We start from the raw sequence: 71,366 nt of genomic DNA, 5'->3' as shown, positions 1-71,366 counted from the left end.
TTCTCGGCCTGGAAGGAGGTAGGCAGCGGGGTCCCGCGGGGGTCAGTCCTTGGGCCCATGTTATTTAATATCTTCATCAGCAATTTGAACTAGGGTGTGGAGAGCACCCTGTCCAAGTTCGCAGATGACACCAAGCTACAGGGCAAAGTTAACACACTGGAGGGCAGGGAACGGATACAGGCCAATCTGGACAGGTTGGATTAATGGGCAGAATGAAACAGGATGCAGTTCAACAAAGACAAATGCAAGGTATTCCACCTAGGGAGGAGGAATCCCCAGCACACCTGTAGGTTGGGGGATGACCTCCTCAGCAGCTCAATGGTTGACAGGGATCTTGGAGTCACAGTGGACTTCAAGATGAACATGAGCTGGCAGTGCAATGAGGCCATTAACAAAGCCAATCGCACCTTATTGTGTATTAGCAGATGCATGACCAACAGATGGAGAGATGTGATGCTCCCCCGTATGTGGCGCTGGTCAGGCTGCAGCGGGAGTCCTGGGTCCAGTTCTGGGCGCTGCACTTCAGGAGGGACAGGGAGAATCTGGAGAGCATCCAGAGGAGGGCCACACACAGGATTAGTGGCCTCCATGCAAGACCCTATGAGGGGAGGTTGAGGGATCCGGATCTCTTCAGCCTTCACAAGAGACAGCTGAAGGGAGACCATGTCGCAGCCTGTAAGTTTATCAAGGGAGGACAAGAGTTGGAGATGCACTATTTACCAGGGCACCCCTAGGAGTAACTAGGAATAATAGGTACAAACTAGTGGAGAGTAGATTCAGGTTAGACATCAGGAAGAAATTTTGCACAATAAGGGTGGGCAGAATCTGGAAGGGGCTGCCAAGAGAGGTGGTGCTGTCACCTAACTGGGAGGTCTCCAAGAGGTGGCTAGAGAGGCACCTGGCTGAGGCCATCCGACCTCGGTCCCTTTCCTGCCTGACAGATGATGTGTCGGGTCCCTTCCAACTCTACAATCTATGAATCTATGCTTTTTTTTTTTTTTTTTTTTAAAGTGACAATGCCCTCCAAACTTGTACTTATAAATAATTACTAATCCATCAAATCATTAATTAGGCTTCTGTTATTAGGTACTAAACTAACAAGGCCACATTCTTAACTGCTGCAGGAAATTCTCTCTTAAATATCTCCTCAGTCTATTTCTCTGCTTCTTCGCTTTTGAAGCATGAGGAATTGCTGCTAACTCAGTCACAGCAGCACTTAAGAGTCCCAACCATTTGCCACCAGTTGCTTTTAGGCAGAAGTGGCGCACTTCGTAGTATTTACCAGGTACCTCGCATCAACTAGTTACAGGTTTGCACAGGCCCAGGACTTTAAAGACATGTTAGCTTCCCACAACTGCAAGGTAACCTGGCTCTTTGGGACTCTAATGAGGTTGGCGTAGGAGACTTGTTTTTAAAACACATCTCTAATGCACACACCTGCTGTGCTAATGTAGGGAAGTAACACATTGGCAGCAGCTACTTTCATCATTAGACTGGTGATTTGCGTTGGATCCTGCCGTTCCAGACACCGCAGGTTAATGAACACATCCCAGCTGCTAGTGTCAGCTCGAACCAAAGGGGCTATTACCTCATTCGCATTGCCAGCAGGAACACAAAACTGTTACTGGGTTGTTTATCACCACATAGCCACGCAGGGGCAGAGTCACCTATTCAACTAGTGCCGAACAGCTGTCAAGGTGCATCTGAGCTACCATGATGCTTTATAGGCTTTTTGCTTGCTGTGCATCATCCAAGGTTTGCTGCAACTCAGACAGCAAGCATGGCAAACCATGGAAAGCCTTCATGCCAAGAGTACAGCTTCATGTCCCATTCGCCTTCATGCAGGCCAGCAGTCAGGATTTTCCATGAGTTGCTGCACATGCATAGAATAAGTCCAGTTAAGAAATAGCCTTGGGACTGAGAATGAGCTTTTGGCAACTGTAAGATATATCGACTCAAATTCTGTAAATTAGAGGGAGCAGAGCTGTCATCCCCTGTCCCAAGCTGATAATCTGTTTACTATCATCAGGTTGAGCCTTTAATACCTGCTGAAGCAGAAACATATTTCATTTAGTGGTTTTAATAAGTTAGCCTACAGTTATGACAGAGGAAGTTCCTAGGATAATGTGAGCTACAGCATTCCTAACAGTCTTGTCACTAAAACAGTGACACTAGCACTCAGTTTTAGCCAGTCACAAGATCTAATATTAATATTGACTGAATTGTGGGAAACGCACTGCAATTCAAACCGGTGGGGGGGGGGGAATGCTGCAAGACATTGGTTTACGCTGATCACATGTTGCTCTGCTCATCACACAAAGCACGTAGGCAACACAGGAATAAGAAGTCCTGACATTTGGGGGGGGGGGGGAATAAAGTGGCAAGCAATAGGAGATGGTGAATTGCATGGCAATGAGAAAACAAATCTTATAAAAGACTGAACAATCGCTAGTGCCATTATCTTCTTCCCAGAGTGGCAGAGCTGAGATAAACAGGAGCATTTGAACTAGACTACTTCAGGAAGAGGGCCTCAGCTTGGAAATAACACCGCTCAGACTAAAACAAGAAGCCAACCATCACTCTCATCTATAGCATGTTATCAGGTACACTTGTACAGATGGACTCAAGGGGAAAGATTGGAGGGGAGGAGGTGGGGGAGTTATGTCCTGCTGTTTTGTTTTGCAATGTTTAGCAGCATTGGTGGGTCTGACAGGGGTCTTATTTCTGCAGAAGTCAAAATGAGGAAAAAAAAAAAATGCAATTAGCTGGAACCCCTTTCACTACTTTCAAGTTGTAGCAGCAATGCAGAGATCTAGGGAAGAGCCAGTAACCATTGGCAATATTCCCTGCCCAGAAACTCAAGAGGACAAGACCAGCTTCTGTAAGCACCAGTGACAGTGGTGGAAGAAGCTGCTGTACGGGACACCACCCCTGTACCAGACCGTAACCATCGCTGTTACATCCTGATGCCCTTGGTAGAAGAGTGGAGTAGACAAGAAGCCCTACAGGTTGCAAATCAACGGGTCCAAAGTCGACTCCCATGCTGCAACTGGAGCTAGGCTCACGTAGAAGTGCTAGTTTGGGTCAGCCCTCATATTTATACTGGATGCTATTTTGTCCATTCCTGGGGATAAAAAGCAATAGGAAAAAGGGCAGGACAAAGCCAGCTTAAATTTTCAAAAAATGAAAATCATTTCACCGATCATTCGGAGCTCTCACGTGCCACACAATGAGATCAGTAGGTACTTCCTACATGGAGGGCTTTTAAATAGCATTTTCATTCCCTCCCACCACTTGGGAGCTGCAGGCCTCAGGTCTGCAATCAACCTCGAGACCAAGCTTCAAGGCTCCATCTGCCTAAGCCTTGGGCTACCTAGGTGAAACATGCATCACCCATTCACTCCTATTCTGCATGGACCAAAGCCCAGAAACTTATACAGCCACACAACTCTGGGACACTTAGGATCCCAGAGTCATAAACAGTGCAAGAATCTAGTACTTGGGAGGCCCCAAGACACCTTCTCTTTTTGCTGCTACTACAGCTGTTCCAGCCACTATTTGTCAGCAGCTGTTAGCAACCAACATCGTTTCTCCATTTGCATGCATTTAACTGTCCCCATCCAGATCTGCAAGTCAACCATGAAGAGGAATAAGCCTAAACCAAGACTGCCTTTCAGGTATTGAGTGGGCCTAACTCAAACTAGCTTATGTTAAGAGATGGGAGAAAATGACAGTAATTGAAAGGCACAATTCCGTTTTGGTCATAAGAGCCTCTGGTCCATTGCAGGGGTCAGCAACATTTTTGGGCAGTACCAAAAACACAACCTTGACTTTAAGACGTTGGCATGCCATGAGCAGATGATAGGGGAGCTGAGGGGCCTGGTCCTTGCAGCAGTGCAGCCCCAGCACCTTCCCACCCATCAGCCCAGATGTGCACATACCCACCAGCAAGGAGTCAGACCTCTGCATGGCTGCTTGCAGCCTCCCAGCCACCTCCTGGACTTCAGGCGGGCCCCTGCAGCTTGGCACAGAGCCTGGGCTGATTGCAGGGGGACTGCAAGCCACTGCATCAATGTCTGGGGAGCCCCAGCCCGGCTCTTTGCTTGAACTACAGCATCTGAGTGCATTCACACCTTAAGATTGCAGGGGAATTGCAAGGGACTCCATCCTTGTGGCAGTGCAGCCCCAACCCCTTCCCCCACCATTTGCCCCAAGGCATGTACAGCAAAGCAAAATGCCTTCACGTGCCCCACACTGGCATGCACACTGGGTTGGTGACCCCATGTCCACTGTTTTCCTTAATTTCACCCAAGTGTCTAACAGCCTTATCCCAGGGAGCAGCAACTGCTCACACCCAGCTGACAAACAGACAAGAAGACCCAGCTTTTGAGCCAAATCCCCTAATTATGGAGATCCACTCCAACTCCATTTTACAGGTGGAAAGCCAAGTAGAAGCATGATAGTCAGGAAGCCTATAAGAGGGCTTATGCCCAAATGATTATTTGCAGAAACCCAGGTTCTACTTCAGCTACAAGGCCTTCCATGCAGCAATACAGCCAATTTACCCCAGAACCACTACCATTCCACAAGCAGATTGAAACCATCTGCATAGGATGAATGCAGCCCTTCTAGTAACAACGTTACTGCATAGAAAGATAAAGAATGTTCCCAAATCCATTCCAATTAATTTATTCTCACAAAACTTTGACACATTCATAGCTCTTGGCTTCTCTTAATGGAGGCAGGACATTAAATATTTGTCGTTTTCCACTAAGTTTGAGGGATATCTGGTCAAGAAATTCATGGTGGGGTGACGTGGATACAGCAAACTTTGATGAAAGGTTACTTTCAGTCTGTTTGGCAAGTGTACATGTGATAAGCAGGGGAGAACTTTCTAATTCACCCAGACAGAACAGCCTGTAGGCCAGCTTCTGCTTTGACCTGTCAAGAGAAAGAATCGACATTTAGTTATCGGACATCAGCTGATTTTGGAGACAATTGACTCCTATTGGGATTTCGATCTGAAGGCTTAGACAGGAGAGCTATCCATGAGGTCTTTAGCTAGTTTTATTAGGCATGAAAGGACCATGTGCTTTTGACAGACCCTCCAGAGAAGTCCTCATACCACACTAAAGCATGGCATGTCTGTGCTTACTAAATCAGAAGTGTTCAGCAATTTGCCAAGCACAGCTCTGAAGAATTGGATGCTACAGGTTGGGGAGGAGGGTAAACACAGAGCCAGCAATAGCAGTTTTGTCACATGCACTAAAAGTTCTCTCTTGCACACAAACCACCACATGGTATTCAGCCTTTGTGGATGTTAATGATATAAAACTAGAGACAGAAAAGGCAATTACCTATAGATGCTTCCCCTGTACCAGAGACAGTAACTGTGGTAGCTGCACTAATAGTTGCTTGCTGGGACCTACAGCAACACAGCATGTTAGACCTTAATTGAAGGGTTGAGTTGAACAAGCTGTTCATGAGCTAAAGCCAAATTGTGTTAAACACATTATTATGTATCTCAATTAATATTCCCCCCTTAATTCAGCTTCCCTGCTGTGTCCTATGCCATCACCATTAACTGTAATTACCAAGGGCCAAATTTTCAAAGGCATTTAGGTTCCAGTAGCAGCCTACAGGTGCTTTGCAAAACCTGATTCCCTAAGTATCTTTAAAAGTAAGATCTGGACAAGGATCTTTTAGTCTCAGGGGGACTTCAAGTCCTACCAAATATGTGCTTGCTGACATTTGGCATTACACGACACACAAAAGGTTAGACCACTGACCCTCAAATCCCAGGTCATTTTAAGAGAACCAAAACAGGCCATTTAACATTCTGGACTCTCAGAATTCACAAGACCCTTCATCATTGCTGTAGATCCCACAGAAACAAGCTTTGTCTTCCATATAGAACTGAAAGTGTATGCGACACTTCCTGTAGCTCAAATGTTATACAAGCAAACTTGTATTCACATATATGAAAACAGCACCCTCAAGTGCTGTCTGCCTCCAAAGCAGTCTGCACAGGAGTATACTTCTGCTACATGCTTGCACAGGCATGTTTGTAAGCATGCTAAGAACTTGGAAAGTGAAGTAAAGAGAAGAAAAAACAAAAAAATTTTTTTTTTTTTTTTGCATCTGTGGAATCAGACAATTTGGCTTGAATTCAAGAAATCAGCATAGCCGATATGATGGGGAAAAAAGTTTAAGTCATCATGTACCACAGAATGACAGACTCTTTTGGTGCAAGTAGCCTAGAATTAAAGCTTCTCATGCATTTACCTTCAGAGGATCCTCATGTCTACGTGCACACGGCCTGGCATTCCCTGTAGAAAAGATCGTATGGGGGAATTCATGAGTATTTGGAGCAGCAGCCGAATGTATTTGAATGACATCAGTTAGACCACTGGCCTCCCAGTCTCAAAATTGCTACAACTAACAGGGATCTATTCTGTAGCTGTACTGGTCGAAGAGATATTACCTCTGACCCAAGGGCTTTGTGTATCATCTTATTAGACCAACTAAAAAAGTAGCAAAAAAAAATTCTTCTCTTTGCAAGCTTTTGAGGACTTTTACAATCTTTGAATTCTCCTCAGCCTGAAGAAGGGTTTATGTGCCCAAAAGCTTGCAAAGGAAGGAATTTCACTCTGTTTTAAGCCAGTCTTTGATTGGGCCCTAGTAGGACTGAATATATGTATGCAAGAGATGCAGAGCCTGGGAAATATAATATCTGTCACTTGCTTTGGTTCTCTCCAAAGCATGAGGGCCAGGAGAGTTGTTCCTGCCATGACACCAGTACACACTGTCAGAGGTAAATCAACACTGTGGCTAACCAGAATGCAATACTTACTCTGCCTCAACTTAACCAGTGAACTACACTTGGTGTTGTGGCTCTGTAGGTGACATTTCAAGGCTCAATAAAGCACAATTTTTGGAAAACTGGGTCCGTTCAGATCTCACTACAGCCTTGCTAACAATAGTTAGGAACTGATTCTAGGGAAAAATAGCATGGGGAAGCAGGTCTTTTCCTGGTTGGATTTTAGTCTACCAAGGACCACAGGCAAGAGGCCATTCAGAAACTTACCACTTGCTCCAGGCAGCAGCTCCAAAGCTGACCAAACAGGTCTGCCTGCTGTTAACCTGGCCACTTCCCAGCTGTCTCAGCTCACCATTTCACCCATCTGCACCAAGCGTGGTCCTACAGCCACATGTCCAACATGGACCCAGAGAGAGAGAGAGAGGCAGCAAGATCAGTGCCAAGGAAAGTTCAATCCTGTGAGTGAGCAGGGACAAACCCTTCCCTGCTGGTGCATCAGACAAGACTTGGCTTGAAGAGAAGTGAGGACTCAACACTGTCGCTCAGATGGGGAAAGAAAAGAAGTCATCACATACACCAGCAGGAAGGAGCCACATGGTGCCCATCTTAGTACAACCACGCTACCCACATGGGACCAGGGCTAGTTTGAAGTGTTGGCCCCAGGATGGCATCTGCCAGCAGGCTGCCCAGGTACTTCCCTGGGGACAGCAGGGGTCAGCCCCACACCATGGAGGACAGAAGAGCCACAGGGACAACTAATAAGCCCCAGGGGAAGGCAGCAGTGCCCAGAAGGGATGCTACAGACCCTCCCTGGGGCCCCAGCCCCACTACACAGACTAGAGTGATTTCACTCCACGACTCACCGCAACTCCAGGAAGAACATCACAGGGCATGGCAGGGCTGAGTGGGTCCCCTGCCCTGCACTGGGCGCTGGCTGCTTGGCCCATGCTGCTCCAGCACACCGGACCTGCGGAGAGATGGGAGAACTTAGTAACAAGCACAGACCAGGGAAGAAGCTGTGGCTGCTCATGTCAACACATCAACCAGGAGCTGGCCTGGTGCAGAGCAGTCAGCACTAACGCTGTGATGATAGAAAAAAAAAAGAGCCATCATCACAGGCACCAGTGCTGGGCTTCAGGCCAAGGGAGGAGACAGGAGAGGCAGCATGAGCCAAGCAAGGGGCAGGCGCCAGAGTGGTGGCAGACTGCACCAGCCCCCTTCAGAGGCAGATACTGCTCACCTACCCCGAGGCCCAAAGAGAGATCACGCGAGCCCTGTGCACCACTTTTTATAGGGCCTTGAGCCTCAGTGCACATGCTCCACACAGGGGCACCTAGGAAATGTAGTCTCCTCACAGGCCTGAGCTCCTGCTTCTGCCGTGGGCCCTCTCCCTCTGCCTTGTCACTGAAGGCTGCAGGGCAGGACCAGCTCTGAATCCCACGTTCCCATCACTGATCCATTATTCCCAAATCCCAGGTCATCTTTAAAAGAACTCTAGCAGGCCTTTTTTAATAATGCAGTGATACTGCTTAAATCCATCCCATTTTGGACTCTCACAAGAATCCCTTCATCATTACTGTAGATCCCACGAAAACAGGTTTCGTCTTCCACGTTGACCTGCGAAAATGCATGCAATGCTTCCTGTAGCTCGAATGTTATATACGAGTAAGCTATTATTAACATATATGCAAACAGCACCCGCAAGCGCCACCTGCCTTCAAAGCAGCGTGCACAGCCGTGTACTTTGCTATACGCACGCAGGCCTGCGTGTGAAGCCTGTTAACATGCACTGGACTTGGAAAGCAAAGTGGAGATTTCCCCCGCCCCCCCCCCCCTTTTTTTTTTTTTGGCGCATCTGTGGAATCAGACAATTTGGCTTGAATTCAAGAAATCAGCATAGCCGATATGATGGGGAAAAAAGTTTAAGTCATCATGTACCACAGAATGACAGACCCTTTCGGTGCAAGCAGCCTAGAATTAAAACTTCTCATGCATTTACCTTCAGAGGATCCTCATGTCTACGTGCACACGGCCTGGCATTCCCTGCAGAAAAGATGGTACGGGGGAATTCATGAGTAATCCAAGCAGCAGCCGAATGCATCTGAATGACATTAGTTAGACCACTAGCCTCCCAACCTCAAAATTGGTACGAGCATCAGAATATTTAACAATTATAAACTGAGTTGTCAACAAAAAAAGTACACCCAGTTCTAAGCCAACATCTGACTGGGCCCACAGAAGGACTTTACATGCATGTAAGAGATGTAAAGCCTGGGAAACATAGTACCCGTCACTTGCTTTGGTTCTCTCCAAAGCACCAGGGCCAGGACCATGCTGTTCCTGCCACGGCACCAGCACAGACATGCAGGCGAGTCGACGCCAGCCGACCAGGGCGTAACACTTACTCTGTCTCAACCTGACATTTGAGAGACAGTTCGCTGGTCACCTAGAGCCACAGCACCAAAGCTAAACACAGCATGGTTTTTGGGAAAGCGAGGCTGTTCAAATCTCAGGACAGCCTTGCATTTACCACGACGGGTAACAGCAAAGATAGCGCGAGGAGGCAAATCCAAGCAGCTACCAGGTCAAGAAACCCGTTTTCCTGGTCAGGCTTTCACCTACCAAGGACGGGAAACGAGGCCGTTGGGAAACTGACGGCTCGCCCGCGCAGCGGCTCCCAAGCCGACCGGGCGGGCCCCCCGCCACCGACGCGGCCGCGCCGCAGCTCGCGGCGGGCCCGGGGAGGCGGCGAGATCATCAGGCGAGACTTGGCTTGGAGAGGAGCGAGGGCTCGGCACTGTCGCTCAGATGGGGAAAGAAGGGGGTCCTCATCACGTGCCCCAGCAGGGAGGAGCCGTCCCACGTGGCGGCCCCGCGGCGGGGAGGGTTTCCAGGGGGGCACCGTCCTGGGCCGGGGGGAGAAACTCACCGCCTCGCCAGGCTCCGGGTGCTCGGGCCATGCTGCTCCCGCCAGCGGAGGCGCCAGGCACCGGGCGCCAGGCCGGATGGCGGCGGATTGCGCCCCAGCCGCGCACCTGCCGAGAGCCCGGGCGGGAAGAGACCTGGCAGCTCTGCGCACGGCCTTTTATAGCCCCCGAGCCTCAGCGCGCATGCTCCGCCCGCGGGCTCCTGGGACATGTAGTCCTGCGCGGGCCGCACCACGTGCTGCCTCCTGCCTCTCAGCGGGGCCTCCCGCCGCCGGGGCCGGACACTGCCTGGGGCCGCCGCCCTCTGGAGACGCGCTCCTCTGCCCCCGGTGCCCAGGCAAGGGAAGCAATGGGCCCGGGGCTGCCTGATCCCGCCTGGTACCCAACGAGGCTGAGACCAGCAAGGAAAAGTCAGCTGCGAAGTGGCCCGGGGTGGGGGGGTACCAGGGTTCAGTTTGGCCCCTGGCGCATGCGCCATTTACTGGTCACCTGTGCAATAAACATAGTCCAGCCGCAGGGGCGTAGTGACTCTCATGCCATAAAAAAGGCCATCCAGCTATTAAAAAAGAGCCAGCCAGCAGCCCAACTAGTGCTTGGAGAAGCGGAACGACTGGCCTGGGCCTGGTCCGTAGGCACTGGCGACACCAGGGGGTGCATGCGGGTGCATGTGCACCCCTGAGATTGGCGGTGCGCTCCCTGCGACAAGGCACTGTTGACACTGCCAGCAGCACCTGCAGGCGGTCACCCCCCCCATCACCGCTGACACCGCCGATGGCGTCTGCGGGCAGTCCGCGGTCACCGCCGGCCACCACCGCTGTGGCCAGCGGCACTTGCGGGTGGTCACTGACCACGGGTCGGTGCTCGCCACCCCCCACCCTGCTGCCAGCAGCGCCGGGGACGCCTGTGGGAGCTCCCCGCTTGCTGCTGCCACGTCCCTACCGCTGCCTGTGGGACCTCGCCATGCCCCCCAGCAGCCGGGGCACACGGTGTTCATGTCCAGTCTCCCTCCAGGGCCCTGCTGCCCTCCCCTGGGGTATGTTACTTCCTCACCGCGGCTCCTCTGCTTTCCCCAGGGGAGTGCCACCTGGTTTCTTTCCAGCTTTAATGTGGACACAGGGCAGAGCCCTTAGCCTGTAAAAGTGCAACTCTGCCCTTCCCTGGCTTTACCTGGCTTCAGACCCACACGGCTGCTCACGTCTCTGCTCGAAGCAAGGGACAGCCAGGGAGAAAGGGCTCTGCTGGCTTTTCCCTTTAGAGTTTGCTCCGGGAGGGGCTGCGCCTCTTGCGGGACAGGACACGGGTGTTGATGGCCATGAGAGGACTGCAACGGAAGTGAAGGAGCCGGGGGCCGAGGCCTACGCGTACATACGCTACATAAGCCAGGGAAAGGGCATGGGATGCCACCATAGAGTGCAAGTCACGCACCCCCGTGCAGCATCAATAACGTTGGGATGTTTGTCCACAGGGAGGTCTGTCATGCAATGATCAGCCAAACTTCTGGAAAGGACCAGGAAGACTAATGGGCATGCTCACTTCAGGTAACCAGCAAGTGTTGCGGGCCATGGCAAATCCAAGCTAAGATGCGTGAGAGGCCACTTGGCTCCGTGAGCGGGGCTTTCGGTCCTAAGCTACTGTGCGACTTCGAGGAAGTCACTGTCTCCACGTGCCTGCTTTACTTGGCTATTGGTGCTGATGGTGATGGGCATGGTCTTTTGTTATTCACACTGCAGCACACCCCCTTCCCCCTAAAGACCTATTTTCTTACCCCAAAGCAAGTAGATTCCAGTTGAGACAGGAGGAATACGCTGGCAGTCCCTCTATTGTGGGATTCGGTTCCTCGATCCAAAACAGGACACTTGCTTGCTGCTTTCAAGCCATGCTGCAGCAGAGCCCACCTCTTCAAGGGCTGGCAGCACGGCGAGGGGCTGTGCATCTGTCTGGTTTGGGTGATACCATGCGACTTGTGGTGAACTCTCCCCATACCCACGAGCAACTGAGCTGATTGGGGGCAGTGGAAGGGAACTGAAATGCTTTTTGAAACTTGGGGAGGTTTAGTAATTAAGCTAAGGCTAGAGAGTACTGGGCAAGGTAACTTCTGACACCTGCTTCTGTGATTACAACCCCAGTAAATTAGTTAGGGTCAGACATTCAAAAGTTTTAGCATAAAGCATGTCTTCAGCTGTATCTCTAATTTTTGTGTAATTTTCATAACTAGGCATATTTTTAAATGAGCCTCTCCAGGCCCTCCTTTCCTTCTGTGTAAAATGGGAGGTAGCTGAGGATTTAGGTCACAGAGATTCCAGCCTTTACCCCCTCCCAGTAACTGTTACCTATTCCCACACTCGGTTTACACTTAGAAAGATGTTTTCCTCCAACATCTAATCAAAATTTATTGTGCTGCAGTTGAAACCCATTACTTCTTGCCCTATCCCTAGGGGAGATGACAAACAGCTATAACCTCTGATGTATGTGAAGACTGTTACCACATCTCCTCTAAGCCAAGCAAACTCAGTTCTTCCAACCTTTCCTAGCAGAGCATATTTTCTAGCCTTCTGATCATTTTTCTTCCTCTCTTTCGGATTCCTTCCAGCTGGTTCACTTCTTTCTTGAAGCACGACACTGAAAACTGAGCAGCAGAGAAGAGTGCAATGATTACTTCACTTGTCATATATCTGATACTCCTGTTTATGCATCCCAGTACAGTGCAGGCTGTTTTGCAACACTGTGACAATGTTGACACATGTTCAGTTTGTGAACTCCTATAACCCCCAGATCCTTCTCATCAAAATTACCGCTTAGCCGCTTGGAGAAGTCTAATGCACAAATACAGACTACAGAACAACTTAACTGTAGTACTTTGCACTCGCTCTTGTTGGAGCTCTTCCTTTTTTCAGGCAGTTCTCCAATATCCAAGGTCTTTTTGAAATTCTAATCCTGGTCTCCGAAGTGCTTGCAGCCCCACTTCCCGCTCAGTATGGTTTGTAAAGCTAAGAAGTCTACTCTCTAGTCTATTATTCCAGTCATTCATAAGAATATTGAATAGTCATGGACCAAGGACAAATTCCTACTGACCCTCTTCTTGCTACATCCTTCCAGGAATTGAGTAAGTCTTTTTAGGAACTGAAATTAGGCTGATGGGTCAGTACATCTCCAGGTTCTCCATTAAGTTTATCTTTGAAAGCATTTAATTTTTCTAAATTATCTTATTCATTCCTTCCCTACTTAGCCTTTATGCTTTTGTCCTTGCATGACCTTGCTAAACCATTATACTCATCCTTGATCTGGTTTTCACTGTTGTCCAGTTTTTCTTGAATTTTGAATCATAGATTTAACCACAGTACTCATTTCCCATCTTTCCATGTTGAACAAAGAGCCCCAGTTTTCCAGCCCTTTGGTCTGTGCAGCTTAGATCACAGAAACAGACATGTTGCTTCAGATGTATTCGCTCCTCTCTCAGTCAGATGCATTAGTCATTTTATTAGCTAGAGATTAATATTGCCATAAAAATAGCACCAGCAGCAGCTGTCTCTTATGTAAAATGAAAAGAAATAGTTATTAGTCCCTGTACTGCAAGATTTGAGAGTGCTACCAACTGGGACAGAGAAAAATCCCATTAAAAAGTAGCATGCAAGTTGGTCCCTCACTATTTGGGATTTACCTTCCAGAGGCATCCCATGCCTGCCACTGTCAGAGAACATCTACTAAATTAATTGGCTAATCAATGTGATCCAATGTGCAAAGGCTTTGTGGTCTAATTCTGAATTATTAGAAAACTAGAGCCTCTTGATTCAAACCGAGCCGATATTCACAGTCCTTCCACGCTTGGACTCTACAATGGTTTATGATCTGAGATTTGAGTGTCCACTCTATGAGGAGGTCCTTCGCTTGGGGTACACCTGGTTCAGGGGCTAGCCAGCTCCTGCAACTCGGGTTCTCTCACCTGGGCAATTATTGTGGATGCTGTATGTAGTGCAGGACATGTAAGAGCCCATTGTGCCGAACCGTGCAACAGTGCAGAACAAACGCAGCTCCTGAGCCATTAATTACAAACTCTCAAAACTCATCCAAACAGAGCTCAAGATGGAGAAAAAATACGAACACAAAACAGCTTCCAGTCTTCCAAATCCTCCCCCCTAAATCCCCCACTTCCTTTTAAAAAAAAAAAAACCTAGTCCACTCAACAAAGGAAGACATCTCTGTCATAGATTACATTAGACAGTTTCAGGGGCTTGGAAGTCATGGCGAGATCCCTTTAAACATTTCTCCAGTAAGTAAACTGACACTTCTAGAGAGTGAAGCACCTATATTAATGAGAATCATCTAGTTTATTAGCCATGTACTCAGGCAGTGTTGTTTAGGGTGATTTTACCGCTATCAGTTCACCTTAGGACTGGGAAATCCATATGTTGCAGAGCTCCTTTGATTGAGGGTGCCACATGGCACCTGTGCAAACTGAGAAATACCTTCATTATCTCCTGCACTGCTTGTGCAGAGCAAGTGCAGCTGTTCACATTCAGAAAGGTCAGCCAGGCAGAGCATGCCCCTTCCAGTGACAGGGGTAATGCAGAGCTGTTCTACACGGGTGAGCTGCTTCCAAGGATTTCACAAGCAAAAAAGAAGCCTCTTCTTGTTGTCAGTGTAAGATCAACTAAAAAGATGGAGTCAAAGGGGAGAGAGAATGCAACCAAGGACAGCACGGGGAAAACCGAGGAACCCCACATGCTACAAAAGCAAGGAAGCTGAACAGAGGAAGCACACACTCCTAGGGTCTGCAGCCAAGTCTACTGCAGATTCATGCCATACCATTCTTAGACATATAACCAAGCTGGGCCTCAGTTTCCCCTCTGTGAAGTACACTCCGTTTATGTGGAGAGATCAATAGCCGCTTGGTCATTCAGCTCTCGAGTGGGATTCACAGGGTCTGTAAACAAGCCAGCCAGAGTTTCATAATGAATCTGCTTTTGCAAACCATTCCAATGACAACACAGCCACCTCAGAACGAACCTGAAGATACACATGTCCCTGCAACTTAAAGAGGAGGTTTGAGTGAGGTTGATTAAAAGCCCATGGAAACAAGAGAAATACTGCAAATGTGTGAAACAGTACATGAAAATATATCCGGAGGTAATTCCGTGAGATCCACTGCATGAGATGTCCTGTGCTCCCTCCAAAATAACCCGTGTGGTTTCACCCAGGATCACATACAAGACCATAGCGGAAGTGGGAACAGACATGCAAAATGCACTATCATGAAACTGCCTAATTAAAGTTCAAGTCAAAATGTTTTTTCCAGTATGAATTGTGACTCTGGGCAACTAATTCTGGAAAGTGGTTTATCACCCCAGACTTGTGGAATAAAGTCTGGTTCCCTTTAATCCCAGCGCTAGAGCACTGAAAGATGAAAAGACAACCACACAGAAAGACATTTTAAGAGGATTGCAGGGTAAACTAATCCTGTCACACCACAAACCCAGATCACAAACACAGCCACAAAAAGGGACTTTAAATGGGCATGAGTGTTTCTTCATTTGGCAGGAAATGGAAACTGGGAGAGGCTTCGATAACAACTGGTTTTGGTATCAAGTGAATGGGTTTGATCTCTCTTGTTAACATTCCTCCTCCTTTTTCATGCCCAAATCATGTGAGGAGTCTCTTTGCTAGCCCAGTATTTAAATATGGTCCCGCAGCTCAGATTGGGCTTTGAAGATGGAAAGAGAATTTTTTTTCTGAAAAAAACAAAACAACGAACCGTTCAAACGTACCTCAGCTTCTTTGCTTTTTACTTCTGTATGCAGACAGAGCTTCTCTGGTAGAGCTTCACTGGCCTCCTGCCAGCCTATGAAACCTTTGCTGGATTCCAGCCATTTTATACATTAGCCAACAGGACAGCTTTCCCAGAGACAGCTGCCCTGAGTTCTTGCTTTCTTGGCACAGATGCTTTTTTCACAACGTTGGCCATAGAGACGCATGTGGGCCATGTCTGTATGAGAGTTTTTGCCTTGTGTACATCAGGAATCACGTGCTCTTCTGCCATCAATGATAGGGAAAGCCAGTGGTGGCATTGCAGTCACTGTATTGCCTACCCTTGCTCTTGCCAATGTGACACTTAATAGGCTGTTGGTGTGGAAGGCGTCTCCGATAATGCTACTACTGAAGTCTCATTGCTTTGTAACATGCAGAGACAAAGTTTCAGCTCCCTAAAAGTGAGCCTCAGATACAGGCGTTCTTTTGTTCTAGTCCCAAGGATGGAAAAATGTAATTAAAACAGGAAAAAGTTTGCACGTCGCCAAACCAGATGTTGCCGTTTCTCATGGGATCTTTTGAGGGTTTTAGCATACAAACGTTTAGCTGAACCTGGGGTTGAAACAGAACCCGGGATCCGAACAACTCCATCCTCTGTTAGAGCCGAGATCTGCAAAGCAGGTCCCACTTCTGTAAAACAAGCTACGTCCAAAACCTCGGAACTAATCACCCTCAAGTTTGGGGGAAATCTCCCAAATCCTCAAGAAGCATCTTATGTTCGCATCCTGGAGAAAGAGCCAGTAAAGGGGGGGAGGAATTGTTCTGAAGTAATGTGGACCCCAGAAGGCTTTTAGCTTGCAGTAGATTAGAAATACATGTTCTAGCAAAGCTTCAGCAGAGAGACCTTGTAAAGGTGTATCCAGATTTGCAAGTGTAATAGAGGCTTTCAGTGCCAATAAATAATCTCTTGTCCATTTTTCAATGGATCACAATCTCTGGTCCTTGCAGACCATCAAAGTCTTTCATTCTAAAAATGGTAGAAGTGGACTTGGCTACATTGCAGTTATAGCAGGAATCTCAGGCCTTGCAGCAGCTGGCGTAGAGTTCAGTAGCTACAGATCCCCACGGAAGCAGAGCTTTTTCCTATGCAGAAATCAAAGGGTATGTTTCCCTTTGACTCCAGGTTCCCCCCAGAGATGTTTTGAGTCCTTGGCAAATATTTGGGGAGGTGCATAGTGCTACATAAGCACAGGGTTCCTTGTTGGTTTTTTGCTATGTGGTAGTATACTGTAAGAGCTCAGCACCTCAGTTGCCTCATCCTCAGCGTAGGGATACTAGTGCTTAGCATGCTGCAAAGTGCTTTGGCCTCTTCCAGTGGAAGTTGTAAAAATGTTACAATTAAAGACACCCAAATCCCATTGAAATATTGCTGGTATTTGGACAAGTAACGCCTGTGTGCCACTCTGCAAATCCCAACCATACTGCGCTGTATTTTCCTAATGATGGGAAGACCTTTGTTAAACGGCTGGAATTTAGACAGAAATTACATACATCAAGGAAATTGTCCACTGGGGTAACACATTCAGTTATTTACTTGAACTGTTTCAAATGTTTTGAGCATTACTGAAAGTAGCCAGTTACAGGGTGGATTTGATTTAAATCAAATCAGTTTAAATCACTGGTCAGGAAGCCTTGATTTAAATTGTTGCTTTCTACAAATCCTTGTTTGATATCCTTTACTCATTTACCTTCTTAAAATTTTTCATTTTTAGAACAAGGTAAGAGCTTGGCTGTGTGTACAGGAATTTACAGAGACAACAGGGCTGATGGGTGGGTATCAGGTCTGTTCGCATCTCCATATACTGCTGTTAACAGGGATGTTAACTCCGGAGCTGACGCGCTCTCCCTGTGCCTGAAGAAGGGCGTTTGTGCCAAAAGCTTGCAAAGAACAATTTTTTTCCAACCATTTAGTTGGTCTAATAAAAGATGTCACATCTACCCAAAAAACCCGTGTCCGTCTATGATTTCCAGAGACACAAATCCACAGCTTGAGAACTGAAACTAGGCGTCACAGAGATGCTTAATGGGATCTTCTAGACTGAGCACTGAGTCCCATTGCGTGGTTTTCTTTAGTCTTTATTAATCTATAGGGGCGCCTCTAGGAACCCTATAAGATTAGGGCCCTAATGTAGCTTGTGGCCTATTGTGACCCATTTATAAAACTTCTAAAAAGATTACATGAATATATCGTCTCAAATAGTATACAATTAGAAGTTATAGCCCATATTCCCTATGATATCTTTGAGTTTTAACATAAATTCAAACCATCTTTATAGGTTTATTTTTAAATAAAAATATGATTTAAATAAAAATAGACACTTATTTCATTTTTTAAAAACATTGATTTTTATCCACCCTGATCAGTTACTGGTTTGTGAGATCTGCATATTGCGGTAGCTTATTGGTGCTATAACCTCTACACATGCTCCTGAGCATCATAAAACATTGCTTTGGAGGTACAGTAAAAATAGGACAAACCTAATGAAAGGCTGGAAAACAAAGCCACCAAAATGAGGAAGAGACAGGTGGCTCCCTTTTATTATAATTGTAAGATTTTTATGCATCCCTGCAAGGTAAAATGGCAATGTTTACTATCCATCTGGAAAACATTAAATGAGCAACTTCAATACTCATAGCAAGGAGAATAAGGTTGTAGCAATAGGTAGCGATTACCCTGAATGCACCTCTGTATTTACAGTTCCAGTGACCCAGTTGGCTCAGGGAAGTGAAGCTCAGAGCGATCTATGTTTTGCAAGCCATCTAAAAACTAAAAAAAATCTGGCTTGTAGGATCTAATCAAAAGCCCAGCGATTCCCATCGACCTCAAAGGGTATTAAATCATTCCGTTAGCTCCTTGGTACCTTTGGTTTATGCACAGACACAGCTTGTAAAAGATATTATTCTTGGGGGGAATAAAAAGGAGACAAAGGGAATTATGGACCAGCGTAGTGAATCAAAAAGGACTTGAAGTGAGCAATAAAAGGAAAAGTGTTTTGGAGTCAGTCAAGCTCGCTAAAAAAAAAAAAACAAAAAACCCCCCACACACACCATACGAGTCAGTCCAATTACTTAGGAGCATTTGGCCCACAAGATTGAGGCAGCTTATAGGAAGCAACCTGAGGAAGTCACAGGAGTCTCCTTTGTTAGCACATGGGCAGAACAATGCAAAGCACATGGAAACCTGTTGTTTCAGAGAACAGCCGTTGGCCATCGCCCTAGCCAAGAAGATAATTACTACTCATTCACCATGGAGCTTTCCCAATAAGCGTAAGCCCCCTCGATACACTTGCCAACACCTAGGGCCTCTTTCTTCCTTGTAAATAAGTTTGCAGCATCTGGATTCCACAAAGCTTTTTCCCAGGAGTTGAAACCAAAGGAATTAATGGCAAAACCCCCCCATCCTGGGGGCCTGTTTTGCCAACGCTGGCATGTTCACTGGACACGGAATCAGATACAATTATTTACATCCAGCTGGGCACTCCTGAATGTGCCCAATCTGTCTTTCTTACAGCAGCCAGGTTAAATTGGTCTTTTCTGGGGGAAACAAGATAGACCACCTGTAACTACCTGCCAAGTACTAGAAAGCAGTAGACATGCCAAACATTAACAGCGATCCCACACAAAATAGCAGCTCAGATAATAGTGCCATTAGTCTCACCTTTAATTCACCTGGAGGACTTGCTCCTAAATAAACCTGAACTATTATTGCATTTTTTAACAGTATTGCCAAACCCTGTCGTATGCTTTAAGAAAGGGCAGATAGCTGAATTGGACTAGCATCCCTTGAGATGGATTTTGAGCTAGAAATCTTTAGTCACAAAAAACTTAAAAAGTAGGGACAGTCCATCCTCTGGAGGATAAACGGCAGGCCAGGCCAGGCCATGTGAAATGGTAGTTGGACACATCCAGGAAAGCAATGCCAATTTTGTGGCAGTTTTACATTCCAAGAGTGGTCAACATCCTTAAAAACAGAGTGGAATTACTGGACAATGACACAAAGGATAAGGATTGCCTTCCTGTGAAAGGGAAGGCTCCTATGCTAGACTGGGTTGGTCTCCATCTATAAAAATCAGGCCTTTCCTTCTAAATATAAATACATGTTGCTGTGTCAGCAACTACAACCTCTTATTTCACGGAAACATCACATCTACACAAGTTTAGAAGCTGACGGAAAACTGCAGTTGCTTGTGGTCTTGCATGTGAGGAACACCACAAATATTACTAGAAAGTAAGGGTGCACCAATAAAGATTTTTTGGACCAATACCAATGGCTGATTATTAACGAGCCGTATCAGCCGATACTGATCCGATTGCCGATATGCAGCCCTTGGATAGCAATACCTGGATGGAAAGTCTGATGGGGTGGGGTGGGGGGGGCAATGGCAGGGAAGAGGCATGGGGGAAGCAGATCAAGGTCCCCATGGTGAGGGAGGGAGTAGGGCTGGGGCAGGGCACAAGATGGAGCCATGAGTGGCTCATCCAGGGGGCAGGTGGCTCCCACCGCTGCGCACACCCCTGGGAGAGGCATATGGGGCATGTGTCTCCCAGATCTGTGCATGAGGGAAGGGCAGGCTGCTGCTGTGGGCTGGGGCCAGGAGCAGTACTGAGCTCTTCCCAGTGGGGGTGGGGCTGCGCTGGGCCAGGGCTGTGCTCTGGGTGGCAGTGCTGGAAGGATGGCTACAGGGGAGCTATGGCAAATTCTGGGGTGGCTGTACCCCACTCCTTAGCACCCCCCCCCAGTGCTCCTGCTACCTGCCCCAAGCGTAACCCTGACCCAGGCCCTCTGCCAGAAAGAGCCCAGCACTCCCCCAGCCTCAAGTGCACAGTGGCAGCCTGCCCTCACCCCACACACATCTGGGAGGCATATGCCCCTCATGCCTCTTCCAAGGGTGTGTGCAGTGGTGGGAGCCACCCTGTTCCCTGGACAAGCTTCTTGCAGCTCTGTCCCGCATCCTGCCCCAGTTGAGCAGTGCCTCCCCCCCCCCCACCCCAGCCCCACTCCCTCCCTCATCACAGGAACCTTGATTGGCCTTCCCATATACCTCTTCCCCCCCCAGACTTACCAGCTGGACACTGCTCTCCAAGCTGCAGGGCTGACCGCATGCATGCTGCGGCTCCACACCGCATGTATTGGTGACATTAAAATCAGCCATATCAGCCATAAAAAACCAATTGCCGATACAATATGGACTGGTGCACTGGTGAACCTCTACTAGAAAAAGTGTCAAAGGGGGCAGCAGGGCAGGCCCTAAGAGGAGAGGCTACAGGGCCTGAACCTGTTCAGCCTCCACAAGAGAAGGCTGAGGGGGGATCTGGTGGCCGTCTATAAACTTGACAAGGGAGACCAGCAGGCAATGGGAGAGTCCCTGTTCCCCCAAGCACTTCTGGGAGTAACAAGGAATAATGGCCATAAGTTGACTGAGAGTAGATTCAGGCTAGACATTGGGAACGCTACTTCACAGTCAGGGCAGCTAGGAGCTGGAACCACCTTCCTAGGGAAGTGGTGCTCACTCCTACCCTGGGGGTCTTCAAAAGGAGGCTAGACAGACCCCTTGCTGGGGTCACTTGACCCCAGTACTCTTTCCTGCCATGGCAGAGGGTCGAACCTGATGATCTGCTTAGGTCTCTTCCGACCCTACCTACTATGAAACTATGAAAGGGAGACAGGATTATCTGAAATAATTTAAACCACGAGGACATGAAATTGGACATCTTCAATAAGCTTTTATCTGGTTTACTGAAACAGCTTAGCAGGCTGGACACTGCAGGCATTTATACATGTTTTTAAAAGCACCCGGCACTACAGTGCATACGCTTGTATAAATGGCAAAACGAGAGTCAGCGCGGAGGAAGTGACGGTGGCATGCTTTTGAACTAAAACACATTGGAGACGACTCTGGAATAGACTCCCAGCAGTGGGTGGTGCAGGTACCCTACCCTGGAGATCTTCAAAAGGAGACTGGACGCTGATGCGCATTTTCCCATTTATACAAATGCACGCGATGCAGTGCTGGGCACATCAGCTTGCATGCTCCACAGACTCAATTAATCGAGTCTGCTCTGACACCAAATCTCTGGCACGTCAGAGCAGATAAATGTGTGTTTAAATGCCTTTAGGTTTATGGATGCAACTGGATCTACCTAATAAGCCTTAAAAAAAAAGGGAGGGCTGACAAGCTTTCCTTCCTACCTGCAGCTTTTAGTAGAAGTATCCTCACAAATCTCCTTTCCCTCAAATTACAAGTTATTTTTTTTAAATGAAGATTTTACTAATTGTGTTTCTAGGTGAGATGTGGAGGTCCTCCTTTCCCCATTAAAATCAAACTGCTGTGTGAAAAAAGAGCAAAAGCAATGAATGGAATACTTAGTAAACAGCCTGTGCTGTGCATCTTGAGTGGTTTATTTTGCAGCGGCTTCCAAGCAGTAAGTATTACCACTCAGGAAATTGCATCTACACCAATTCATTCTGGTGGTACGTTAAAACTTTTTTTCCAATCTGCAGTTAAAATGTGATACAGAGAACTGGTTTGTACAGGTGTCCAATTGCCCCTAAATACCAGATGCATTTGTTTCTAGCGTGAAGCACATCAGAAAGTTCTGTCTCTTAGCATGAGACTGATATCTCCTACCAGTGACGGCCAGATCTACCTTCTGAAAAATAAATAGCTTGAACTATAATAGATACTATGGTGGTGTTTGAAATGGTAAATATGATGGAGGTAAAACACTGTTTTACAATAGGCAGCATGCAAGGTAACCCATGAAAGACTTTTTCCAAATGTTCAACTATGGTATTTCTGATATAGATTCATAGATGCCAGGGTCAGAAGGGACCTCAACCAGATCATCAAGTCTGACCCCCTGCCTAGGCAGGAAAGAGACCCCCAAAGGACCCCCTATAATTTCAGATGACCCCAGCCAGATGCCTATCCAGCCTTCTCTTATAGGTAGGGGAGAGCACTACTGCCCTTGGAAGCCCATTCCAAATTTTGGCCACCCTTACCATGAAGAAGTTTTTCTTGATATCTAGCCTAAATCTTCTCTGTCAGTCTGTGACCACCGTTCCTTGTTACCCCAAGAGGTGCCCTGGTGAACAGAGCATCTCTGATCCCTTGCTGCACCCCTCTAATGAATTTGTAGGTGGCCACAAGATCACCTCTCAGCCTTCTCTTGCAGAGGATGAAGAGGTCCAGGTCCATCAGTCTCCCCTCGTAGGGCTTGTCCTGTCCTTATAGTGGGGGGTTAGACTCTATCTATTGAGGTCCCTTCCAAACCTAGCATCTACGAATCTAGATCAGAAATATCATAGTTGAACATTTGGAAAACGTCTTTCATGGGTTAGCTTGTATGCTGCCTCTTATCTAACACATCTTCTACTTAGCAGACTGAAGAGAGGAAAGATAAATTTGGTTTAATGCCAGTATAGCTTTTGCAGCTCTAGTCATATAAAATAACTGTATTAGTGGCGTCCAAGATCACTTCTTTCTTTGAATAGAGAAGATAAAAGAAAATCCCTAAAGAACTGATTAATAGAGAAACAATGAAATCTTTCGAATTGTAATTACTGATACAGCCCCCCCCTTCTCTAGGATGTCCAAGTTCTCTCTCAAGTTCTTGGGTACTGACAGCTGCATATACCTGCTTATCAGACAAAAGGAAGAAAATGCAACTGTGCATCAAGAGACATGAAGAGGAGTATTTTCCAGAAGATGTTACCGATTTAAACTCTGCTGAAGAGCAGGCTAAATAAAATCAGTTCAGTGCAGAAGCACTTAGGGTCACAGCTCATATTGATCCATACTTTTTTAGTTGATTGTTGTGCACAGGTTCTCAGAACAATGAAGACACCAAGCACATATGTAATAACTACGCAGAGCAGGGAAGGTTAGAGAAGTGGTATAAACATGTGCACTAATACCCAGTGTTTGGTTCCTTAACTACTCTTCTAGCACCTTTGAAAATCTCATCCTTCACCTCTACATGAAAGAGCAGGAAACCAAACCAAGCAAAAAAAACCCAACAACCCCCAAACCACCCACACATTATGACTGCTTCATAAGCTAGTTGGGAATTTTAGCTTGAAAGCTAAGGTGGTAGTAAGGGGAACTGTAGTCAAACTTAATGGCACATCTGAATTTATGCTAACATATTTCTCACTAAAATCGTGCTGGATAAAATTGAAAACAAAGATGGCAGCCTTGGATTCTACTTGGGTCTCAGCTGTCTCCTGTCTAGTTAGGGCTGTCATAAAAAGATACCATTCACATTTTGCCAAAAAATCTGAGGTCAGGAGAGAAAAGATGATCCTTTCTAAGATTTCAAGCTGCAGTAAGTGTGCTATTTAGCAAAAATACTCAGAGGTTTGAAATGTGTTATTTGGCATTAAACCAAAGCTAAAGCTCTTCCTATTTCTATCACAAAATCACGAGACCTCTATATTTCCCAGAGACCAAAGTCTAGTGGTTAGTACAATCCCATTGAGTACAAGACACCCAGGATTCATATCCCTTGTCTGAACCGGACTGGACAACACAGGGACTTGAACTAGGGTCTGCTATTTCCAGGTAAGAGCTCAATTCTAACCGGCTATTAATCATGCAGGGCGCTCTCTGATCTTGAGAAGAAGTTTCATCCTGGAAACAGGAAACTCTTCCTACTGGAAATTCTAGTCCTGCTGGTTTCAACAAGTCAATATTTTCTAAAAAAAGAAACGCTGAGAATTTCCTGACTGGCTTTAATTTCCTCCTCCTTTAAAGTCTTGCTGTTCTCCAGCTCAAACAGAATACACCGACCCACCCAGGAAAAAAAAAATAAAGACAATGCTCCAGTTCCCTCAGGAAATGCACGACTTTCCTAGTCACCGTGCATGGCCTTTAGAGGGCAGCTTACTATTTGAAATACCAGATTAGCAATGGTTTCTGGTAGAGGCCTATGCACTTTAGAGGATGGCAGCTACCATTGGACTTATACTGCACATGATGCACCAAGCCTCCGTCTAGCTCTACCAAGGTGTCAGAGGAAGTGCTAAGCTGTGACAATGAAACAGTTCTAGACTATTTTATAAATTTCACTCTAGAAAAGCAACTTAAAGAACCCTATACCTTCCTAAAGGAAATGTGAAAAGGCCTGGAAGAAAATAATGCAAACCACAGATACCAGGCTTTAAAAAGATTCAAAGTTATAAAATCTCCAAGTGCTCTCTCTCCTCTGCCAGCTTGAACTCTCAGTCTCAGGCTGCTTGCAGACATTAAAAACAAGCAAACCCCAACACACAAAAACCAAAAAAAACCTTTGTTTTACCAGAAGCAGCAGCATATTATTTCAACCTGGCTCTGCAGCATCTGCACAGACCGGGCACTTCAAATGGGGCTTTTTGCTCCTTTTAGCTTAAGCTGATTCAATCAGCTATTAGATAGAAGTGCCAAAAAAGCCCCACTAAAGCACCTGATCTAGACAGATGTTGGATGAGCCAGGTCCAGCTAACACACTGCCTCTTCTGGGTATTTGCTGGGCTCGGTGCAGGAACATGCTGAGTTTAAAGTAAACTGCCACATATTTAAATATATTTTAAAATCTACAAGCAGCCTCAGTAAACAACTGTCAACTACTGTTAACATAACAGTTTCAAGGCAGATGAATCCCATTCAAAAATCAGGATTTTAAAGGGAAATCCACTGTAACAATTGAATTGCATGACTGACTTTCTTAATAAAAAAAGTAGTAAGATCCAGGACACATACTGATCATGTCAGGACCTAAAATGCTCAAAGGAAGATATAGAAAGATTAAAATAAATCCTCTAGCAAAATGAGATACCACTTTAAGATGACTAGAAGAGGCCCCTTGACTGGTAAGCCTGTTTGACAAACTCTCGTACTATGAAAAAAATTATGAAAGCCATCAAAGCCAAGAATCTCTGATGCAAAGGAACATTTTTGGAACAGTAAACAGGCTAAGAGAAAGTATATATATTTATCAGGGTCATGAGCAAGAGACTTGTTAGAGAAGTACGTTTATAGATTGAGGATGAAATTTTGATTTCAGGGGAAGAGTTAGGTCAGTGCTAAACTCTGCTGAAACACTGTCCCATAGCTTTTATCTGAATCACAAGCACCTTCAAAAAGTTGTTTGGGGAGGGCGGGGGGAGGGTTTGGGGTTTTTTTGTTTGTTTGTTTGTTTGGGGGGGTTTTTCAGGAATTTAAGAACAACTATACCAGATATCTAAACAGAGAGAAAGTCAGAGAAGTGAATGGAGCACTTCACCATGACTTAGACCCACAGTCCATTCTCAGCTTTGCTACTACCCTATGGTCAAGTCACTTCACTTGTACAGCTCAGTTTTTCTGTCTGTAAAACAGATTAGTGAATACTTACCTCCACTGTTAAGCACTTTGAGATCCACTGATGAAGAGCTGCTTGTACACTTGCCCTTTCTGGTCCTTGCTATATTAAGAGTGGATCATAAATAAGGCTGTAAGGTTGGTCAAGTGACCACAACCTCATGTGAACAGTGCTTTCCCTTGAAGCCTTCTTTGCCTCATTTAGACTGATGCACACACGATTTGAAGACCTGCTTCATCTGACACAGATTCCAAGCTATCAGGGTGAGGAACCTCACCATGTACACAGCCTACAAGACATACATACAAGGCTATGTAAGCAGCACCTCCAGACCAGTATAGGTATTTGATGGCATAGAAGTTTTTTTCATATTTTTATATAGTCTTTAGCAAAGAATGATGGGGAGCCCACTATATAGCTCTACCAACATGCTCCAAAATAGCCAGGAGCATGCTCACAGCCCTGCCTAAGGTTAAGCTGCAAAGCATAAGTTCAGGGTGACCACCCGCACCACTTTCAGTGCAGCACCTGTTTTCCAATCTAGTTTGCCACCCACTTCAAAGTTGGTTGTAAGAATTTGCAATACAAAGTCTCAGCCTAGCAAGTTTCTTTTAATTTTTAAATTTACAGCATTTTAGTTCTACAAATGTAAAAAAACTTTACAATGCTTTTTATGCTTAGAATGATCAAGAACAACTTTGATTTAATAAAATTTGGTAAGCAGTTGATATGGCCAATTGCTTTCTATAATGTGAACAAGATACATTTTAATACGGCCGAGACATTTAGCTTTGACAAAACCCCAGCATGTGTAGTAAGTGCTTTTCATAACATTTACTACACATACAAGTAGGTATTTAAGAAGTGCTTCTAAAGGTTACCAATTAAATACACATTTAAGGTAGTTCACATCCAACTGATATATTTAGGTGTCAGTCTACTGTGACAGTCTTTGTTGCTAAAGGGCAAGTTGGTTGGGGTTTTTTTGTTTGTTTGTTCTGTTTTGTTTTTTAAAGTACTACTCCCCCAAAATTACTAAGTGCAAGGCTAAGGTTATGACTAAAGTTACAGAGCAAGCAAGGAAACTTAAAAGTAAGAGTAAGCTTCAAAAACTGTTCCAAGCTGCCATACCACTTTTTTTTCCTTTCAAAATCATGTTATAACTTTAAATCACTTTAAGCTCCCATTAATGTATTTATATGCTAAGACATTGTGGCACCAAAGACAAAGTGTCCCCCCATATTACTTTTGATTTTCCTTGATCTTGCTAGTGTGCGTCACAACCTCCACTTTACTAAAAATGTAGTTATTTATAGGTTATTGATCAACCATTGTACAGTTACTTCATAGCTTTACATTACTGCCCATACTATATCACAAGCATTACAAATCCTATTAAAAAAAGCAACCCCAGTAGTGGCATACAAGAATAAATTAACCCAAAAAATTTAATATTACCATTTATTGGTGACAAACACTACGTTTTACTTACATTCCATGGGGAGAAAAAATTCCAGCGTAAACAATGAACTGAAGCAGTACTTAACTTGCAAGGCTATCGTGCTTTACCTGGACCATATGCAGAAAACTTTATTGTGCACAGTTGTGTGCACAATAACACAACATCAAAAGCAACACAGTTTATATATAAACATAGGTAATTTTTTTCAGCCCTACATGGAGATGTAATTAAACAGTATAAAGCACTCAAGGAAAATCAATCTGCAGTTTTATATGCACTACATTGAGATCATATCCTGTAATGTAGCAAGCTGTGTGCCACATATATATATCTATATTATCCGTATAATATAGATATATATGACACAATCTTTAAAACATAGATCAGAAATCGCTTAGACTCCTCTTGCATTCAAGTCCCCCCCGCTCCCCCCTCAAGAAAACTAGAAATTAACCAAAAATGATCAAACAAGGTTTAAAATTCCTAAAACGTTTAATTCATACAACCGTTGGAGAATTAAGCTTGGCTTGCCAAGATCCTGGACTTTTTTTTTAAATAAAGTGGAGGGCACACAATTTGTTTCCAGTGAAACTGCTATTTCAGTAAAAACAAAATAACCACATACATGGATATGATCGTCCCAAGTTAGTTCACAGATAACATGTCAGTCTCAGAAGACAAAGTTTCTAAACTGTGCTATTTGTTCTAGATACAATTAAGAAACTTTTAAAATGAAAAATTTATAGTGTCATTTCAATCAAAACAATAATGAAACTAAAAATTTATCACTGTTTGAAGAGAAAGCAACGGTTATGATTTAGATACTACAGTAGGTTGTAAAGACTGTAGCACTCTAAAACAGTTAGGTTACGTTAATAGGAAGCATTTGATTTTCTCTGGTGCTTTCAGGTTTGGGTCCAGTCAAAAGCCTTTTTAGGCAGTGCTGTCCAGTGTTTGTCCCAAAGTGTTTGAGTTAGCCGGTTTGAGGAGAGGGTCGCTTTCCATTTCTTGTTTCACACATCTGGAAGCAAGAAGCTACCTGTTAATTCAGATGATCATATGGCAACACCATTTCAACCAACATAAACTTTTTAACCATGAAAAATGTTTTACAGACAAATGACGGAAGTCATATGAAGCAACAGGTTCTATAACTGTCTTTAACGGATAAAATGCATGTACCTGTTCCACTATTTAATTACCTCACCTTCTGGCAGGGAAAAGTTGCTCTAATAAGCAAAGAGAATAATTTACAATTCCATAACAGCATTTTGCTGAGAGACCACATCTAATGCAGACATTTGGGTTATGGCTGTGTAATCAGAAAGCTCCCAGAAAGAGAGGAACAACTCAAGGTTTGTTACAGCACTTAGAAAAGAACCATGCATTTACAGACCCATCAAATCATAGTTCCAGGCCAAATGGGACCAAGCAATCCAAGATCCTGTGTACAGAGGCCATTAACATTTTATCCTGTTGTCCTTGTATTGAACCCAATAACTTGCATGCGACACCATGAAAATTACAAGGCATCATAAAATCAATTCTCTTCTCTTACCAAGATGACAATTTAAGACTCAATATTTTAATTCTCCTGGCAAACCCCGCCCCCCCCACTGAGACACAAAATTCTACCTGCACTTAATCCATAATAGGTCATGGCCAATTTGACTTTAGCTCTAGAAAAATTGCTTTTACTCACACAGACATTGGTCCATTTCCTGTTCTTGGCATCTCTGTACTTTGTTGGTCCAACTCAGACAGCAACTTTAAAATGTTCAGTGCAGCCTAAAGGAAAGAGATTTAGTTAACTGGTGGCCTTTAATTCATTTGGTGACACTTGTTTCCAGTGCCCACTGGCTAACAGTAAAGCCTTGTCTAAATTCCTTTACTCCAACACTGAAGTACAGTGAAAAAGTCCTGTTAAAAAACAACTTGCAAGACTAAGTGTTAGTAGCATGGCTTGAACTTTTCTTAGTAAAGGGAACAGTAACAACAAAAAGGTGGTACCCAATTAACACTTTGCCCTGGCTCCTGGTGTCCTTAAAGAGGCCATTAGAAATGAATACGTTGGTAATCAGACAGCTCAGAAAAAAGGTTAATAAACAGAACCAGAAGACATTTTGCAGGAACAGCAAGCAGCCAAATCACATTAGGAGGAAACAACTGATTACATAGCCTGTGGGTACTTGGTTGCTATGTAAAAAAGCTTATATAAAGGAAGTCATTGGGTGAGCTGCTGGGTTTGGATTTTGTTTTTTTAAATATTTTTGTTTTAAGATTAATTATAGTTTTGTATATGTAAAGTGTATGAGTTTGTGCCATGACAGTCAAAGGACTGCATACACACATTCAGATAACCTAGGAGAATTCTCCTAGGTTCTCTCTCCAGATAGAGAAACTTACCCAGAGCAGTGTGTACAAACGTTTGAATGCTAAAGCCTGGAAGAGTGGAGGGCTTGCAGTGTCAACACTGCAGCAGGCGGGAAGGGGGGAGGGAGGAAAGAAGGAAGGGAGGGGCTATGTACAAGTCTCAGCATGCTCTGCAGGCTTCCTTAGTCTGCCTGGTGACAGATCACAGCAGTGTATAGGGAAAGAGCTGGAGGACTATGTTTTCTTCTGAGAGAAGCCATGGCACAAATCACTCCCAGGGGATTTTTACACATCCCTGGTTGTTCCCAAGTCAATTTTCTCCTGTAGTGGCCATTTGCACCCCGAGAGAAAAAGCCTGAACATTTGTACACACACGTTTTCTCCTGGGAGAGCAGCAACTCTACCAGGAGAACCCATGTCTGCATAAGGCCAAAAGTTATTCTGTAAGGCGGGGTTTTTTTGTTCCCCAAATCTGCCACTTGTTCTGGCTTGTGTATTTAAACTCTTTAGAACTGGATTTGCAGGTAGCTAGGAAAACTTCAAAACTGAAGAAGTGACAGAAGTCAGATTAAAAGGAAAACTCCTGCACAATTTAAGAGCATAAAAATCACTACAGGAGACTGAGCTTATATATAAGAAGTAACAACAATGTATTTAAGAAAATCTATTTAAGAGTTAAAAATCTGCTGTGCTGTCCTAACCTTCTAAAAAGTTGCACATTAGAACAGTCCCCTGCTGGACAACCCAAGAATGAAAACTTCTTTGAATTGTAATAGACCTTATACAAACTGCCAACATTGTACTGCACACTTTCCAGACATCTAAAAGTGCCCGGCACTGTGACACATACATTTATATAAATGGTGAAACATACATTAGCATTGAGAAAATGGAGGCAACATGCTTTTGAACTAAAACACAAAGATGTTTTAGTTCAAAAGCGCACCACTGCCATTTTCTCACCACTGTTCTGCCATTTATATAAATGCACGTGATGCAGAGCCAGGAGCATCAGCTCGCATGCGGACCAGACACTATTAATCGAGTCTGCTCTGGCATGTCCAAGACGACAAAAGGGATGTGTATAAAGGCCCCAAAACACTTCTTCTCAAAGTCTGCAGTTTAGTAAACTAAACCTGTTGTAAATAAATATTTCAACAGCATTAATCTTTTAAAAAAAAAGGAGTTTACAGATCTGAAAGCATCTCATGATATCTAAAGGTGAGCTGCATTTCTTGCATCTTGGTTTACTTCCCAGCAGGTGTAAAATGAAGAAATGTTGGAGCAAAGTGGTGTTCACAGTTCTCAAGAGTTACCAGACCATTCAATCAAACTTAAAAAATATATAATTTAAAGAAAACCTGCATCTATGGTAAGAAAGCGCATACATTTTGCATAGACAAGAATGGTAAACGTGTGCTTTAAAATTCTTGCATTACTCAAATTATTCTTGGACTACTTCTGAAAACAGTACCGTATCAGACAAAAATATAGCCATGAAACAAATGCTGTGTAATTGGCCATACAGCTGTGAAACACTGTCTTGGTTTATCAGCTGCACTTGCTTCTCAGAGCAGAACCAAGAAGAAAGCATTTCAACAGTGGTTATCATACCATATCATGGCAAGATTCTACATCCTTTCCAATTCCATGACTGATCAGCGGTGGCTGAGAGGAACAGTTTATAAGAGATACAAATTCATTCTTGTTATTTTTGGGAAAGTCTTTATATTCAACCTGAGGAAAATAAAGAGAAGTGCTGTAGTTACTTTCACTCAATTTGAGAAGTAAATATATCACATCCACTATCTGTTAGAACACTGGCTTATACAATGGAACCATGTTCTCTCTACCTGTACATTTCTTCTGCCTAGAAAATAAACCAGTAAGAGCATTTACTGTGAAGCCTAGCTTTCCATCTGTAATAGCTCTCAAACAATTGTAAGTGTTTTGAAAGCATTCTGGAAGAAAGGCACTGTATAAAAGTTATTGCCGTTTTTATTCTTACCAAGGATATTTGCCATTTTAATGTCTTCATATTACACTTTTTAAATATATGGAAACCATTTTATGTGGTAATTTAATACAGTAATTGAAATACAAATTCTGATTAAAGGGAACATGCAAGATGAATGATTTATAGCTTGCAGCAAATATCAAAGTACCAAACATCTTTCAAAAAACTTAAAATGTGGAATAGGCAATGTTTTTTAGCTGAATATTCTCACAATATGGAAATGTTTGACAATATGGAACTTAGTTTCTATTTAAAAAGAAAAAGATTTGTTATTAGCGCTGAAAAAAGATAAAGCACTTAACACAAGAATGAATATTTGACAATAAAACCAATTCCAAAGAATAATATTTTCCAGAATATAGATGTTGATGTGAACTTGAGAGCAACATATGCAAGTCTCTCACTTAACTACTGAGGGAAATCAATCTTTATGAAACAATGTTCCAAACTAGCTTGGCACTGTTTTTCCCCAACCAAACATTTACCTGGATGCCCTGAACATTGGAAAGGAAGTCCAGCTGTTCAGAGGGTCTAGTGAGTGGTCCATGTGGTACGTGGCTTGATGAGTTGTTATTCTTTAATATGGTCTCAGCAGTAGGAGAAGTACCACCATATAATAGCTCTCTAGCAATCATGGCCGTTACTGTAGCCTTGGCAGGGTTGGGGGCTGCCCTGCTGAACTCTTTGGTGTGATGTCCTTGATTGGCTCCTACAGCTTGTGCAACCTCAGGGACCATGGGAAGAATTCCAGCTGGAAGCTGCTGATGGCTGAGATAAGGCATCCTGAACTCATCATCTTTATTACCTGAAAACACAGAAGTACAAGTCAAATAGATACTAGCCATTTATAATGGACACATGTCAATATACATGTAGTAATTTATAAGCCTCTAACTCCAAGTTTGTAGATGTTAAAATAAACATTAAACATACTACTGGAATTGAGCCCTTTCAGCGGTTCAGAAATTCAGCTATACTTCGGGCAGTGTTTACAGTGCTCAGTTGTTTTGAATCAATTATTCAATACAACATCCACTTTTGCTAGAAGACCCCTTTATCTCCAAGTACCCCAACCACTTCTCTAGGTGAATGCTAGGATCTCTCACTGCTGCACTCACACTCCAATTGGACTTGTGGGCACTACAATCTGGCCTTATATTTCAGGTGTAATAGTTATGAGCACCAATCAATTGTCAGGACATCTAGCAAGTACTGTAGGCATAGTAAATAGGGCTGTGCGAAACTTTGTTAGTTGATTCGATTCAGAGGAGATTCAGCCCAATTTGGAGATTTGCTCCGATTCAGGGACCGAATCTCCAAATTCTCAAAGCATCCAAATTGATTTGGAAAAGATTCGGCCGGTTCAGAGATTCAGCCATAAACTAAGCAGGCAGCTGACACACAGCTGCCTCCAGGTGGTAAGTCTGTTGGGGTTGGGAGGAATTGGGGCTGCTCAACCAGGGCAGGAAGGGGGCTTGGGGGAGGGGGGGGAAGGGTGTGGGATGTGGGCACAGCAGCTCTAGGAGCAGGGGCTCTGCCCTGCTGCCGCTTGCCAGCCAGGGTGGGGGTGGTCAAAGGATGCAGGTGCAGCTCATTCCAGCCAGAAGGGGCAAGCAGCAGCAAGGCATAGCCCCTGCTCCCAGCACTGCCACACCACCATCCCCCTGCGCTGGCTGGCACTTGGCAGCAGGGCAGAGCCCCACTCCCAGCACTGATGCAGGCACAGCAGCACTGGGAGCAGGGGCTACGCTCTGCTGCCGCCCAGAAAAAAAAGTGCCTGCATTGCACCCCTACCCCGACACACACACACACCCTCCCCTGGAGGCCCCGGTCACCACTGCTGCAGCTAGTGAGTGCAGGGCTTTTTTTATTATTATTATTATTATTGTTATTAAAGGTGTTGGGACTAGGCTGGGGCTGGGCAGGGCAGCCATGGGGGCTTCTCCTACAGCTCCCCTCCCCCAAAGAAAGTGGGGCACAGTCGGAGGAGCCACAGGAGAACCTGCAGCCGCCCAGCTGCGTCTACCTCTCCATGGCCGATCTAAATCACCAAATGTCTCCAAATCAGTGCTGAATCTTCCAAAGCAGATTCAGCTGAATTGATTTGGGACAGTGATCCAAATCAAATCACTGTCCTTCCGAATCTGAACTGAATACTTTCCTTTTCACACAGGCCTAATAGTAAGGTGACAGGCCTTGGTCATAAGTTCACAAATGGAGGTTATGAAAAGACCATCTCCATGGACTGCAATTTTCACAGAGTGGGGAAGCTTGCATGTACTGATGACCCCAAGAGCAACACTGTCAGGAGTCTTCTACTCCCGGTAGGGTCACCCATGGCAGTGAGGTGTCAGATGAAGAGCAGTCCAACATGACACAGACCTCAACAGTGGAGCAAGCATACTTCTCAATGGCTGTAAAGGTGGATGAAGGCTACAGTTGAAGAGTAAACCCAGCCATCTTGGAGCTCCTTGTCACTGACACAGGCTTCTCATCTGCCAAGATCGGTGCGGATGCTGATGCGCGACAAACTCCTCACATAAAACAGATCACATGCAGGCTTCTCACTGGTCCAACATTTACTACAATAACCAATACCTATAAATTCTACAAAGTCCTGTGGCAATGGACAAGTGATGGCAGAGACAGAAGTAGTGATCACCAGGAGTTCCCCAAGTCATGAATCCATGTGCAGGTGGTGATCACATGATGGTCACTTCACAGAGACTGTGACAGAGCAGTCCTTTTTAGGATCCCCTCTGCTCACCCCACATGGGAAGGGAGCTAGAAAACAGACTGGCCCACTTTACCTTACATGACTGGATAGCTACTTCCAGGGGAATCACTCTAAGTGTGGTCAAAAAATAAAAATGTCTGTTGCACCTTGGAATGTGCAAACCCTACTAGATGACCTAAACAGTGACAGACCTGAATGCAGAACAGCTGTAGTCACTTGAGAATTCTTGCAATCTCTCTGCTCTCAACAAGACCAGACATGCAGGTGAAGGCCAACTGAAGAAGGAGGGGGTAGCTATACATTCTTCTTGAAAGGTAAACTTGTAAGTGACAGGTGAATATGTGACATTGGTTTTGCCATTAAGAACCAGATAGTCAGATGAATGACTACATCCCTCATTGGCATTAGCAAGAGTCTCATGATTCTCCACCTTCAACTGACAAACAATTCATTTGCTACTATCATCAGTGCATATGCCTCACACACTCAATGCCTAGGAAGAATACAAAGAACAGTTTTATGAAATTCTATCAAGCCAAAAGTTGACAAGATCATCCTCCTTGTGGAGACTTCAATGCAAGAGTTGGCCGGGGCTTGAACATGTGGAGGGGCACCCCTGGGAAGGAAGGAGTAGGCAAGGATAATTCCAATGGCATTTTTTTATTAAATAAATGTGCAGAGCATGACTTTGTGATTATTAACACCATCTTCAGACAATGCGATGGGTATAAAAACAACATGGCAACATACACACTCGAAACAGTGGCATCTCCTTGACTATGTCATCCTAGAAGCAAGTGATCTAAAAGATGTCCGTATCACACATAAGAGGAGCCAATGACTGGACTGATCATCATTTAGTGACAAGTCACGTCCAGAGTTGTGTTGTAACATCAAAAGCAAGCCAAATCAGTCTGAAGACCAGACAACATCAAATGCCTTCAAACCCCTAGATACTGCAAAGCCCTCCAAACACAGCTCAGTAAGAAATTCCCCAATCTTCAGATTGAAAATGATAACACTTGCATTGCAGAAGATTGGTAAGGTCTAAAAGAGACCATCTATGAGGCTTGTACAGAATCAATTGGCCTTTTCATCTGACGCCATCAAGATTGGTTTGATGAAAACAATGCTGAGATCAAAGCTCTTCTTGATTAGAAGAGAAAGGCTTTCTTTGACTGGCAAAACCATCCTACATCCAGTCAGAAGCCAGGAACTTTTCAGTGGCTTAAGTCTGAAGCCCAGAAGAAGACTGGAGAAACCAGAAACAAGTGGTAGGAAGAGAATGAAAGAAATTCAACAATTAGTTGACAGTCATCCCATGCGGAGTTTCTTCAGTACAGTCAAGGCTGCATGTATATCAAATTTTTGGGCCAGCCCACTTAGATCTGAAGATAGCAGTACGCTTCTCAAAGAGGAGTCTATCAAAAAAATGCTGGAAGCAGCACTACCAAAAGCTCCTAAACTGAGAACCAACAGTGACTGATGAGATGAAACTGTCAAATCTATCCTGCAGCATCCAGTAAGGGAAACACTTACCAGTCCACCAACCCCTAAAGAAGTCCACAAAGTGATAAGACATATGAAGAACAAACAAAGCATCCAGCCCTGATGGCATACCAGCTAAGGGCTTCAAAGTTGGTGGGGAAACCATGACCAACAAGCTCCACACACTTTCCTAATATCTGGAACACTGTGGAAATTCTCACCGACCTAAGGAATGCCAATATTGTCATCATTTTTAAAAAGGAAAATCAATCTGACTATGGAAACTACTGAGGTACCGCCCTCCTCTCCTCGCTCGAATTCTGCAGAACCAACTGCTCCCTCTTGCCAAAGAAAATCTTCCTGAGTCTAAATATGCCATCAGACTGTCAAGAGGCACCATGGACATTATTTCTGTGGCTCGACAGATCAAGGAAAAGTGCCACAAACAACATCAGGAACTGCATATGGCCTTTATTGATTTGACCAAAGCCTTGGACTCTATTAACTGTGAGGCTCTTAGGAAGATCTAATCAAAGTTTGGCTGCCCAGGGAAATACCAGATGACCGACTCCATCCTATGCAGTGGCTCCACTATGGAGCTCTTTGCCATTCAAACTGGCATCAAGGAGGGCTGCATGATCACACCAATTCTGTCTTCCATTTTTCTTAGTCATCAAGATGCTCATCTGTGACTGCCTGCCACATGGCATCAGCATTGAGTAAAGGATGGATGGGAACCTTTTCAATCTTTCCCACCTCCGTGCCAAGACCCAAGTTACATCAGCCCTGATTGTGGAACTTCAGTATGCCAAAGATTGAGCTGTCTTTGAACATACTGAGGACAACCTACAAATGGGCCTTAATTACTTCTCTCAAGTATACCAGTGCCTGAGGCTGACCCTTAACATTGGAAAAACAAAAAAAAACCACAGGAGATTCACTAGCCTGCTCCAATTAATGCTCCCAGCAAAGTCCTCTAATGGACAGAAGCTGGAGAATGTTGAACTCTTTGCATACCTCAGCACCCCTCTCTCCAAGAAGGCCAACATCAACAAGGAGATCCAGTATAAGATCTAACATGCGAGATCTGCTTTTGGAAGACTGTAACATTGTGTGTTCAATGATCATGATATCAGGACTCAAACAAGAAACTATTATGCAAGGCTGTAGCAAGCCCAACTCTTTTCTACAGCTGTGAAGCTTGGGTGACCTACAGGGACCACCTGAAAAGCCTGGAATGCCTTCACCAGTGCTACCTCTAGAAGATCCTTGGCATAAAGTGGGAGAACTGCCACACAGATGCCAGTGTCCTCACCAATGCCACAAGCATGGAAGCACTGATTATTCAACATCAGCTGCAGCAGACAGGGCATTGTGCGCACACATCTGATGTACATTTACCAAAACAACTGCTCTAATCCCAACTCAGCCATGGGGCCAAAGGAAATGCCTCAAGGACACCTTCAAAAGGTGAACATTAAGCCTCACAGCATTGACAGTACAAACTGGGAAACACTAGCTTAGGACAGGGCTACAATGAGGACACCTGGTGAGAAAAAGACAAGGATGGTTTCCCTCACTTTTTACTTTGAGGAAAACCATCTGGCCCTGGAGGCAGAAAAACAACTGAATGGGAGGAAACAAGACCAAGAAATCCATGGTCCAACCCTCCTTTTAACCACCTTCTGTGGTGTCTACCAGAGAGTCTGTGGCTCTACGATTGGCCTTCTTAGCCATCAACAAACTCATCTACAACCCTTTACTTGACCCATGGGAGTGATCATCCTCGACCATGAGGATCAATGACCATGATGAAAAACACTAGGTACAAGAGAACTACTGGGGGAGGGAAAGTGGTACAGTAGGTAAAAATGTGATACAAGCAGAAGTTATCCTTTACCACGTGTCTAGTCATTGTCAACTGATTCCAATTTGTTGACACCAAAGTAGCAGTTACTTCAGGAGGGTAATAGTGGCTTTTTGCAGAGAGTCTGCTCCCAGAGAAAAAACACACACAAAAGGAAGGCTTATCAGAAGATGAAAGGCAGGGGTCAGCATCAGTTTAGAAAAAATAAATTAAGTGGAATTAAATCATTATAGGCCTTAAACCAAGAACACCAGAAACTGAAGCCACAAACAAGGAAGGACACTTGGGCGGGAGGGTGAAAACAACTCTGAACACCTAGTCAAGAACATGCCTGTGAATTACATACGTGGAAGATGAAGCAGCTCAAGGCAGACTCTAGCCCAGTCACATAGGAGACCACTTGACCAGGACAACTTTATGGTATGAGAGTCATTTAAGAGAAGCTTACCTGGAAGGCTATAACCATAGTGGAGCTATGCAACTATGAAATAGCTTGAGGCACAAAGGACCAAATTCATTTCAGTAAAGTCACTTACTAGTTGAAGTTTCTTCACAGCCTGGTTCAAAGAAGGTTACTTTTCTTCCATCACCTGGTTTCTTTACTGGCGTCTAAAAAAAAACCCCCCAAACATCAATAACTTTTCCTCAAAGCTTTCAAGGTCTAGACTATTCAACTAGGTGAAAAAAAGTCAGAAAACTTTAGAAAAAAATAATTCAGAGGGGTTTACACCAGTGTTTCCCATCCAGTTGTGCCACGAGGCACATCCAGTTGTGCTGGGGAATTTTGGGCTGGAGCCACGCCCCCCCACCTGTCGCCACCGTGGACGGACAGACAGACGGGGGCCATGGCTCCAGACAGTGATTTGCGTCCATGCACTGTGTTCAGATGCACGCCCCCCTCCCCGCATTCACCTCATGTGCCACAGTATGGGAGAGGCCTGGTAAGTGTGCCGCTGAAACCAAAAGTTTGGGAAACACTGGTTTACACAAATCTTAATTTTTAGATAACTATGCAAGAACCTAAGTGATGTATACAAAACAGCTGCCTAAATTACATTTAGTTTACAACTATAAAACAACCATAAAAAAAGCAATAAAGAAACGCTTAAGTTCAAAACTGGATACTTCTAGCTAGCACTGTTGAGTGAGTAAAAAGTAAAGCTATACCAGGGATAGAATTATGCTTAGTGTGGGTACTTAAAAGTTGTATGTATAATCATAAGATTTGCCTGAGATTAATACACCCTTTCAAAAGGAAGTCCTACTGGAGAGAGGATGTTACAAGTTAGGCAAAACAAATTTAAAAAAATAAAACAAACTGTCCACTGGTTCATGGTTTCGAATTAAGCCAAATTTTGAACCTCTACAATAACTAGGGAAGATTAGCACTCCCTCTAAAGAAATGTAAATGACAAAGGTCATCTGTTAGACCTATATTAAGGAGCAATGGCCAGTTAAATTAACATACTGATTACTTCTCATAGAGATACACTGACATATGCAAAACTGGTGCATTAAAGGAGAAAATTAGATAAAACCCTTTTAATTCTGAACACCAAGCTGAAGTCTGCTAAGTGAACTGGGGGAAGAACTCAAGCTTCAGTTAAGAAAAAGTATTTTAAAGATCTAGCCTAATATAAGAAGTGACATAAAATTAATGTTATCACAGGGTGTGACATAAGGCTGGCAACATAAAAGCCTTGCAACATGTAGGTCCTAAAAACAATGGTTTTACTTGCACAAGCTCCGAGCCATTCTCGGTAGAAACGGAGCACATCACGTGGCCCTCTGGTGCCAGTTTGCTTGCAGAAGTCAGGAGTAGATATAGTACTGGCCCAGGTACCTTAATGTTCCAAGTGGGCCCTGCCTCTAAGAGCTATGCCTAGCCTTTTTCAGGGAGCCTGGGATGCTATAGTCAGCACTCATTGGCATCCCTTAAATTTCTTGTGGCCATATTAACTAGTGCCTCTTGTCCAGCAGGCTAGAGTGAGAAGTGTAGACTTATAATACCAGGGGTGCTCAACCTCTACCCCGTGGGCCAAATTTGGCCCACAGAGACTTGGAATACATCCCACAGGGCTCCCCATGGGTCAGGAAATTTGGCAGCAGGGGAACACCAAAATTAAGTCCCATGGACCAGGTAGGAACCAGGCCAGAACCTCCCCCCACATGACCAGATTGGGGCCAGGTACGCCCCCTTCCCTCCATACAGGGCAGCCAGTTCAGGGCCAACTCACACCCCCTTTTCTCCCCCTCCCCTTCTCCCATGCCCCCTTCCTTGTTCCTGGCCAACTTGGGGGCAGGATATACCCCACTGTTCTTGCAGGATTGGGACATCCCCTCCCCTACAGGGCTGGATCTGGGCCAGGCCAAGTCCCCTGCTCCTGTGCAATGGGAACCAGCTGGGCTACTCCCTCTGCATGGCCAGATGGGGCCACACCTGTCCCCAGATGCTACATTAGGTGCACCGGCTGTATTCAGCCCACCAGCCAAAAAGAATGAGCACCACTGTATTATGCTGATTTTTACCCACTTTGTATTTACTCATTTCATTGTTTTTGTTGAAACACCAGGTGAGGAAAGTCAATTAGAGATGTGTTACCTTCTCTTCCGTTTTTAATGCTGGTTTAGGGGGTTGAGGTTGAGGGACTTTGAAACCTAAAAGCTCCAGCATGTTTTCAGCTGCATTGCGTTTAGCTACTTTCTTGTTTGTACCCATTCCTTCAGCTGCGTGCACACCAACTTTCACCTGAAAGAAATATGGACAAAGAAAAAGCAAATAAAGTCTCATGAAAATAAAAACAATGTTTTCATTAAATGACTGTTTTGTCTCCATACGGCCAGAGCAATCAGAGACTTGGCTGAATTGATTTATTGTCCTGAACAAATTTGTAACCAATCATAGGCTCCACAGGACAAGAAACAAACACACATGGAATAATCAGCTTAGTACTTGATCTCTCCAGGGCATTAGTTTAAATGCATCAGCCCAGGAAATCTATATTCAAATAAGGCACCAAGGTAATACAATTGTTTATAACTATGCAAATTTCATGACAATAAAAGGACAGTAAGATTTTAAACTATTTTGCACAGTGGCAGCTTTCGGCCTTGTTCAGCACAAGAAAGAGGGGTGGAGGATCTCTTAGCACTAGCTATCACTAGGTTGCTACAACCAGCGCCAAAGAAATGCTACCATATTACCTGATATTGCAATTCAGGAAGATATTTTGGAACACAGTGCTTTTTAGAAAACAAAGAAGCCAGTGGAACAGATATAAACCTCTACATTTCAATGTCCACACGTTACAAAAACACAGCACTTTTTATCATTTGGCAGTATTTTTCTGTGTTTAAGAAAAATGTATGCAAGCATGATGTATTTAAAAATTTGCCTTCCAGCATCTCAACTAGCTCTTTAACAGTACTTAGGAAGAAGGATTTGCCTTCTTGAGCCCTTATCCTGCTCCAAGGGAATCAGATGGAGATTTTTCTTCTTAATGAGCTCAATGCATTTGGACATGCAGTACTACTAAGTACATATATATCTTTGTCAAAGTCTGGTAACCCTAACTAAAAATCATTAAAAGACAGACATATAAAGATTGGAAATCAATATACAAACCTGCATAACAAATTCCCTGCGCCTTGGAAGACCACGTTCTGTGATGAGCATATACTCTGGCTCCTTTTCTTTTTTGGCTTGCTGTATCTGAGCAAGTCTGCTAATAGGATTCATTCCTTGGCCATATTCTGGGCTTGTTTGCAGCTAAGGTGGAAACAATGTTGAAAAAATAAGCTGACATTTGCAAATATTGTACAGCAATTCCAAATGTAGCGTACCAATTAGTTCATTCATTCAACTGTAGGCATTAGGTTCCCTAAAACACCAAAACCTGGTTTATGGTGTAAGAGCAATACCAATAGCCAAGCAATAGTCGTAAAACATAGTTGATCATGTTCTTAGATAAGCTACCAATAGCAAAAGTTCAGCTTATTTTGAACATTTGGAGACTACTGCTAAAGATCTGGATGGAGGTGGCATAACTGCAAGAAATCCATAAATTGGTTTTCCTTAAGCTTCAAAACTAGTCTAGTAGTTTATACAGCATATGTTCAAATATTTTCTCATTCATCTGGAAGTCAATATAAACTGCTACCTTGCTACTACAGTAGTGAGCTCTATTAACTGAGGATGGTGAATAACTAATGTATCAGTTGTAGTACCAGACCGCTGGTTAACTTTCAGCATGTGAAAAGGGTTTATCACAATTTTGGGAATGTTCCACACATTATGACATTTTTCAGCAATGAAATTTGGGTCCAAAAGGGAGGTATTTCTTACTTTCACTATTGATTTTGTTTTCTTTTTGATTCGTGGCTTCATTTTCTCAACCGTAGGAAGGGGGGGCAGTTTTTTCAGTTCTTCTAGGACTGCTATTGCGGCATTTTTCTTAGAGATCTTCTTGCTTTTTCCTTCACCTTCGCCCATAAATTCCCCAACCGACACCTTGGTTACAAAGCTCTTCATGTGGGGAGGACCACTTTCCTTGGTCACCTGTTTCAGAGGGAAAAACTGAGTGAAAGCGTGATAAACACTTATTAAAAATGGTAGGGCACAATGTTTATAGCAAACTTCATTTCACAAGAACTAGGGGCAATGGGGAATTTGTATGAGATAGCATTCCTGAAGTGATCCAGGAAGAGGCTATTTAATAAACATGACCACTAAGAATAATATCATCCCACCCATGCAAAATTTGTTAAATAATTCTACCTAGAAAAAATGCATGCACAGCAAGCAGGAAGTAGAATTTACATTTTATGAATTAATGGTCTTTAGCATGTTTCATTTACTGTTTTACTCTTTCAGAAGGGAGTATTAACTTTGTTTTTGGGTGTACATCTCCACCCAATAATTCATATTGCAGTGATTTGATTAGTACAGACAAAGCAAATCTTTGGGACCTAGAGTTTGAGTTCAGAAGTACAGACACTGGAGGCAGCACCGCCTTCAAACTACTAGCTCTAAAATAGGCTTGTTGTCTATTTGCAATCACATATTAAAGCCACAAAATGCCCAAATATTAACTCACAGAACAAAGCTTGACAACAAATGTTAGTACAAATTAAGATCACTGGCAACTGGCACTTTCCAAATAGCTTTCTTTAAAAAAACAAAAACAAAACATCAAGTCTGTGCCAAACTTCTAAGAATACTGAAAATGTAACAATTTAAGTGTTCATGAAACAGATTAGAAGTCAATTTAGTGAAGTAACCCATGTCAGCAAAAATAGCAACAGAATAAACTAATACTTCAGTGCAACAAGGATGTTCCTCTGGTACATAGTAAATTAAAAGATAACTAAGATGGTCAGAAGGGGGCAGGAAGCAGCTGTCATCCAAGACAACATAAAGGAGAGGAATGTAAGTGAATGAGACCAAAGAGTTTGTTCTGAAAACCAGAAGGGCAATTTTGAGTAACTGGAAACCCATGATGACACTTGAGGATTAATATATGTTATACAGTCCCACTTCCTAGTCAAGAAGGGAAACCTGCTTGTGGGGTTCTGAATTATACCTTGTATATAATTCACATCAGTGCTCAATTATGCAATGACAGAGACTCTTTAAGCTCTTTCCCCATGTGAATTTTGTTTTCACTCTTCTAACTGTACATGTGATTTAAAGTAAAGCCTCATTCAATACTGAAAGGATCTTATGTTAAATTTCAAAGAGCCTGGTACAATAGCACATAGAGCTACTCATGTGTGCTATGATTTGCATGGCCTGCCAATTCCGGGGTACAAGTGGTGTTCCCCCCGCCCCCTTTTAAACCATTTAGCTCTGAGATGATCAGTTTGAAACTCATTTGGATAAAAGCATATTCACAACTAACATGCAGTTTTAAAAGTCAGTTGTTCTCATCTAAGTAAGTTGCTTTAGATCATTTTATCTTAGTATCCTCAATAGTCTAACAAAAATATAACTCTAGAGCTTGTAAAATAAACATACCTCAAAATTCACAGGCAAGTTCCTTTTAAGTGCAATCTCAAAAACTTGGCTTATTTCAGATTTATTGAGATTTTCATCATCTGGTTCTTTTCCATTAACCTAAAAGCAGCACACATTTAAATAAAGAGCATGCTAGCTGAATGATAGTCATCCAACCAGTTTATTGAACCCACAAATCAAGTTGTCTAACCTTTGCTGTCTACATGAGAACACAGAAATATCCCGCACATACTGCAGACACTTAAAGTTAAGAACCTTGTTTCAGTAATGGTTTTTAATGTAAAAGCTGATAAAACTTCAAATTTGCATATGTGCTCACTGAAGTAAGGGAAAACAGGCTCTCTGAAAGCTAGCAGGCTTAAAATGTATTTCTGGAAAAGTTAAGACAAATCCAAGTGTGAAATACACTTTTTAAAACTGAAACACTTGTGAGAAGCTAGTTAAACAAGTTAATTTGACATTTGTATGAAACCCAGTGAGACCATAATCGGTACGAAAAATTTGGATTCCAAGCATTGGCCAGTCAAATGTGTGATGGTTAATTAGTTCTGGGGGCAGCCAAGTATTCATAACATGCCTCTGTTTAATCATTCCATCTGGACAACCATAGGACGTGGTTACAGTGCACTATGGGCAAAATGCCTGAAATCAAATGGCTGAGTCTTAAATCATGCACTTTCCATAAGGGCATTAATGCTAATTTGGTCACATTGCTAGGCGTGTGTATATCTCCAGTCAAATGGATTTCAAAACCTTGATTACAGTCTAACTCTGCTGTTGTTGTGCACTCGATAAAAAAAAAAAGTGGATTTAAAAGCCATGGCAATGACGCAGAAACTGTAAGACTGCAGCTTTCAAGTTATGATATAGAAAGGACTACAGGCACAGAGGAGCTGTCAAAAACAAGAGCTCAAAACACCAGATGATTAGAAAATGGATTAGATGCTTTAACTACGATTACAGGAATAGCTTGGAGATGTCTCATTTGGTAAAAACAGTTTAATAAAAAACCCCCAAACAAAAAAAACCTTTTCCTTTTCTCCTTGCTTCTACCATCTTCAACTATTTTAAGGATTACAGAAATCTAGTGGACTGTTCACCATTAAACCTAAACCCAGAATGAGTGACCAGTAAAGCAGACTTGCTATTTGCACTCGTCTTCAGGCAGATTTCTTTTTCTGCCCAAAGCACTGTTACACTAAGTGTTTAAGCTGCAAGCACTCCAGAGGAGTCAGAAGGACCTTGAAAGCCCATTTTAAGAATTACTGTAGGTGTGGCTGAAGAGTTGAAATGTTACTGTTAGTTTACTGCCTGCATCTCTAGTGATACTGTCTCAGTTTGGAGGTTAATCACATTAAAATATCTTTTATTCTTTGCACTTTTCAGTATATTCTGGCTTTGATTATTTGCATGTATTTAACATACTTTTATAGACAAGCATATCCTCTTATTAACTAAATTAACTATTTCCCTCCTTATGCTGTATAAAGAAGTATGAACCAAGAAACATCCCAGAGCTTATTACACTGGTATCGGTTGTGTTGTGTGCTGGTGTGTGCTCCAGCTCTAAACTATGTCTGTAAATGGTTAAAGAATGAGAGTGCATCTAAAACAGCCAAGTCAACAGCATAATGCCAACTAACAGAATAAAAGATGTTTCAGCTTGCATGTACTCACAACTTCTGAAACAGAATATTTTACAAAAACAAAGCTAGTAATTAAAAAAAAAAAAAAAGCAAACCACCATTTCAGCAACATAAAAATACCCCATTAACATTTTTATAAAAAGAGTAGGAGCCTATAAAAAGTAACACAAGGAAACAAAAAATATCCAGGTTGATACACACTAAAGAATAGTAAAATTGTTTAAATCTTCCTTTTCCTAACAAGGAAATTATTAGCCTGGCAAGAAGGTGAAGGTAAAGCACTATATTAACTCCAAATGCATTCTTGTCCACTTCAATTAGAGCTACTACATTTAATGGTCCTGTCATTCAGTACAGTTGTACAAAGGACTAGGTGATATTTTAGAGAGACTCTTTCCCTTTCCGGAAAACTGAACATACAGCTCCAAACAGCTCTTTATTTTCAGGTGAAAAGCTATAGATTGTCCAGACAGGTGCTTCCAGAACTGGTGCACTACAAACAGGAAGACAAACACTGAATCATCTAAAGCAGGGGTTCTCAATCCGGTTGCCAGTCTGCAGCACGGTCGGACCCAGAATTGGCCGTGGACCGGCAAACCGTGGCCCCCCAGAGCCAGCCAGAGAGGTTGTGGCTCCTTCTGCAGAGCCTGTGGCAACCTAGGGTATGGTCCACCCCTCCAGCCAGGGCTGGGGGGTATCCTTACCCGTCTTCCGGCTGGTCGACTGTGACTGCTGAGCCACAGTTTGCCGGGCTGCGGCATAAAAACTTTGGGCACCCCTGATCTAAATGTTACAACATGCTATCATGGACAGTCTTAGGATCAGTCTTCTTTGCAATACTTAAGTTTGAGTCAGCATACTCGAAGTTACTCCACCTGATGGCCTACTTCGAGCGAAAGCACCCATACAAAATAGCTGATGACTTGGTCTGCAACTGGCAGTGCCACTGCTTTAATAGCTAATGACTTATGATAACTTGGAGCTGCAACCCCTGCAACACTCAAACTTTAAACCCCTCTGATGGTCCAGAAGGCTCAAGTTTAAAGAACCACGTAACTGTAAGTACAGATCTCTGTGGGTGGATGATAGCCAGGTTAAAGGCAGCATGCAAATTAACACAGGGCATGTCTACACAGGAGTTTTAATGTGTGTTAGCTTATTTTAATGCGCATTAAAGCATCACTAAAAACATGCTATTTAGTTAATGCACATTAAAATAAGCTAATGCACATTAACTGTCACTTAAAAACAGTGGGCACTTTTACACATGTTCCAGGGGTCTGGGGAGGCAGAGGGAGACAGATGCTATAGTTACAGCGGCTCCAAGAGCTGCTTTAATTAAAGCACTGGAGCACCTCGTGAAAAATCGGCCTCCCTGTGCTTCAAAATGGCATTAAACGAGCTTTAGTTCAAGCACCCCCATTCTGAAGCACAGGGACACCGATACACGAGATGCTGATCCTGACTGCAGCGCAGTAATTATAGCATGTGGGAGCAGCCTCGCAGCACCTCTACAGGAGTAGAGCCCTATGCTCTTTAGTTAATGCACATTTTAGTACCTCACAATGGTGTTACTCAATTCAATGCACATTAAACTGAAGCACATTAATGCATGTGTAGACATGCCCACAGCAGTGTGAACAAATCTGTGAACACATTCCAAAATCCTCTTTAGTGCAGGGGCTCAGCTACCTTTTATAAGCTACAGGCCACAACTCTGCTGTGGTCCAATGCAGGCTGGGTGGCTTTGGCAGCACATTAGCAGCAGAAAGCTTTTCCCCACACCTGTGAGGTATGCCCATACCACTGACATCTCCCAACCCCATGGCTTCCTAGCTACAGCTTCCAGCGCTGGGACCACATATCTGCAAACTGCATCCATGCTGCTGCTGCTGCTTCTCTCCACTTTCCTTCAACCACCCCCACTGCCTAGGGGCACAGCTTGGCTCTAGCACAGCTCCTCACTGCCCACTCAGCAGCTAAGAAGGAGGGTCTGAGGAAGCAGCAGTATCTGGCCACTTGGTGCTGACACACTGCTGAAAACACCTGGTCTGCATTAGACCAGACAGAAAAAAAAGCAGTAGTGTAGGTGTGGGTGGAATCTGCCCGCCTCTGGCACGGGCACAAGCAAAGACATCCAACTCTGTGGGCCAGATCCCATGGATCCACTGGCCAGCTGTATGTTGCCAGACCCTGCATTAGAGCTTCCTAAAGATGCAGTATGCACAAGCGTTGGCTAGGAATAATGCCAAAATTAGATGATGTACAGTTCAATTTTTACCACGGTTTTAGGTCATGGATGAACACCTGTGCTGTCAGTTCAGTGCGGCACCTGTGTGCACTGTGAGCAGAGAATCTAGCCTCCTCAGGTAACTCAGGTCCCCGTGGTAGGTCAATGGATTTGGACGTCTCAGGGTGGTTCTTGCATTAGCCAATGTTTCCTTAAACAACTGGAATATTTTCTTTTAATGATAAGTTTATTTTTGGGCCTGTCAATCATGATAACCAGCCATAAAAGTGCTATATATTTGGACAAAATAAATGTTCAAATATTACTCTTTGGAGCTGCTATGTTGGTACCTGAGCATCATTGCTGCACATGAACCATACACACCTGTCAAAAAGCCATGGATTTAAAACTTACAGGAGAAATTCTGACTACATGGAAGGTATTAAACTCCTACAGCTTTTAAAGGGGCCATGGCTTTTACCTAGTTTATATACTTAGAGATGACGACTTTTTATACACAATTTTAAAAAATATTTAGAAACGATCTATCCAGTAAAGCAAAAATTTGCGGGAAAATTAAAAAAAAAGAATAAAATCTATGCTTTGTTATCCATAGACTTGACAACTGCAAGTTAATCCATGATGGCCCTTCAATGCCTTGCCCCCAGGGCAACCAAAATATCGCTGCTAAAATGCCTCTTGTATTCATGTCACAAAGTATATTTTCACCTTCTAAACAGGGTGCAAGGATTTTTTCCTCATTTTTTCAGCCCAGCATACATCTGCTTTTTGATTTATTTTTATTTACTAAAATGCACTGGAGGTCTAAATATAGTCATAAAACTTTTAACATTAGAAAAATGGAATAAATACATGCACATACAGTGCATGGAAAAACATGCACATACAGTGGTGTTATGTGCAAGTAGTAAAAAACCATGAAGGCTATAAATTCAAACATTGAACAGCTAGGAAATGGAAGAATTAAGGATGCTTATGCAACCTTATTTAGGCAGCGGTAGCAATACAACAGGAATTATGATAGCCAAAGCAATGAAAATAACTTATTTGGAAAAAATCCTCCTTTCATGAAAGACATCTAAAAAATGAAACTATTTCCACTGGACATTAAGCAAGTCCACACCAACTCACACACTGAAGTCTTCCAATCTGAAGTACATTCACCTTTTAATTTAGAAAAAAAAAAAATACTTAAATAATTTTTATCTGACATGCCACAGCATCTCAATTCACACTTAAGGTACTTGAACTTTAATTCCTACCTCTGGTTTTTCAGGCAGGGGCTCATTCTGCAAAACTTTCAGTGCTTTAGCAGCTGCATCATGCTTAGCAGCCTGTCTTGTTCTTCCTTTCCCATGAAATTGCTGTCCTCCAATAGAGAGCTCAACTTGATAAAGTAAGGGTCCGACAGGAAATGGGTAAAAGTACCTAAAAACAGAGAGGTCACTTTGCCCATCTGCAAATTGCTTGTAAGCTACAGAGTAAACATTTAGGAACATAAATTATATATCCACAAGTTTCATGTGACAGTAACCAATGCTCAACATGACACTCTTAAGTATTAAAGCCATTTTAAATACATTAAAGCTTAAAGTCCAAATGATTTGGTAGACTTTTAGTATCAATACAACAGGACAAGGAAAAACAAATATATTTCTGTGAAGTAAGACACCCTAATATGGTTTTTATAAGCCTTACCAAGCTCAAAAGAATGAACTTCTACACTCAATGAAATATTCCATATCAATGTCATGACTTGCACCCAAGTCAACTACAGAAAAAAGTCCTAAGTTGTTGGATTTATTTTCCTTCTCACTTAAACCATAGTAAAAGAGGAAATAATTTTGTTTACTTACTAAAATGGACTGTTTATGAAGTGCTCTTAAATGAATAAAATTCACTACTTAGTCAATTTCCCCTTTTCAAATTTTGTTTTCTCCCTCACCCAGAGGAAAGAAAAATGGAGAGACTATGATTGGAAATGCCTGAATTGTTGGGGATTCTTGGTAAAGTGACAGTTCCATAAACCACTAACATAAGAAACTGCCTAAAGTTCAAGCTGAACCTCCTATATAGCCCGGTTTACTTTTAGACCATTATTCAGAAGGCTGCATGGGCACTGCATGCACACAAGGAGAAAAGAAGTTCAAAGAGTCCAGAATCACAAACAGAAAAGCAATGGTACATACCGCGGTGGATAAGCACCACCTCTTATATTATAGTTGTAGGTGGATCTCATCCCTGTATAAGGATCAATAGGTTTGTACATAGGTTTCTTTCCCAGCTTCATGCAAAGTGCATTGAGCTCCACTGTGGGGGTTACACTATCTAAAGAAAGAGAAATAGAAGATAGTTGTCCAAATATCACAGCAGAGTAAAGCTAGGTGAAAGCCAATACTGCTTCAAAAGGAGAGCAAATTGGGACTGGATACTTGGCACAGGCATTATGACAATAATGAGTAGTGAAGTTTTGAATACGAATACAGACGGAAGTAGTGAAAACAAGACGAGTAATTTTTGCTGGAAATCATCTGAACTTGTTAGGTGCTGGCAAATTGTTACGTTACAGTGTTTCTACAATACCACTGATTAACTGTTATGAGAACATACAGAAGAGGCAGGCTCTCTCTCACATGTAACCTACCTTCTTCTATATAAACAAGCAGCTGTACCATATATTTCTTTTACAACACATGATTAGTACAAGTTTTGGTTTCGCACCATAAACAGCCCCCACTTAATCAAATTTAGCATCTGGGCTCTACTAATGACAATATATTCTCTACACACCTTACTACAGAATCCATGCATAAGACCTGAAGTTCTCATAAAAACCTCTCAAAAGCATATTAATTTGTTTCGTTTCTACAGATGCTCTTAAAACAAAGCACATCATAGAGCCTCAGGCTATCAAAACTGCCATACAAATTTACCTACCCATGAAAATAAAAAAAACTCTATTACTATTAGAAGCATCTAACCAGGCCAAGCAAACCTTGATAAGATGTCTCAAAAGAAAGCACAAAATCCAAAAGCATCACTAAAAAATAACCCAATACCTCTGAACTTCCCATGTGCCTATATGCACATCTAGTCTCTGCTCACTAGTAAAATGTTTCCATTTGATATAGGACACAATTTCATTTTAATTGGAAAAACTAAACCGCAAGTTGTAACATGGTTGGTGATTGCACAGAACAACATTTCAAGTTCACCAAGTTAAACACAACCTTAAGCAATGTCAATATATATATACACACCAAGTTCAGAGGTGAGCAGCCTATAAATATTTTTAAATAGCCCGTCCTCATATATACCTGGGTTTTTTCCTTCGCTACGAGATGGACGAGCTGTAGGTTTAGGAAATTTTGTCCCTTCCAATGCTTTGGCAGCCGCCGCATGTTGAGCTTTTTTAATACTAGTTCCTTCAGCTTCCCAGTGCTGGTCCCCAAGAGTCAGCTGCACTGTAAACACCTGCACAGGAGAAATGCAAGCTCTTTATGAAGACCCACACCATAATTTCACCTCAGTTGTTAGGACCTTTTGCTTAAATATGTCTCACCCTCTAGTTTGAGAAGTTACTGTTTAGTAGCTGCAAATTAAAGAAGGTCATTGTCCACAATACAACTTCAAAATATACTGGCCACCATGTTCCAAACATAGTAGTTGCCTGCACCCTTTCCTAGTTACTGAGTACAAGGATCAATAAAAACCTTTATGCTGTTTTAACGGTCCAAACTACTCACTCAACAGCCTCCACAACATGTACTTAAGTTGATAGGCATGGGAATTTATGATGCAATATTGAGGTTTTTAATTCCCGTACATTTATCCTGAATAACCTTTTTTGAAATGTAACTACTCATTTAGCAGTCTATTTTTACTTTGCATCGATTAGTCACTTTTTGTTTTACACTTTAATTTTACACTATTTTTTCCCAAATGCTGCAACAAAGATATTTAAGCCACTCTCAGGAATAACACCTTTTGCCATAGGTATAATGTTTTATTTCCCGCCCCCCCAAGTCATTATGATGCAGTTATTTTACACAAGTTTAACTAGTAAGTACTTTTGAGTACTTCACTGTAAGCACAAAGATATCTATTATCGTAAGTTCTCTCAAGTAAATCAGATGCATAGCAAACCATGTTCTTCTTGACAATAGTTGAAGCTTCATTTTGATCAGAATACCAACAAAATGATCACTTGCCCTGAACACTATTCCCTAGTATTCATGATTTTTAAAATGCTTTGCATGTGGAGCCTTTAGCTGAAGACGTAGGAGAGTAATGGAACTGGGCTTATTGCTGAACAGTTTGAAAAATCGTTGATTTTGTTCTATCCCAAGCACATTCTCCTAGCATAGACACAATACAACTTAAAGGGAAACTAATGTTAAATGTATACAAAAAAAAATAAAAAATGATTTATCTTGTGGGGTGGTAATTCCAGAGTCACACAGTGAAAAGCTGATAAGAAAATGCCTTGTTATTTTTTTCCCCCCACACCAAGTGTCAGGAATGGGTTCTGTATATTTGCTAGTCTTACACATTAGCTATTGGAATGCTAACAGCAGGCATTTAGAGAAACAAAATATTTACTACAGCCTGTCAAAATGTTAGTAATCTACAATGTCAGGGACATGCAAAGTCTATGTAGGGCAATGGTGGTAAATCACCAGCAAGTCCATAAGGATCTGAAGACATTTATATTGACCTAACTTGTCTGTTTTCGAGAGTGGCCTACAAAGCTCTTCTACTCTGTGCTGGCAGTTTAGTGAAATAGACTAAAATCACACTCTCCAACCAACAAGCCTGATTCTACCGAGTTTCACCGTGTCCTCAGCTACAAGACAGCAGTTAGCAAAGGAAAGTTTACAGGTATTTTATACATATGGGAAGAAATTGTTTAAACTTCTAAAACAGTAAGTAGTTAACTGAATAACCCAAGAGAGATTTTCACATCAGAGCTCACATTTGCACTCCTTGCTTCCACCCCCAAAAGACCATTAGCATTCTGACTCAGAACTATTTTGCCAAAAGGGGGGGGGGGGGAGTCAGTCAGATCTCAACCATTTCCACTGCCTCTCTAAGGGTGCAATCAGTATATATTTTTGGAGAAGGAAAAGTATTTTCACTCTCTTCCTACTCAGATGTTGGTTTTCCTCAATCATGTTCAGACAGGAAGAGCATAGACAATTTCAGCACAAAAGGCAATGAAGTTAAAGGTGGGCATTATATTAGGAACCAATTGCTAATACTGTTAAATACCGTAGTTAGGCCATACAGTGTAATGCAAGTCTCAAAAAATTACATCTCCTGTGAGAACATAAATAAGCCATTTACTAAAAGTTAGTTATCAAGGGACAAGTTTTAATCCAAATGGGTAACTTACCTTCCTCAACTTCAGGATACCCACTGTATGAATTGCGTATTGAAAAGTGCATTGTATTTAAGTATCTTTCATGTCTCATTAAGTTACCTGTACCTCCACTACAGCAAGTTATGCTGCACAAGAGCTACATATTTTGTGTTTCCAGTCACAAAAGTTCTTTACGACTCATTGTTTAGGCATTTATATTAATAATTACCTTAGAATGAGCTGGACCTTGCTCACTCAAAAGCTTATACTCGGGCTGAATCTTGTTGAAACGGGCTAACTCATTCACAAGACACATTGGGGTTTTCTCTTTGGGGTTTGCCATGTTAGAAGGAGCTGGAAAAATAAGACAGAAACATAAATGACCAGGTGGGCATTAAGTTCTCAAAAATTCAAATGTCAGATTTGTTGCACCTTTGCAAGAAGGGCTGATAAGAGCATGCAAACTTCCAGTTTTGGGACAGGGATCCCCAGCTATTTCTCAAATGTGTGAAGATCAGGCAGATTTAGAGGTTCCCCAAGTAGAGTTATGTAAAGCATTATTAAAAAAAATTTAACAACATCTAATAAAAATCTAACAACATACATCACAAAACTGACAATAACTACAGATGCTTGTTTTCAAAGGACATCTACCCCAGCACCTAGAGACCTGGTTTGACATTTAAGAGGTTATGGTCTCAACTTTGATCAATGTAATATACTCTGCCTACCAAGTTTTCTTAGCAGGTACTGTGATAATTTGCTTTTAAACATTTTTAAAGTGCTAGGTCTTGTTTCTTGGCTTTTCTTTCCTCACCCCACTTCAGAATTTTTTGTTTAAATCTCATTACACCCCCACCTCCCATTATCTGTTTTGCATTTTTCTAGAAAAATATGACTTTATACATTTTGATCATACTACTGTTTATTATGCAACATCTTCATTGCATTGTTTATTATGAACATGGTCAAATATACATGAAGATGGCAGACAGCACTACTTGTGGAAGAGTGGTATTACTCTGGTTTGGGGAAAAAACAGCTAACATAACAAGGGCTCCTCCTTTCATACACACTCCAATCCCTGTGCTGTCAAATATAAATGAAAAATTGCCAGTTGGTTTAAAATACTGTACTTAAAACTGTTGTAACATCACATAAACCTTGTAAAGTGTTGTCAAATCTTCAATGTCATCTTGTTTTGAATACAGTACAGATAGCATTTTTCTCAAAAACTTTAAACAAGTTTGAACACTGGCTTAAACAGGGATAAAACAAGGCAAGCCAACATAGTTGGTGCAGGGTTTGTTGTTTTTTCAGGGGGTGGGGAGGGAAGGAGATTGTTGGGGTTTTTTGTATTGTTTTGGTTTTCAAACAGCGTGTGAAACAGAGTTCCTCAATGCCACAGAATCACGGGAGGTTAAAATTCAAAGGGACCTCAGGAGATCATCTAGCCTAAGCCCCTGCTCAAAGCAGGACCATCCCCGACGAGATCACTCCAGCCAGGGCTTTGGTCGAGCCAGGCCTTTAAAACCTCCAAGGACAGAGTTTCCACCACCTCTCTAGGTAAGCAGTGCTTCTTCACCCTCCTAATGAGACTGTTTTTTTCTTAATATTCAATCTAAACTTCCCTTGTTGCAATTTGAGACTATTGCTCCTTATTAAATAAAACGACCAGAAACCAACCATATCAGATCATAAAACAAAGCTAAAAATCGACATACGTTCATATTCTTACCTGCAGCTGCACTGGTGGATGTAACAGATGCAGAGGGTAAAGCAGAATTTTGAATAGGTCTACCTGCATTTTCAGAGGGCAGGGAACTAGTGGTAGAAGGAATACTCAAAGGCTGAGAGAGAGACTGGTTCTTATTCAAGATTTGGCTCCCCGAGAGGGCAGCAGATGGATTCTGAATTTGAATTTGAGACATGTTCAATTCTAACCAATGCGAATTACTGCAGGTGAACAGCTTCGAATGCAGATTAGTTCAGTGCGATGGAGCCTAATGGTTGACCTAAAAGTTGTAAGGAAGACAGACAGAAAGACAATTATACCAAATACTTAACAGTCAATAATTCAGGAACACGAATGAACTATTACGTATAAAGCATCCATTGCATTGCATTTATTTTGCTAGTATAAGGAGTCTTAAAATGTCCATTGTGTACAGTAAGCCACTTCTATCGCTAAAATCTTAACAAGATACTTCAAATTCCACATGGCCTAGAATTTAAGCTTCATGCTGGCTGTTTACACAACAGAAATGAACTACAGAAGCTTAATTTATGCTTGCTCATTTAGGATTAACTACCCATCTGTTTTCTACATCAGCAGTGAATCCACTTACAAAACAAATCCAGTTACCTACCCTGACAGGCACTGCTGGAATACTTAACACAGAAGTTTCAAGGATTTGAATTTCATTTTTACTGCCATTTAGCATTAAAGTCTCTAATTCCAACAGGTCACACCACCGTTTACAAAACTACTGCTCAGAGAAAACATGCTCCAGAACAGTCCAAAGTGGTTTCATTTTTTCTATGTAAGTTGCAATGAGCAAAGTCAAAATTTCAAAGCCCTCCAGATCTCCACAGTGTATGTTAGGTTTATCTCCAAAAGCAGAAATTGCTAAATTTAATAAGGATTGCACATGTTTATGGAAAGACCATAAAATGAATGGTTTAAAACAAGGGTGGGCAAAATGCGGCCCGGGGGCCAGATGTGCCCTGCCAAGCCATTCTATCCAGACCGCGGGGACCCTAAAAAATTTAGAAAATTAATATTGATCTGCCCCGGCTGCCTATCATGTGGCCCTCGGTGGCTTGCCAGAACTCAGTAAGCAGCTCTCTGCCCAAAATAACTGCCTGTCCCTGGAACCGAAAGGAAATGCTTAAGTAACTGGAACAAGAAAGAAGGCAGGCAGAAGTGCATATAAACTTTGTAACAAATTATATTAATTTTGGAGATTCTCTCTAATTGAATTAGAAGGTCCCTCATTCTCAGTTCAAATGTCAGGGCAGAACTGCTCAGCTTTGTGGCCCTCTAGCCAAATGCTGCAATGCCTCTTAAACAACTGTCTATTTTAATTGGAAGTAACCAAGTGACAAACATGAACAATTCAATGCGAAGTATTGTATGATGAGCTTTTCTCTACTACTAGGTTCAAGATAGTGTTGCAGTCATACATAACAGGATTCTATCTTCATTTCCAGACAGTCCAGCCTAAATATACGCTGGCGTACTGAAATCATACCTGCCAAAGCCAAGCTGCCAATAACCATTTATCATCCACCCATCCATTTACTGATTCAAAATCATTTTTTACTGCCAAGTTAAATATTTATTACACATGTTCATCCCAAATACAGATTTCTATAAGGCTAGCTGGCAGAGGTTTATGCTATCATAACTTTATGATGAAAAATAAAAGTGAAATCACTGCTCCAGAAGCCACCCGGCTGTTATTACAAGCACCACAGCAGTACAACTGTTCCGCAGGCTTTGAATTCTGAACCTGTGAATGAGCTTCCCGATATAAAGGGGGCGGGGGGAGGGCAAAGTGATCTTTTTTTCCCCTTTAACTAGTACTGAGGAAGACCTGTAGCAGGAAATTGTATTCAAAAATATCCAGACATAAGGCTATTTGCATTAGTGCTTTTGAAAAAAGGGATTGAGGAAAAAGAGGCTGCAGAAGGCAAATGTAACGTTGCAAAATAACTCAAAACTTTCCTGTTTCATTACACCGACACATCCAGAAAGTCATACAATATCTGTATCTGAAGGAATTTCAGGTAAATGGATCTCTGTTGGGGGGGTTCTAATCTACTAAACTCACTGATTTTGATCCTTCTCTTCATATTTGTAAACTTTTTGATGCATCTCCATTAAGTCCCCTTTAAATACTCTTAATTCTGGTTCCATGCTCTCACCCAAGGCAGTCATTGTTTCTTGAGATCTACAACTGATTATGAATGAATTAAGTTTAGATAACTGGGCTACCATCTTATTTAAGAATAAGAATTTTAATAACTCCCCTACAGTAAAAATTACTTTGTAAAGAAGAAAAGAATTCTTCTAATGATTCAGTTTTAAGATTTTGGTTCGTTCCCATGCACTTGTTACACATCCTAATCACACAGACAATATTCTTATTTGGCTCATGACTATAGTTAAACATTTTTATCATCTAAATTACAGAGAAAGAAGGCCCTTCCTCTAGAAATGGGAGCTATTCATCCTCACCTGACTGAACTGATTTTATCGTTTTTCATATCTGTTTGAAAAGGAACTGCACAGGGATTATAGCGCAACCGTTACTGGAAATACCTCTACTCCCTCTAACAGGCATTCTCTACCTGTCTTTGGAGACTTTGTACAAGGCTGTTTGTGTTCAACAGTTTGGGTGTTTTCACTCTGCTTTACAGTAGCTCACAATATGACATAATGAAGGAGGTGAAGGTTTCCCTTTTCATTGTGTCAAATATAAAAATATTAGCAAATATAACAAGGACTTTTACACACTGTACAAGTAGCACGTGTTTAAACCCTGGATCAATAATGCGCATACTGTCTTAATTATATTCTGAACATTTCCAGCATGATAATTCAGCCCCACAGCTCAAAATACCTAAAATGCAGTGACTGATTCATTTTAAGTGCTTTACAATATGCAACAGAAAAAATAAATGTATCAAAGAAAACTAGTTTATTCCTGCATGCAGATTAGTTTGAAGTGTCACAGAACATCTACAGTTGCTTATCAAAATTTACAGAAGTTTCACATTTCTTACCCTCTTGTCTAGCGAGTCAGCTTTTCATGAAAATATTTTGTTAAAAAAGAAAAAAAAAAAAACCCAGAAGACTTGGAGGCCACGATAGAGTGAATTTAGAAGGTGGCTCCAGAGTAAAGGTATTTAACTCTTACATCTAATTAAAAACAATGTGGCACCAGAAGTGCTGAATAGTCTTGGATATAGTGAAAAAAATTATTGGCCGAGCAAAGAGCATAAGATCTTACAGCTCAAAGAGTAACAAATCATACAGCACTAAATTGACTCCTCCCCATGCCAATCAGTCCATCTCAACCAAGGCCATGTCACTTTAAGCAAAATAATTTATAGGTGTTTTTTAATCCACATTTTTAAGAGAAAACAAAAATAATAAACAAACCCTAATAGCTTGTGGATCAGACTCAGGATTGTTCAGACCACCGTAGAAAGCAACTTTACAGTGGATGACCCTTTACAGAAAACGCTACTCATGTCCTTCATGTTTGAAGCAATGCACTCTTTTTCAGTCAGTCACTGCCTCTATACTGCAGTTAAGAGGGAAGAGGAAATCTGATAGCTGGTATCTCTCACGTGTCTTAATTTGCACTTTAAAACAAGCTAGAACATGAACAAGAAAAAATACACTTCCTATAAGAAATTCCACTAGAAACTCCAGTTAGAAGTAGATGTTATGATCCATTTGTATACACCTATATAAAGATATATCTATCTATATATAGGTGTACTATGTATATAAGTGGATCATAACATGTACTTCTAACTGGAGTCTCCAAATGGTCCTCAAGCATAAGGCAGAATCTTTTAGCAGGTATTTAGCCATCTTTAAAATGTAAGCAAGCACTTCTGGTTCCTATACTGCAAATTTACCGCGTGGTTTCAGATTAGCCGTCTGAAATGCTGGTGGTTCCAAAGGCTTTCTGGCTTTCATTATCCTAGTAACAAGTATTGTTAGTGTATAAATTGTAACGAAGTGCAATATTTAATCTAATTAGGAAATCACCAAAGGAATCCCCCTGTTTTATCAAGAGCATACTTCCATGATTACTCTCATTGTACTCTACTTTGTCCATTTTGTTCACTGAAGGATGAAGAGTGTTTGAATTATTAAGCCTATTTCTAAAGCTGCATGACGCCTATTAAAGCTTTCACAAATTTTCAAGTCAGCACTTAGATTTACTAACAAGCATACTTTTTAATCTGTATAACTTTACCTACCTAAATTTCATTAAAGTTAAAACTAATCTACTCTCAGAGAAGATAAGTAGTTCTTCAAAAAAAAGCTTAACTTCACACCATAACCTGCAGGACAACACATACTAAAGGCTAAATATCTAAATTCCATTTTAGTGGCTATCATGGTCTTTATTTAAACTGACCATAAAACTATATTCTGGATAATTTTAACTATACAAGAGGCAAGTTCATATTAACTTATTAAAATGACTGCACCTCTTAAACCCCCAACATGTAGAAACATAGCACAAAACACACCTTTGCAGACTGCAAATCTTCTCAGAAAAGTTGCAGTCGGCTTTCACTTACACCAAAAGATTAAAATTTACTGTTATTTTTGTAACAGGTGTTAGAACAGGTCAGCAATATAGACATTCTGCATATCTATATATGCAACTCATTTTGGTGAATGCTTATGGACAGCAATAAAATTTTAAATGGTGTAAGGCTTGTTTTATTAGAAATTAGAGGGGAAAGGAAATCAACTTACAAGTGAACAATTTACACTTCGGTCAAAAGCCAGGATCTCAGAGTTGGCCGTTTTGCAGAAATGCAAGATAACATTTTTAGGTTTCTCATTAAAAGCAAACTTCCCACCATGCTTTCAGTGTCACCCAGACATCTCCTTATTCTTGACAAATTTTTTTAAGGTGATTTGCTACAGGACTCCGGGGAAAACAGTCACATGAACCCACTCCTTTCCAAATAATTTAGAATATTTTAAATCACTTCCTTTCCTTTCCCATGTCCTTGTGATAAGGTATTTAGCAGAATCTGCAGATTCACTGGCATCTGATAGGGCTGCACTACAAATGCTTTTGCTGTGGCCTTGAACTTGCAACCCCTGGGCTGTCAACCGTGCACCTTAGCGCCCATGCTACTCCTTTTAAATCACTGTCCTGCCAAGGGTGCTGTATCTCCTCGAATAGACGGAGGCAAGAGGAAGGCTGCAGAATTGTGCGCGCGCCGATTCCAATAGATCTTCCTGTACCTCTCTAGCACGGGGTCTACTTTTCAGTCTGTGACAATCACTCGCAGCAACACCCTCCCAAGGACACCAGCGTATACCATAGAGAATAAGCCTATGTTTTCTTTAGATGTCAACCATGAGGGCTCTTTATATTTTGATTTAGCATACAGCATTTGTAATAAATGCTTCAAAATCTCCTTACATTACTTACTGACTTCTTCCCCTTTTGCCCACAAGGCATGGCACTCTGATCAGACCAAATTCATAGCTCTTCCAAAACTGCCCTAGCATTTTATTTTGCATGGGAGCAAGTCTCTGAGCAGGATATTATTAGCTCACTGTCTATATTTACTGTGGAAAACTAGATGATAGAGCTCCACATGTATGCACAGTTGAAACTGTTCTACGCAGATCAGTCTCCATCAGGAGTTATAGCCTGAAAAGGCTTCCTTTCAAACACCTCTAGTTGGAATAATGCTCAAGACAGACAATTCAGCCATTATCTACAAATTCTGTGGAGACTCCAGCTCACATCCAAGTGCTTGAAACAATAAGGTGTTAGACACGGATCCAACTGTGAATAGACTTCAGCTGTTCACATTCCACAAACAGACCAAAAAAAACAAAACAAAAACTGCACACGTATTCATAGGCCATAACTCATTTCTTCGAAGCCTAAGGAGTTATAGGCAAGGCCCTGGACACACTGTCATGTTCAGTAAGCAGTCTAGTAAGGTTTTAGGCAACAGCTAGTAAAAAAGTTTGCTTCTCTGTTCAGAACAATTTTTCCCCCCACCCTGCCCAGCTTAATTCAAGGAACTGGAAACAGCTCAGCCTTCATTCTGCCCTCTGGAACAATGAAATGAGATTTCCAGCTGCATAAGAAACCAACTAACAATCGTTAAACAAAACAGAACTGTTCAGCACACTTCTCTGCCTCAGTTTCCACATCTGAAAAGTGAAGATAATTTCACATGCCCTTCCCATGTAAATGGCTTTGAATCTACAAGAGCAAGATGGCCAGCCCGAAAAATTAACAAAGCAAGACCATCCAAAAGCTTCTTTCCATCATTGGCTACAAAAAAACATCACCTTTGTCCCCAAATAAACCATTTTTTCCTGGGACAAAGTTCAGTGGTTCAGAAATCCATGCCCAATGTCCCAGGATAAATCTGGAAGATTTACTCTTTTGAGGATAATAGGTACCAACAGCTTATCCTGGGACATCATAAATGGCATTTGAATGGTTATTCTAGGAGTGCAATGGCACAAGAGCAACAGTGCACTAAGCCCCGATTAAAATGGCAATGCGTGTACGCACCAATGCCAGGATATTTCTGTACCCAGGCAAATGAAGACACAATGTGCCCATGGACAAATGTACTGTTTGTTCCTAGTCTCAGTGGCAGAAACATCTACCAAGAAGGGAGAATTTAAAGAATCTACAAAGGTAAATTTTTATTTGCATTCCCCTTTCCACAAACCAAGAGAAATCTGTTGCAAATGAAACTTTTTCCAGTGAATGTATCCTTTTACCTGGGCCTCTATCAATGAATCAAATGTTTGTACAAAGATATTTGTTTGTGCCTTGCTACATTTTTGTCACCATGTTTGGCCCTTACCCTCACCTCAAGCTAGGCCCATTTATATTAAAATCTAAAGCTAACTTGCAGGAAGCACGCACGCAACTAATACAAAACTGTTTTAAAACAAATAGTTATATTCAATGCCATAAGAATCTAAAAATTCATCCTTACTGCAAAGGATGAATGGATGACAGATTTTGTATGCTGGGGTAGCCTTGTTGGTTCCATTTTTAATGTTTCCAATTATTCTATTTGCCCAAATCCAGAATGACTCTGAATTTAAGATGACCCCACAATAATTAGATTCCACACTAAATGGATAAATTAGTTATAATTTTCCATGTACAGAATCTAATTATGGGAGAGTTGTCTTCAATGCACCCCCCCCCCACACACACACACAGCTGTAGCGGGGGGCATATGGTGGGAGAAGGGTCAAGCAGCTTGACCGTTGCTCTGGCACACCTTGCCCTGTGCTGCCTGTTCCCCTCACACTGCCTCTGCTCCCCTGCAACCCCTTCACATTGCCACCTTTCCCCCCCCACCCCCAATGCAGCCTCTGCCTCTCCCTCGCCCTTACCTTGGCTCCATCAAGCTCTGGCCCTGCTCCACTCTGGGGTATGAAGCATGTTTACTCGAGCCCTAGCCTGACTGGCCGAGTAACATAACAGCTGCAGTCCAAGCTTAGGGGCCCAGCAAGAGCTGCCACGGGCCAGGCTGAGGCTCCCTCTGTGGCCGAGGTTGGAGTGGGCCAGAGCTGAGCAAGGGTAGACAGGGGAAGCGGCAGAGTGGCCTGCGGGCCGGAGGCAAAGCAGTAGCTGTCGCTCTGGCCCTGATCCCCCAGCCCACTACTTCGTATCTGAATCTACGACTAGGGGCTCTCCCTACTCCTTGACCATTACTTGCAGGGGGAACCTCTTTGTAGATTCTAGTAAATACAGTACTTGTTTCTGATAATTTTGGACTGCTAACAGTACAGTTTAAAGTGTGGACCACAGGAATGGCCTACAAAGAACTTTCACATAAAATATAGAGTCTGTAAAGCCTACTTTCAGTCATGTTTGACCACCTCCAACAACAGGGGCATTCTGCTAGTGAAATTTAGCCACCTAAATATCTTAAATGAATGTAACTGATCTGCACATGTGCTCATTAAGTTCTGGTGACTGGCGCTCCCCTTAAAGCAACTGCTTAACTAGAGGCTGTATTTTAGCACTTATTAAAACAGGGAAAGGGGATGTGGTTAACACGGCAGCATCGACCAGTTCTTGGACCTGAAGCCAGTGACAGACCTGCCTAAAATGGGGTAGGATGTATGAAGTTAAGTTTCCCTCCTTCAAGTCTTCCCAATTTTCCTAGAATATTCCTTGAAAAGCTAGTTACCACATTACACGCAGACAAACAGGAAATTAATCACAGTTGAGTGTAGGACCCAACTTCACTCACCCAAAAATTACCCAATCTTCCCCTCAAGAAAACACTGTGGGCAAAAGTTTTTTGAAATAAGAAATTCCGCTAAATTTCTTCAGTGTCAGAATTACCAGAGATGTTGCAAATAAAAACGGTGGGGGGGTTAGACAAAACATCTCTTTCCACTGCATAACAATGTTATCAGTTCAAAGCCTGCTTAATTTACACAAAGAAAAGGCAATATACTAACAGAGATAAAAGTTACTGAATCCTATATTTAAAGTAAGCTTCCTGTACCTTTAGGTGATCCAGGAACAGTGAAGTTTTGGTTTTAGCTGAGTAGGGTATTTATGTTGGAGAATGCCTAAAAGAAAAACGCAGCATTAGCAATTTGCTTTCTGAAGCTACCAAAGTATCTTAAGTTTTATCATGAACTTCTCATTGCAAAAAAGCATTATCGGGAGCAACGGAGAAACTTCTGATGAGAGCTAGGCTAAAATATTCCACAGTATAGCTGTGAAACAATTCCTTAGGAATTGTGTAACTGCAATCTTCTGAAAACCACGCATTTTAAGCTTCTTTCCATCATCTGCTTTGTAAGATCCATTCAATATATGCATTGTAAAACAAGCCCAGATGCTGTCATATTCAAAGGGACCTTAGAGAATAGGGAGCCTAATTCCTGTAAAGCTTCTACTCTCAGACAAGAATATGTATTACACCCTCACTGAGAAAGTTAGCAAGCAAGTATAATTTTTAACCAAGAACTTCAACTTGATTGGGCAGTTGTCCACACATTACTTTTTTCTTCCAACCCCAAGTGACTTCCTAAATCTGGGGGCAGGGGTTCAGATTGTGGACTCCACCAATCCCACTTTTCACTTTGCTTTAGTTTAAGGGATGCTTAATAACAAGTGCTTCTTGTGATTGACAATCACAAGAATTAATGCCAGAGTACTAAGAACAGATAAGAAACAGAACAGAATCACCATCCAAACCAGTAGCAATATAATGCAGTAAAGCAAAGAAACGTCCAACAGTTTTTAAACACCAAGCATCTCTCCAGACATTAAAATAAGAAAGGTGCGTACAAAGCTGCCAGCTTTAGAGAATGACTCTAAGAGTATACTGCAGGATTTTTATGAAAGCTGCTTCAGTACCATGATCAAGTTCCTTAATATTTCTGAACAAGTCCTTGTGAGATGCAGGACATCGTGCAGTAGGAGAAAAGGGACAAAAATGGAGCCCACGTGTAAACTGCTTTTGAGGAAGCCTATACTTGCTTTTGCAAGTTACTTGACACCTATAAGCAAACTCTTGCCACATTGTTACCTCCATTAACCTTTGACAACAGTTTCAGTATTCAAACTGGGTTATGACTTCTCATTCAGAGAGGTGGTAAGAAATAACCTAAACAGCTTTTAACAAATAAATGCTTTCTATATGAATGAAATCTAACATCTAGTTTTCATTTAGACAAATTTCACACAATCTGTTGTATTCTGACTGCAGATATTACACAAAGATCATCCAGTGTTGCCAGTTCTTGAGACTTTTTTCCTGGCTCTGGTGCTATCTACTATTTTATCAGCAAATGATAGTCTTTTGGCTAAAGAATAGGTCTAGTAAATCAGGAAGATCTGGGTTCTATTACTGGTTCCACTGCAAGCTATTTCTGCAAATTCTGCCAAGTCTTTTTGCTCATTTCTGCCTCAGTATCCCATATATATTCACACATATGCATATGTATGCACATACATATTATGGATATAGTTAAAGTTCAACCCAACACACAAGTGGTGCTTAATATTTCAAGCGAATATTCAGATACTGGAGTGACATCTACAAATAAAGCACTGAAACTAAAGGCCAAGTTTCCTCCATTTAAAAAATCCCAGGACCTGTGTTTGGCAAAGATATACTGATCCTTAATACATAGTCACAGATCCACTGAAGAATTTCTGGCCCTGACGTGCAACAGGACAGGCTCCTTAATTATGTTATATATTACCATTTTACACATGCTATCAAGAAGTTGGATACATGGAAGCTGTGTGATTTTTGGATAAAATAAGTTTATTACTAAGACTGGATAATTCATAGGATACTGCACCTTAAATGCAGTCCCCTTGGTACTATGACACTCTCTTGACACATCAGTTCTAGATACATTAAGTCCCAGACTAGTGTTACAGTTTCCAATGCAAAAATTGTGGTAGAGCCAAAGCTTAAGATGCTCTCCCTCTCCCCCCCCCCCCCCCCGGATAGTCTAGCAAAGAAAGAAGCACACACTTTGTCAATAGCACAGCCTCCAAAACAGGTTGCTAAACAATTTTAATACTGTCGGTAGCACAATATTTTTAAATGCTTGAACTTCTCCTTTTAGACTCCTTCCTCATTCATAAAGTGACCTCCCCATGGGCATTGATAAGGCAATTCAAGAATGCTCACCACGTACTGGTATATTTTTTAAAACAGTCACTGGCCAAATAAATCAACTGACAAACGACAATCTGCACAATGAAAACTGTACAAGACATGTTGAAATTCCTATTATTTAGGTACCTTTTAGAGGAACCAAAACTAATTTATTCAACACTTATGAGATTTTATAGAAAGAATTATAAATATCAGAAAAAACACCTTTCTACATAAAATACAGCATCTTAACATTACAATTTCATTATATAAAAATATTTTACAAATACATTGCCTAAAGACATTTTTAAAAACTAAAAGCAATCTTCAAATGATAAGCTGTTATATTATCAACATCTGTCACTTGTACACTTTAAATCCTGCGTGTCCAATCAGAAGGCTGAGGAATCATTTCCAAAGCAAGTTTGAGATAAGACATCTAATTAAATCATATACCTTTTTCCATCTGATAAAACCAAAAAAAGATTCTTAGAAAACCTGATGAAGTTCTACAAACGTATTCTGTTTTCTTAAATCTTGCCTTTAAAAGACTGCCAGAAAAATCAACGATGTGTTGATAATACAATTCTAAGTCCCCAGTTCGAGCTTAAAGAATGTGATTCCCTTGACCACATTAGTTATAAAAATGAGATAATAATTTAAAAGGACATGCATTTACGAGAATGTTAGTTCAAGCTGGCATGTTTCTAGGAACCAATGTCTGAATGGGTGTGACCTTTCTTTGAAAAGGTTACCAAATTTCATCTAGAAACACTAAGTAAGGGAGTAAAAAATAGTAACTAATTAATGAGGCATAGTAAGGCAGCCTATTTTGTGTCACTATGCTTAAGTCTGAATTATTGGAAGTACAAGTTACACGGGGACAAACTACTTTCTTCCCATTAGCAACAAACTCTTGACTGGGGTATACAGAAGAAAACAGGAGTGCTTAGACCACAGTTTGTTAATTCAGTAAGCAGAACGGAACATAAGAGATTTATTCAAACCGATTTACCTTCGGTATTTATTGGGACAACATTTCCAGACCGAGTGCCACACATTCCCTCCTGTATTTAACCTCACCATGCTCCTGTAAGGAGTGCTACCATCCCCATTTTGCAAGCACAGATCCGAGCGAGATCCACAAAAGGATGCTGGCAAATGGACTAAGTCTAGAAAAACCACCACAAAACCACTACCCAGGGGTGTGAAAAGCAATAGGTGTCTAAGTTTCACTAATAAAGTTCTCTAAGCACCTAGACAATTATTCAGGCTTCATCTGGATCCACAACCAAGCTGCCCCTGTATCTTAGTTCCCAGAAGGGTCTCAGTGTGCCTACTGAATTGTGGTGAACTCAGTATTCTCAGTCTGTATTAAGCGTGGCTCAACACAGCAGCCACGGCCACTTTCATTCAATGACTATGATACATGATTAGTCCTAGGAGCACGGATCAGAACCCAGGACTCCCATCTCCTGGCTGATACCTGGGGCAGAGCCATGCTTATTCTTGATCTCTCTGCTGCACAGAACTGAGCTTCAACAGAAAGGGTAAGAAGTATCCCCATCACAGCCTAGCAGTTAAGATGCTCTCCTTGAAGTGATTTAAATCCATGTCTTGTACTTCCAAGGGTGAGAAGGGCACTAAACCCAGGTTTCCCACTCCCTGGCCAAAGGCTGTAAGCATCAGACTATTATATAAAGAGGTCCTATCACCAGGTCTCTTATAAGAAGTGTCAGCCATGCTTCCAGCCTCAAAGTGGGATGACTTGCATGTCAAAACCCTTCCCAGGAGTTATATATGTGAACCTCAATCTCACCTGCATACTGAATTAAGAGCTACTGGGTTCAAGAAAAAAGTGGGATTGCAGATACACCTGCCTCTTTAGCAACTTCTACTGGTTAGCTTGAGGTGTCTTCATGCTGGCTGTTGTGAATCGTACCTGACTGCCTCACATCCCCCAATATAAACTTAGGAACCTAACTTACAGCTGCGGCCTCCATTGTTATGGCCGAGCACCGAAAAGTTACTGATGATATACGAGCATCACCATCAGGCCCAAGTGCCTTTGTGGAGCTAGCATTAAGTGACCTGCATGACATCCTACAAGATGTCTAAGGCACAGCAGGGACTTCTGCAGTTTTACAGGACCTGAAACCCAGCTACAATACTGTAAGCTCCTGCAAAACAAAGGGTGTGGGAATTCATGCCAAAATGCCGTTTCTGAATCTATTTGGGGCTTCCATCTCTCATTAACTGAATATCTTAATGGCATGAAAAAAACATTCAATGCTTATCAATGCATAAAGAAATCATATTTGAGTCTGTCAGGGACAATATATCAAACATACACAAGATGCAGCAGTACGCTACGTTTGGGAATTTATCCAATGACCATTTGTCATTATTGCCCATTTCTAACTTGATTGCTGGTGACTACCTATTATTTTCTCCAATGTATTTCTTACAAACCAGAGCTAATATGAAACTCCCCCCATTGTCTCCTAAAAAGCATCCTGACTGCAAAAGAGGATCCTACAATTCTACCCTTTGCTCTGCCTCCAACTTGCTGTATCCCTTACTTCAGGTCCACTTGTGGACTCTTTCACCCCAGTCAATCATCCCAGCATGTTGTCCGCTCAAAAGTTTTCCCTTTCCCACTGCTATTTGGAAAACACACGAGCCTTGTAACTTTCTAGCTGCAGTGAATTTGACAAGTATCCAGGTCCCCTTTCTTCAGGCTGAGGAACATCAGGCAGTTAAGCAGAAAAAGAAGATACAGATTAGAAACATGGTTTTAACAGACATTTAAATAATATAAGGACTAATAGTTATGCTTGTTGCCCTTCATTCCTGAGCCTCCCAAATGTTTATGGAAATATGGAATTGTTCTTCCAAAATTAAATAATGATTTTTGCAGAGAGAGCTCATTTCCCAATATATCCAATAAACCACCACAGTACAAATCCGCGCTGACATTAGTATCTAGTTTAACTTCTATAATGTTAAAGCAGAATAATCACATATTTGCTACAGACCAAAATGAGTTACAAAAAAGCAAAAACATTTCAGTGGAACAAGGTTTCATCCTTAGACAAACTTTTAAAAAAGAAACAGGTGTCTCTGACAAGACCTCGATTAGTCAAGGAACATCTCTAAGCTAGTATTTATGAGAGAGGCTCAAAATATAGGTAGCTGATAACTGACATGATGCTTTATGAATGCAGATAAGAAGTGAACTCTGCAGGGCACATTCTGAATAAGACAAAACCACAGAACAACCCATGAAAGAAGGTGCAAAGGATTAATGATAAAAAAAGGCAGCTGACAAAAATTCTAAGTAGCTTTTAAGAAGGCATCTGAAGAAGAGAGACCTGGCGGATGAGGATATCAGGTGTTGGAAGCACGCAATACAAGTACGAAACCCAATAAAGACAACACAATTAAGGCCAAGGACTGAGATAAACACTTAAAAGGCTACAGTAAAACTCTGGTAGTTGACATCATGATGTATTTTAAATGAAATATAGTTTACTTTGCTAAACCACACTACAGTTTGATAATACACTCAAGGCTAACAATTTCAATTAACATAGAAATAAATCATATGTCTTCTCTCCCGGCCTCATCCACCACAATAATCAACATAAATACTAACACTGACACATCTAAAGGAAAGTTGTCAAGGCAACTACCGAAAGTGCAGTTAAGGGCCAAACGAACTCTTTTTTTAGAATCATTTGTTCAAGACAGACAAACCATTGTCACGGCTGCTCGATTTACCAGCGAAAATGGGGCTTTACAAACCGAGATCTCTGAAGGCTGGAATTTTTGTTCCTCCGTAAGATCAGCAACGTCCCACACAGTTGTTCGACTGCGCCCCGACCCCACGGTGACTGTACGGCCGCGGTGCAGATACCGGTCAGTCTGACAGTAGCTCAGCTTTGAGGGATAATTACTGAGGTAAAGACACCCAAGCCAGCGCGACGCACGTCCAGAAAGCCTCCTGACAGGGGGGCGGCTGTTGTAACACTCCTACCACCCTTGTGAAACCCCACGCACAGATGGGGGGGGGGGAGGGGAGGAAGCAGAGGAGAAAGTAGAAAACCATGGGGCAGGGGAGGGGGCCGTGCAGTCCCTCCGCACCCAAGGGCCCCAGGGCGAACGGCGCATCCAACGCACATGCATCAACCCGGCTCGGCAGCCACCGAAGCCGGTGTCTCTCCACGAAGGCCCCTCGGAAACACACGGGGAGCAGAGGCCCCTGGGCCAGGCAGAGCCCCTCCGCCCAGGCCCGAGGCTCGGCGGGGAGAGGAGCGCCGAGCGCTCGGCGGGACCTGTTGCTCCCCGGCCTCCCGACGCGTTGGGCGGCGAGGAGCCGAGGGCCCCCGGGGACCGCAGGAGGAGCCCGGGGCCGGCGCGCCCCCCGCCCCCGGGCGAGTCCCGCCGACAACGCGCGGCCCCGCCCGCCCGCCGGGCCCGGGGCAGCCGCCGCCGCAGCCCCGCTAGGCCCGGAGCCGCCCCCCGCTCACCTGCGACCTGGGCTGCGGCTCCCGACCGGCGGCGCTGCGGGCGGGCGGGCGGGCGGCTCAGTCCATGGGCCGGGGCCGGGGCCAGGGCCGGGGCCGGGGGGCGGCTCGCGGTGCGGAGGGAGGCGGCGGGCACAGGGCAAACACTAAAGAGAATGAGCGGGGCCAGCTCCGGCCGGGGAGGAAGTGACGGCACAGCGCCAGGGGGCACCGGGCAGCCAACCGGAACAGCCGCCGCGGCCCGCCGCCCCACCCCTTGGGCCGGGCGCAACCAATCGCGCGGCGGACCGGCTCCGGGCCCCGCCCCCCTCGCAGGACTACAAGTCCCGGCGTGCCCGCGGAGCCTGCATGCCTCTGTTCCACTGCGGGGGCGGGACTACGCCTCCCGGCATGCACCGCAGCCTGCTGGAAGGGCCACGTGCAGCCGCGAGGCTTTGAAGCCGTCCACCAGCGGCCGGGCTGTGGCTTTCGGGCGCCTGCGTGGCGCGGGGCTGCTCCCGCCCGCTGCAATTCCGTGTGTGCGGCGACTTCCACCGCTGCGAAGCGATGACTCGAGCCTCCAGCAGCCTCTTGTATCACCACCCGTCGTGGCAGCAGGGGCGCGTGAACTAGCGCTCGCTCGAAACCGTTTTCAAACACGGGGATGCTCATACACGAGACGCGGCGGTGCTGTCATTAAAGCTCCCCACATTCCTCGTGCAGGTGTAAATATCTTCTCTTGCAGATGGAGATAAAGATGCTTGTGCGCACTTCTTCCTGTATAAAGTTTTCCCAACAAAGAGCTCCTCGGCTGTAGGGAGCACTGCTTGCTCTAAAGCTTCAGAGCAAGAGCTGTACATGGTCAAGAGTTAAGATCAAGTTAGACAAATAGTATAGCTGGGATCAAGTTAGAGCAATTTTGCTGCTAAGAAGTCAGACCACACCAGGGCAAAATGTATTCTTTTGACACAGCGGATTCATGTTTGAAAACTAGGTTCATCTTGTGAATCATGTTTGCACGCCTAATTGTGCTAATGCTGTGGCAGTCTGCAGCACTCGCTTCTCAAAGGATCTCAAGGGGCCCTACCTTGGGGGGTGGGGGGGACAAAATCACTGTTCTAACACTACTGTAATTATGCTTTTGGGAATGAAAATGCTCCTGTAGTAAAGTGATAGGTGATACTACTGTACTTACTGCAAAACCTACATTAAAAGTTTATCATCATCATCATCACTGAAATGAAGGGCTGGAAAGGACCTTAAAAGATCATCAAGTCCAACCCCTCTGCTCTGGGCAGGAATACTGCTGAGATCAAATGATCCCAGCAAGGTATCTGCCCA

The 71,366-nt window shown here is 42.9% G+C and overlaps 2 protein-coding genes, 1 long non-coding RNA gene and 3 other non-coding genes across 11 annotated transcripts; all 6 read right to left on the bottom strand.

The window, feature by feature from the left end:
• Positions 1 to 4,673: 4,673 nt before the first annotated feature.
• LOC149856665 (uncharacterized) lies at positions 4,674 to 9,743 on the bottom strand. Its single transcript, XM_090020631.1, has 6 exons — positions 9,443 to 9,743; positions 8,820 to 8,863; positions 7,684 to 7,787; positions 7,088 to 7,201; positions 6,286 to 6,329; positions 4,674 to 4,941 (listed from the first exon to the last, which is right to left on the bottom strand). Exons 1-4 carry the CDS (start codon positions 9,576 to 9,578, stop codon positions 7,177 to 7,179), a joined length of 309 nt encoding a protein of 102 aa, XP_089876757.1. The 5' UTR covers positions 9,579 to 9,743; the 3' UTR covers positions 4,674 to 4,941; positions 6,286 to 6,329; positions 7,088 to 7,176.
• On the bottom strand, positions 6,141 to 6,230 carry LOC149856668 (small nucleolar SNORD12/SNORD106). Its single transcript, XR_016438409.1, has one exon. It is a non-coding gene; the product is annotated as a small nucleolar SNORD12/SNORD106 (small nucleolar RNA).
• LOC149856667 (small nucleolar SNORD12/SNORD106) lies at positions 7,307 to 7,401 on the bottom strand. The gene has a single exon (XR_016438407.1). It is a non-coding gene; the product is annotated as a small nucleolar SNORD12/SNORD106 (small nucleolar RNA).
• On the bottom strand, positions 8,675 to 8,764 carry LOC149856666 (small nucleolar SNORD12/SNORD106). Its single transcript, XR_016438408.1, has one exon. It is a non-coding gene; the product is annotated as a small nucleolar SNORD12/SNORD106 (small nucleolar RNA).
• Positions 9,744 to 11,524: 1,781 nt separating the features above from the next.
• On the bottom strand, positions 11,525 to 15,549 carry LOC149856664 (uncharacterized). Its single transcript, XR_016444485.1, has 3 exons — positions 15,510 to 15,549; positions 14,551 to 14,668; positions 11,525 to 12,373 (listed from the first exon to the last, which is right to left on the bottom strand). It is a non-coding gene; the product is annotated as an uncharacterized LOC149856664 (long non-coding RNA).
• An 11,788-nt stretch (positions 15,550 to 27,337) lies between these two features.
• On the bottom strand, positions 27,338 to 70,223 carry STAU1 (staufen double-stranded RNA binding protein 1). 6 transcript variants are annotated; one of them, XM_090064300.1, is made up of 16 exons: positions 70,050 to 70,222; positions 63,397 to 63,463; positions 54,848 to 55,124; positions 53,339 to 53,463; positions 51,065 to 51,221; positions 49,937 to 50,075; positions 49,010 to 49,175; positions 43,851 to 43,949; positions 42,180 to 42,410; positions 41,460 to 41,603; positions 40,437 to 40,583; positions 38,371 to 38,443; positions 32,228 to 32,547; positions 31,340 to 31,462; positions 29,055 to 29,140; positions 27,338 to 28,373 (listed from the first exon to the last, which is right to left on the bottom strand). In XM_090064300.1, the coding sequence occupies exons 3-16, from the start codon at positions 55,038 to 55,040 to the stop codon at positions 28,286 to 28,288; spliced, it is 2,091 nt and encodes a 696-aa protein (XP_089920426.1). In that variant the 5' UTR covers positions 55,041 to 55,124; positions 63,397 to 63,463; positions 70,050 to 70,222; the 3' UTR covers positions 27,338 to 28,285. The 6 variants fall into 6 exon arrangements, with proteins under 6 accessions (XP_089920426.1, XP_089920428.1, XP_089920431.1 ...); XM_090064302.1 differs by having other exon boundaries at positions 42,180 to 42,392; XM_090064305.1 differs by lacking the exon at positions 41,460 to 41,603 and having other exon boundaries at positions 70,050 to 70,223.
• Positions 70,224 to 71,366: the final 1,143 nt, after the last annotated feature.

The sequence above is a fragment of the Crocodylus siamensis genome, chromosome 10 (genome assembly GCF_052110815.1).
Source record: "Crocodylus siamensis isolate JL-2025a chromosome 10, ASM5211081v1, whole genome shotgun sequence".
Lineage (NCBI taxonomy): Eukaryota > Metazoa > Chordata > Crocodylia > Crocodylidae > Crocodylus > Crocodylus siamensis.
This window is presented reverse-complemented; position numbering and strand designations above follow the sequence as displayed.

Excerpts from the sequence above, each read along its gene's own strand:
- STAU1 (XM_090064300.1), bottom strand. The coding sequence starts at position 55,040 with ATGTCTCAAATTCAAATTCAGAATCCATCTGCTGCCCTCTCGGGGAGC. Across the intron at positions 41,604-42,179 it reads AAACAAAATCAATAGTGAAA|CTGCAAACAAGCCCAGAATA; the intron begins GTAAGAAATACC and ends TTTCCACCTTAG. Across the intron at positions 31,463-32,227 it reads CCAATGTTCAGGGCATCCAG|GTTGAATATAAAGACTTTCC; the intron begins GTAAATGTTTGG and ends TATTTTCCTCAG.
- LOC149856665 (XM_090020631.1), bottom strand. The coding sequence starts at position 9,578 with ATGATCTCGCCGCCTCCCCGGGCCCGCCGCGAGCTGCGGCGCGGCCGC. Across the intron at positions 7,788-8,819 it reads GACATGAGGATCCTCTGAAG|GTCCGGTGTGCTGGAGCAGC; the intron begins GTAAATGCATGA and ends ATCTCTCCGCAG. Across the intron at positions 7,202-7,683 it reads ATGTTCTTCCTGGAGTTGCG|GACCACGCTTGGTGCAGATG; the intron begins GTGAGTCGTGGA and ends ATGTGGCTGTAG.